The 72,089-nt window shown below is 42.2% G+C and overlaps 1 protein-coding gene across 5 annotated transcripts; it reads left to right on the top strand.

Moving 5' to 3' along the window:
* The first annotated feature begins 14,781 nt into the window (after positions 1 to 14,781).
* HECA (HECA ribonucleoprotein granule regulator) lies at positions 14,782 to 60,432 on the top strand. 5 transcript variants are annotated; one of them, XM_081528977.1, is made up of 5 exons: positions 14,782 to 16,268; positions 45,804 to 46,853; positions 53,963 to 54,117; positions 56,892 to 57,072; positions 60,203 to 60,432. In XM_081528977.1, the coding sequence occupies exons 1-4, from the start codon at positions 16,007 to 16,009 to the stop codon at positions 57,054 to 57,056; spliced, it is 1,632 nt and encodes a 543-aa protein (XP_081385103.1). In that variant the 5' UTR covers positions 14,782 to 16,006; the 3' UTR covers positions 57,057 to 57,072; positions 60,203 to 60,432. The 5 variants fall into 5 exon arrangements, with proteins under 5 accessions (XP_081385103.1, XP_081385104.1, XP_081385105.1 ...); XM_081528978.1 differs by having other exon boundaries at positions 53,916 to 54,117; positions 56,892 to 60,432; XM_081528979.1 differs by having other exon boundaries at positions 53,963 to 54,121; positions 56,892 to 60,432.
* The last annotated feature ends 11,657 nt before the right edge of the window (positions 60,433 to 72,089 follow it).

Raw genomic sequence — 72,089 nt, forward strand, 5'->3', positions numbered from 1 at the left:
GTTTTGAGAAGAAAGAAAATTAAACTAGTGCCGAAGACCAATTATACACCCCGCATAAAAAGATGCTACTGAATTTCTTCCACACCCTTCCTTCTCTCTCCTTTCATTTTATTCCATCCCCTTCCACTGCCCTCTTCATTCCCTTTTCTTTCTCTCTCCTTTGCTTTCACAAAGATTTCCTAAAATTGTCAAATCTATAAAATCAAGGAGAAAGCAGCCCTCATAGAGCTGCCACTGCAATCAGGGAGTCTGTATGTTCGTAAATAATTCAAAAAATAATTTAGAACAGATCTAAGGGATAAGTGAATTACAGAAAAGTGTGGCCAGTATTGAGGGCTGGGAGAGACTGTAGCCTTCCGGAAGTCGGCGCAGGTCAGACAGTGGAAACGGTGGTGGGAATAGAAAGGAAGGTCATTTACTTATGGGAGACTGGAGAGGCAGAATCCACAGCATCTGAACTCTCCATGGTTGAAGTGGGGAGAGTGAGGGGGAGACAAAGATGGCTGCAACTTTTCAGTGATTTTTACTGGTCCGTCACAGAGTTAGGAAAGCATCTGGGGTGGATGTGCCTGCCCTCTCAGGGCCACTTCTGTTCTTGCCCCACTCCAGCTGTGAAGTAGGATCAAACATGACAATTGGTTCCCCCAAAAGAAATCCACCCCAGAAGCCAGTGTTTGGAGGCTGATACTGTGCAGGAGGTTTTATATTGTGTCATGTGTGTATATGGAGACTGGGGTGGATTGTTACGGGGCAAGTCATTTCTTGGTAAGAGGCAAGTCTCCCTCAAATCTTGTTTCTCCCCCAGATCTACTCCCTTCTGTCCCCACAACTGATGCGTCTCTGGCTCCCTGACTTTACTCTTCTCTCCCTTGCATAACACCTCCATCTTCCTCCCCTTCTTGGTTTCCTCCCCACCCACCTTTCCCCTCCCTCTGCACAGAAATACATCTCATCACCTCGCCTCCTCACCCTCACTTAATACAGTCTCCAAGTGTCTGTAGTACCAAGAATGATTTTATTTGTGCTCAACAAAAGATCCTTAAGCTGAAAGATCCACCCTCTTTACAGGGTGGCAGATGGATTTGAAATACTCAAGTTTTATTTCTGTCACACACAAAAATTTGTCAACCTTAGTATCTAAAAGCACTGCTGGGTGCAGATCTTAAATATCATTTTGTAATCTCGACAGCCAATCAAAGGTACTGGGAAATAATATTAATAGAATCAATGCAAATGGTGCTCAGCGCTCTCTGACTGGTGGTGGGCAAGTAGGTTTCTCATCTGTGCCAATCTTTACTGTTTTGCTTATTTTTATCTGCAGAGATTTGGGAAAGGCTACCCACTCCAGTATTCTGGCCTGGAGAATTCCATGGGCTGTACAATCCACTGGGTCACAAACAGCTGGACAGGACTGAGCGACTTTCACTTTCACTTTGCTTTTTGTTATGTTAGTCCCAATCACCTTGCTATGGAGGACTTTCTGCCATTCACTTGTCTGGTTCACCCAGGCTGCCCTGTATCTGTTGATGAGGAAGCTAGTCGTGGTGCAAAGAGCTGGAAAATACTACTTCCCTTTCACACCGGTTTGAATACTGAGGAGAAATACTATCTTCATAAAAACAACCATAAAAGCTTTTGCATTCTTTTTGCTTTCCTTTCCCTTCAAGACAAATCTTGTCACCCCTTTTTATTGAATTTGCTTAGAAATTTAAGACTCTTTGATACCAGATGTATTAATTCTTTCTTTTATATTGACAACTTCCTTTTCTGTTTGCTCTTTCTTTTTCTAGTATCAGGTGGAAATCAAACTCATGACCCTATCATTTTTTAAAAAATGCAAGTTAGCATGGAATCTGAACTTATCTCCCAAACTCCTTTTGTTCTGTGGTCTTGGATTTCTGAAGGAGCCTGCTATACACTTGGTATAACTCTAACCTCTCATTGCTTCTGTGGGCATCCACATCTCATATTAGTAGATTCCTTTATTCTAAATTTATTATTCATTATATTTAATATTCCAGGTGAACTTAGATATGTACACTACAGAGAAAATGAGAATCTTTCAATTGAAGGTGTGCTTTGATTTTTAAAAACATTTATTTGTTTATTTTTGGCCCTGTCAGGTCTTGGTGTGGTGCGTGGACACAGTAGCCCCACGGCATGTGGGGTCTTAGTTTCCCGACCAGGGACTGAACCCGCATCCCCTGCATTGGAAGGCTGATTCTTAACTACTGGACCACCAGGGAAGTTCCAGTGTTTTGATTTTTTTAATGTGAATTTTATCATGACGAAAATGGCCTTTTAAAACAATATTCCATCCATAATGAAGGTTAAGGTTAAGTATTTGCAAAATACTAGCATATTTCCTTTGGAAGTTGAAGTTCCCAGAATCTCTCCTCAATGATGAGAGTGATTCCTCCTCAAACTGCTCCAATAGTTTGAATAATGAAATTGCAGTTGTGTCCCCTCTGTTCTTCTATAGCACTTTATGCATATTTCTATCACATTATGATGAATTTTTCTGCTTAAGTGAACCCCTGCAAAATTGCTTTTACTGAACTGGACTTGGAGGATAAGCCATCAGCACACACTGAGTAGTGCTGTAAGAAATAGATCTACTCCTTTGCTGTAAGGATATTATTGAGGATGCTCTTCAGGATATCAGTAATGTTGCATCTGAAGGATCCTTGAGAGTTTTTTTGTTTGGCCTTATATCAGGATTAGCTATATTTTTCCTGAGCAGTTGGTTGCTTTTATCTGGTGGAACCGGTGCATTGTGTTTCTTCTTTTACAGAGGTTGCCAAAAAACTTAGAGCCAAATTCCTGGTGGATCCTTAGCAAACACATGTAGGCCTTCATTGTATTTATTCTGTGTATTAGTCCACCTCTGTTGTATGATTCCATCATTGCTTTCCCTTTGCATCTTTCTCATTTTCTACTGATACACTTCATTTCCTTTTGTTGCACATCTTTTTGTTCTCTGTAAGACCTTTTGAAGAAAAACACGAGAATGAAGACAGTATCTGTAGATATCTCACCAGGCTCTGAGCTCCCTGAGAGTGGATTGGGTTTGTTTCTTCATCACTGCACTTGGATCTGGCACAAACCTTCATTATATGCTCAGTAAATATTTTTAAAATAAAGCAAATTAAGTTGCCATTATAGAAAAGAATCATCTGGTAATTTGATCCATGGCTAAACAGCCATGTGGTAAGATGAAGGGAAAAGACTGTGAATCAAATTATCACCTATAGACAAAAGGCAGAAGATACACTGTATATGAGTCAAAGATAAATTAGATGAACTAAATCCAAAGTTCCTTCTGTTTTACCTGTTCATACTATGGTGATGACACTTTTGTGACTTATAAATGAATGGTCTTGCTATCCATCTATGACAGGGCTTTGCATAAAATCAGTACCGGAAAAATACAAGTTGAGTAGTTAAATCTTCTTCTCTGGATACTAGGCTGAGAAATAGAATCACCTAGAAGGCTGAGCAGGAAATGTCTGGCACTTTTTTCATCTCAGACTGAAACCTAAAAATGTCTTGAGAAATTGGGATTATTGGGATTATTGATTTAATCCAAAATTATTACAAGAGATATCTAACTCACTGAGCAGCATCTTTTAATGGCAAAGTGCCCAATGTTACATAGAACTTTCAAATCTTGATTAGTAATAAAATAATTTTGATCTTTAAAAACAAACAAAACAATATGGTAATATGGTTCTTTTTTTACCCGTATGGGCTTTCCCAGAGTAGAATATGCTACCAATTTATTAATGAGTATTGGAATTCATGGTATCAATCTAAACCAAATAAGATATTGATGAGATTGCCTTTCTTTAAGATCAAAGACTTAAGCCTCTAGGGTCTATGATTTCTTCCTTCAAAATGTCTGTCATGTACCTCCTTTCCTCTGGGTTCCGCTATTGACCTCCTAATCCCAAACTCTCAAGATCTCATCCCCAAAATGGTACAATTGATTTTCTTCTGGCTTCTGAGTCACCACTTTTTCTATCCTGTCAGTCCTGAATGTTACTGTCAGACTATTCTTCCAAAAATACTATTTTCATCGTATTATTTTTTATCTAGTAACTTGTTATAACTTCTTATACCCACACAAATCAACTTCAAACTTTTGGGCAAAGAAAGCGTTGCTTCTTAAAATTTCCCATTCTGGTTTCCAGCTGTGTACACCAGAGTGCGCTCTGTTGCAATCTTAGCATCCGCATGGGTCCCTGGTTTTGACTTTCCCTTTAAAGTACCCATATTTGCACACAACAGGAAGTAGGGTGTGGTTTGTTCCTGGATGAGACTAAAGTTGTGTGCTGAAAACAGTTTATCCTTGACCTAGAACCAGTGCTGCTTTTAGGAAAAAAACTTGTTTACAATTGAAGTGAAAAGTTAAATAGGGTTTTCAGTTAAAAGGAGGGTGTTTGAGTAGCAACAATGAATGCAAACTTTAAATGCTTCTGCTAATAAAAATGATGATGGCTATTATGTATTGAGAACTTATCATGTGCTAGGCACTACACAAATGTTATCTACCTTAACTCTGAAAATACCATTATCATCTCTATTTCACAATAAGTTGTCCAAGGTCACACAGTAAGCCAAGCCTGAAATCTGGGAAATTTGGCTCCAGGAATAGTCTCCTAACCACACGACTATAACAACTCTTGGTGGTGGTGGTTTAGTCACTAAGTCATGTCTGACTCTTGCGACCCCATGAACTGTAGCCCGCCAGGCTTCTCTGGCCATGAAATTTCCCAGGCAAGAATACTGGAGTGGGTTACCATTTCCTTCTCCAGAAGATAAGATCTTCCTGACTCAGGGATCGAACCTGCATCTCCTACATTGCACGCATATTCTTTGCTGCTGAGCCATTAGGGAAGCCCTGTAATAACTGTTAATAGAACCTAAATCCAGTATCCACCCTGAAATCCGAGAAATGACTGCTCTAGGAAATAATATTTTGGGCTTATATGGTAGAAGAAATGCCATCTATCTGGAAAAAAATTTTTATTTTTTTTAACAAAATTGTGATTTATCATAGGCCCAAAGCCAGCCTAGGTGGTCATCTCTCCACCTTGCTTCCATTTTTGTCTGGTTCCTGCCATTGTTGTTCAGCAGACACGTTTCACAAAGAAAACCCACAGTTTAGAGACCACAGTGTTTTATTCCAAATCAGACCATTTGCCTCAGTACTACAGATTAGAGTGCGGTGGGATTACTCTGTAGTGAAGTCCATGCTGTGATCGTCTGTGAGAGCCTCTTGACTAAACCCAATTTGACAGTTTTAATGGTGTAAAATGGCTCAAGTCAGAAAGACTAGAATCAGTGTATCCCATTTAAAGACGCTTCCAACAGAAATGTGATCACAGACCGTGTATGAGTAGAGAGAACTGACTAGACAGTCAATGGAACATGGGAAAGCCTCTGCCGAGAATTCAGATCTAAAGAGACGTTGAACATGAGATGTTGCCTCAGTTGCCTATTACAGTGTTAATCAAGTCCTAGTGACTCAAAGAGCCAGTTGTTGCACATCTTTCTAGCCTCGTATCCAGTGGCTCATGTTGGTAGCCTAAACTCGGCCATGGTAGGAGGACCCCGGACAGGTGCAGACACTATAAGTTATGACTCCTTCCCTTCCCCTCTTCAGCAGTTTAACAAAAGTACTTCCCCCTAGAACAGCAGCTGTGTACTACTTCTTACAATTCTGTGAGTTGGCCGTGCTCATCTGGGCAATCTGCTTAACATGGTGAAGCTATGGTGACTTCTACGGCTGCCTGCAGCTAGGATAGGATTTCTCAAGTTTGGCATTACATTTGGAGCTGGATAATTCTTTGTGGTGGAGGTTATCCTGTACATTGCAGGATTTTAGCTGCATCTTTGGCCTCTATGTACTCATTGCTAGAAGGGACAACCAAACATGCAGGGTAAAATTGCTCAGGCTGAGAACCATTGACCCAGGAGCTTGGCTGAGGCTGAAACATCAAAGATAGTTTCTTTTCTTCCAGTTGTCAAGGGTCCTTTGTTAAAGGAAAATGTATTCCTGAAACTTGTTTAAGATGGCTATGTTAGTGGCTCAGTCATGTCCAACTCTTTTCATCCCCTTGGACTGTAGCCTGCCAGGCTCCTCTGTCCATGGGATTTTCCAGGCAAGAATAGTGGAATGGGTAGCTGTTCCCTTCTCCAGGAGATCTTCCCAACCCAGGGATTGAGCGCAGGTCTTCTGTATTCCAGGCGGATTCTTTACCGTCTGAGTCACCAGGGAAGCCCTATGAGATGGTTAGGCAGACTTTATTCAGGAGGACTACTACATGGGGAGAGAGATTGGGCTCAACTCCAAATACAGCAAGAAAAGTAGGAATTTATAGCCACAGAACAGGGTTGCAGGGTCAGTGGATGGAACATTACTGAGAGGAAACATCAGGGGTCAAGACGCTGGCTAAACCAACTTGATAGGATTCTTGCTGAAGGCAGCCTGGGCAATAAAAGACCAAGCATGGAATATTCTTGATAAACTGACTCAGCATGATTCTTACTAAAACTAAACTGAGCAGACCAAGGACAGAACCTGAGATTAGAGTCCAGTCAGCAAGAGGACTCTGAGGAGCCTGACTCAAGTTTGGTCAACAAAAGAGTCTTTGTCATCTCAGTGTGGACTTTCATCATTCTGCAGTCTAGTTCAAGCTGCTTCACAGCACAGTGTCTAGCTTTAAGACAGTAAGAGTAAAGGCTAACTGGAGCAACATCACTTTCACTGTATTTTTAATTGGTCAAAGCAATCCAGGTCAGATTGGAGGGGAGGGGAAATAGACTCCATGTCTTGAAGAGAGGAGTAGTAAACTGTGGTCATCTTTAATCCGTGTGGTACCATATTTACATTTACAAGTACTCACGAGTGAATACTCCACAGAAGGAAAGGAAATCTTGAGAGACAATTGTATTCATATCAGTCTAAATTAACTGCAGAAATATACATAACAGCCCTTATAAGTGGACTAAAGGTGAACCTGATTATTCATGAGATGGCAAAGAAAAGAAGTGTTACCCTACTCTGAGGCTACAGGTGTTTATTTTCAGATTCTATTGTATTTATTGTATCAAAGATTCTGAACAAGTTGGATGCCACTTCTGGTTGTAATATTGGTAAAGACATTTTCCCACTGGAAAAATAAATAGTCCTTAGTAGGTTGTCACCCTGCTTATTTAACTTATATGCAGAGTACATCATGAGAAACGCTGGGCTGGAAGAAACACAAGCTGGAATCAAGATTGCCGGGAGAAATATCAATAACCTCAGATATGCGGATGACACCACCCTTATGGCAGAAAGTGAAGAAGAACTAAAGAGCCTCTTGATGAAGGTGAAGGAGGAGAGTGAAAAAGTTGGCTTAAAGCTCAACATTCAGAAAACTAAGATCATGGCATCTGGTCCCATCACTCCATGGGAAATAGATGGGGAAACAGTGGAAACAGTGTCAGACTTTACTTTTTTGGGCTCCAGAATCACTGCTGATGGTGACTGCAGCCATGAAATTAAAAGACGCTTACTCCTTGGAAGGAAGGTTATGGCCAACCTAGATAGCATGTTTAAAAGCAGAGATATTACTTTGCCAACAAAAGTCCGTCTAGTCAAGGCTATGGTTTTTCCAGTGGTCATGTATGGATGTGAGAGTTGGACGGTGAAGAAAGCTGAGCGCCAAAGAATTGATGCTTTTGAACTGTGGTGTTGGAGAAGACTCTTGAGAGTCCCTTGGACTGCAAGGAGATCCAATCAATCCATCCTAAAGGAGATCAATCCTGGGTGTTCATTGGAAGGTCTGATGTTGAAGCTGAAACTCCAATAATTTGGCCACCTCATGCGAAGAGTTGACTCATTGGAAAAGACCCTAATGCTGGGTAGGATTGGGGGCGGGAGGAGAAGGGGACGACAGAGGATGAGATGGTTGGATGGCATCACCGACTCGATGAACATGGGTTTGGGTGGACTCCGGGAGTTGGTGATGGACAGAGAGGCTTGGCGTGCTGCAATTCATGGGGTCGCAGAGAGTCGGACACGACTGAGCGACTGAACTGAACTGAACTGAACTGAGTAGGTTGCTGATACTAAATTTTTGTTCTTTAATGGAATAATGATAGCCAAAAAGATGTTCCTGAAAATGGAAGCAGTATTGTGAGAGTTTGACTGTTTTATATCATTTAGAATTAATGTTTTATGCACCCTTGTCATTATAACAGTTAGAGTTTATAGAGTTTTTAAGGATCTTTTCCAAGATGTTTTCTAAAGAACTGGTTGCTTACAAGAGGGATCAGTGTCTAGTTTCATCTGAATTTTCACCTTTGTATCTTTTCACTAGAATGCTAATGCTAGGAGCAGGTATTTTTTGCTCTAAGGCACTATTTTCCCAAAAAAGTATTTAGCAGAACTCTAGTTTCACAGAATGTTCATGGGTATTACACATAAAGGAATTTATAGGTTGTATAAGCTTAGGAAATTCTAAATTAGGAGTAAGCAGGTTTCTTTACTGCTGGATTTCTTAGGGTGTTTACTATAGTAGTGTATCTTATAACTCATAAAATATACAGTATTTCTTAGACTTATTTAACCACAGAAATAGAGGCACATCTTACATAACTAGTGTTCCTCAGGATACCCTTGGTAGAAATTATACTAGATGAAAATAAAGGAGGAAGAAAAATCTTGAGAATTCTATTTAAGATCAATCAAAATTTACTCCCCAAACAGGCAGAGCAGTAGCCTTAGCTACTGCTGTCCTTGAAGAAAGGCACTTGAATCCAATAATGTACTACACTGTGTGTGTTCTAAACATCAGTAGTGTTTTGAACACAGAGGACTGAAACAGTTTAAAAATCATTTGGCAAAAGTTATTTTACATTCATGAAATTTAGTCCTCAAAGATTTCGTTGAAACAGTAATTCTGAAAGAAAGAACTGGAACAAGTTTGTACCTTTTCTCACTCTTTTTTGTCACATTGACAAAGAAAAGTTGTTTATGGTGTATAGAGATCAATGTTTGGATATATGTAAACATGATGAAATGATTACCACACTCCACCCTTCTTATCTTATAAACTAAATTTGAAGCATTAGGAATTAGAATTTGGATGGCAAGCAGTATATTAACATACTTGTGGGCAACTTCTCAGATAGTTTTCAGTGATACTCATATCCTGATATTCATGTCCTGTATGATCTTTTCCTCCTGACTGTAGGCTGAGCTTAGTGAGTTTCTTCTAAGGAACAGAGTGCAGCAAGGGTGATGGATGTTACTTCTGAGATTAGCTTGCAAGTGACTGGCTTCTGTCTTGCTTACTCTTTCCTTCTCTCTGACACACTCAGATAAGATTGCTGCCCTCTGTGAGGAGGCTCACATAATAAGGAATTGAGGGAGGCCTCAGGCCAGCAGCTCCAAGGAGCTGAATCCTGCAACAGCCTCAGGAGTGAATCTGGAAGCAGATCATCCCCCAGTTAAGCTTTGACTTGACAGGACTGCATCCCTGTTGACACCTGAACCTGGCCTTGTGAGAGACTCTGAGCCCGAGAACCCTGCTAAGCCATGCCTAGATTCCTGATGCAGAAGCTGTGAAAGAATGTGTTTGTTGTTCTGAGCTACTAAATGGTGGGGCAATTTGGTAGGCAGCAATACTAGTGCAGTATTAAGAGAGGTATTTAGAGAAGACCAGTGCTGTCTTATCTGAGTCAAACCTTGCAGATAGCGGAAGAAAAGACTAAAGCATTGTGGTGAAATCATGCTTTAGAGTGGCAGTGTAGAAAAATCCTGATTTAATTGGGAGAAACAAAGAGGATATTGAAGATGAAATCTAGATGAGAAGAGTCTTGAAATTTTCTGTGCCAGTTCAGGAGGAGATAGAGGTTGTAGAAAGTGATAATAGTATGGTCACCGCAATTGCCGAAGAAGATATGGTTGTCATAGGGCTCCTTGTTATACAAAACTAGCCTCCAAGAGATCACCTTTTGGTTTAACTATTACGCTAGTTATGGGGGAAGGATGTTAGGGCTACCAAGAACATAGTAATATGGTTTATTTACTTATTTTTGGCTGTGCTGGGTCTTCGTTGCAGTGTGGGCTTTTCTGTAGTTGCAGCAAGCAGGGGCTACTTTTCTTGGTGGTGCACGGTCTTCTCACTGTGGTGACTTCTCTTGCTGTGGAGCTCAAAGCGGGTGGGCTTCAGTAGTTGAGGCTCCCGGGCTCTAGAGCACGAGCTCAATAGTTGTGGCTCATGGGCTTATCTGCTCTGCACCACATGGGATCTTCCCAGATCAGGGTTGAACCCATGTCTCCTGCATTGGCAAGAGGATCCTTTACCACTGAGCCACCAGGGAAGCCCCTCACGTGGTTATAAAGGTTCTTTCCCTTCCTGTCCCCTCACTGTGACCTCAGGTTTGGGCTGTTCCTTTTAGGTGTTCTTCTATACGTTGTTTTATTCCACAAATCTGTATTGAATACTTACTGTCTGCTTGGCACTGTTTTAGGCACTGAGGATTCCATGAAGAAATCCTCACCCTCTTGAAATCTACCTTCTAGTGAGGAAAGACAGTAAACAAAGTAAATAAACATTGACATATCATATAGGAACAAAAAGAAAAAACATATACTATAGTTATTCAGTACTACTGGGGAAAAAGAAAGCAAGAAAAGGAGAGAGGGAGGGAGTTCTAGTTTTCTTACCAGTTATCAAGGTCTGGAGTCTAACCAGCTGCGTGTCCACTGCTACACTGGGCCCATTGTAATCTGATTGTTTTCCAGTTCAACAAACCACCGGAGTCTCTAAGGCTTTCTCTCTCCCTTTGGATGCTCCATTCTTATTCTCGACCACATGGCATGCGGGATCTTAGTATCCAACCAGGGTAAAGGGGGCTTCCCTGGTGGCTCAGAGGGTAAAGTGTCTGCCTGCAATGCGGGAGATCTGGGTTTGATCCCTGGGTCGGGAAGATCCACTGGAAAAGGAAATGGCAACCCACTCCAGTATTCTTGCCTGGAAAATCCCATGGACAGAGAAGCCTTGTAGGCTACAGTCCATGGGTCGCAAAGAGTCAGACACGACTAAGCAACTTCACTTTCACTTTCAGGGTAAAGGAGAAGTTATTTCCAGAGGAAAAAACTGGTGCAAAGAGATAGTATACATTGTTCAAGGTATCTTTGCTGCTGCTAAGTCGCTTCAGTCGTGTCCGACTCTGTGCGACCCCATAGACGGCAGTCCACCAGGCTCCGCCGCCCCTGGGATTCTCCAGGCAAGAATACTGGAGTGGGTTGCCAGTTCCTTCTCCAGTGCATGAAAGGGAAAAGTGAAAGTGAAGTCGCTCAGTCGTGTCCGACTCTTAGCGACCCCATGGACTGTAGCCTACCAGGCTCCTCCGTCCATGGGATTTTCCAGGCAAGAGTACTGGAGTGGGGTGCCATTGCCTTCTCCAAGGTATCCTTACTTGAAGTGATATTAGCAGATCAGGCTAACTCTGGCCCAAGTGAATCAGTTCACTCTGCGAGTTCAGAAGGTGAAAGTGAAAATTGCTCAGTCATGTCTGACTCTTTGTGACCCCAGGGACTTAGCCTGCCAGGCTCCTCTGTCCACGGAATTTTCCAGGCCAGAATACTGGAGTGGGTAGCTGTTGCCTTCTCCAGGGGATCTTCCCAACCAAGGGATCGAACCCAGGTCTCCTGCATTGCAGGCAAATTCTTTACCATCTGAGCCACAGGGAAGCCTGAGAGTTCAGAAGACAAGCACAAATTTCAAACAAGAAGCCAAACAGAACAGCCACATTGAAACAATGACCACATATTCTCATCCAGCTCTGATGATTAGCTTGTTCCCCCTTTTCTCAAGCGTGTAAATTGTTTAGCTTAGTGACCTTGGTTTGTAGCTGTGTTTTATTTAATTGTGCAAAGACCTGAGTGATGCAGTGGGTGATGAAATTTGGGGGGAGGAAACCTTAGGTAGCGGTACAATTTTTTGAAGTTTATTTCAGAGCACATGAGTTGATCAGGGAAATTAAAGAAAGAGAAGCCATGGGCGGATGTGCAGAACACAGTAGCTTCCTTGGTTTCTTAGAGCTCTTCACGTTTCCTCTGGAAGTATCTGAGGACAGGGCTTTGTGTCACCTCTGCCATCTTGTGCTTTTTAGCCTGGTTCTTTCCTTCCTTTCCTCCCTCCCTCTTTTGTTCCGTCCCTCCCTCTCTTCCTCCCACCTTCAGAAATGGTGGGGAAAAGGGAAAGATAAAAGGGCTAGAACAGTAGGAGTTCTGTAAAATTCCACACGTTGCATGGAAGTAAAAAATGGAATCCTTTAACCCTACCTAAGTTTTATTTTTAACATTTTGATTTTAGCACTTTTGTTGTTGTTGTTGTTGCAATAAAATCGGAACAATCGCCTGTGTGTCAAATTTGACTAAGGCTAAAAATAGACTAGCAAGGTTGAGCATGAAAGAAGTGGACCAGCTTCTCCTTCCTCCCTTTCATTTTGTTTCAGTTTGAATGAGAAGGAGGTGGCTCACACAATGAACAAGAACAGCAACTGGTTGGGTGTCTGTGTTATTTCAGCCAATTATGATATTTTTGTGGGAAAGTTTCCAATTCTGAAGTCTCAGTTATGTAGAGGTGGGAGGCAGCTGGTGTGAATGTCTGTCTGCAGGGTACATGCATGATTACTCTGATCCAATATGGCATGACATCAGTGTGCTTATTCAAAAAAATAATGGTCTCAATTTCCCTGTACCTTAAAGCATCTTTATCCTCACCACTTAAAAATAAAAACCCCAAAAAGCCTTAAAGAGAAAAAAAGGTCAAAGCCGAAGTCACCAAAATATTTTGAGATCTCTCAGCCACCTCTAGGTAGGGATATCAGTAATGAAATTAATCTAAGTGTAATGGCTCACATTAACTACTATCTTCCTCCACAGCTCCAATAGCCTCCCCTTGAAGTCTTCATTTCATTAACTACCATCCTTTTCTCAATTTTCAGAATTTCTTACCTCTATCCTTCATCCCTCATATCCAAATGGCCACCAAATCCCGTCGCATCTACCTTCAAAGCATTTGTCCATTTATTTACTCACGTATCTGTCATGCACTTATTAATACCTACTGTGTACGATGCACTGTGTTAGGCACCATGGGATACAGTGACACCTCAGAGAGATAGCTTCTGCCATCACACAGCTTATCGTCTGGATGGGGGGCCCAGGCAAGAGACAAGTAAACAAGCAATTTCCATACTGTGTGCAAGCTCTTGTGGGCAAGGTACAGGGATTACATTGGGATCCCAGAGAACTGATGATTTAGCTGAGACTGAAAGGTTCAGAAGAATGTAGCCAGAAGAAGAATGCTTTAAGAATCATCCATTCTACAAAATTTTATCGAACACTAACTGTGGGTCAGGCTTTATGCTAGACTCTGCAGAGTTAGAAAGACAGACAATCCTGCCTCTCCACCTGCTTAGGGGAGTTGGGGTGAGGGAGACATAGACATGAAAATTGTTGTTATTGTTCAGTTGCTAAGTGGCGTCCGACTCTTTGCGACCCCATGGACTGCAGCATGTCACGCTTCCCTGTCCTTCATTGTCTTCCGGAGTTTGCTCAAACTCGTGTCCATTGAGTCAGTGATGCCATCCAACCATCTCATCCTCTGTCGCCCACTTCTCTCCTCCTGCCCTCAATCTTTCCCAGCATCAGAGTCTTTTCCAATGAGTCGGCTCTTCAGATTAGGTGGCGAAAATATTGGTGCTTCACCTTCAGCATCAGTCCTTCCAATGAATGTTCAGAGTTGATTTCCTTATGCAAAGGAAATCAACTCTCCTCTGGCAAAATTAGGGAATTAAAAGATTCATAACTTTCCTACTGAAAAGTCCAACCTACAATTGCTCCTGAGTGCGCTCTCTTGCAGCTCCTGGCTCTGTTATGAATGCCCAATATTCCCAGGCAGTCTCCCCACTACGTGAACACAGGGCAAGTACTTCCCTGTCTACCTCTTTATGTTTCAGAACACAACTAAAGATTTTTTAAAAAGTTAAAAAAATTAAACTCTTTTTATTTTGTATTAGAGTATAGCCAATTAAAAATATTGTGGTAGTTTCAGGTGGACAGTAAAGGGACTCAGCCATCAGTTCAGTTCAGTTGCTCAGTCGTGTCCGACTCTTTGCGACCCCATGAATTGCAGCACGCCAGGCCTCCCTGTCCATCACCAACTCCCGGAATTTACCCAAACCCATGTCCATCGAGTCAGTGATGCCATCCAACCATCTCATCCTGTCGTCCCCTTCTCCTCCTGCCCCCAATCCTTCCCAGCATTAGGGTCTTTTCCAATGAGTCAACTCTTCACATGAGGTGGCCAAAGTATTGGAGTTTCAGCTTCAACATCAGTCCTTCCAATGAACACCCAGGACTGATCTCCTTTAGGATGGACTGGTTGGATCTCCTTGCATACATATAGATAAATCAGCCATACATATAGATAAATCCATTCTCCCCGGTACTCCCCTCCCATCCAGACTGCCACATAACATTGAGCAGAGTTCCAAGAGAGCTGGAGAGCTGGGTTAATTAAAGAAGATCACACTGTATAGGAAGGGAAATTGTCAGTTAATAGTTTTCCCTCTACAGTTCATGGGAAAAGAACTTAACTTATACATTCAACAAATACATGCCAGCTGTCCTGCTGAGGTGCCCAAGACAGATAAAATCTCCTACATGCTGAGTTTTCATTTGAGAAGCAGATAGACAGGAAATAAGTAAACATATATACATTGACAACATAATTAGAGATGGATGAGGTGGTACTTCTGATAGCCCTTTTGGGGAAGGGTGTCAGTTCTATCACTGTGAAGGAAGTGATGTGTTTGAGCTGAGGCCTGAAGGGTGGGAAGGAGCTGGTCTTCAAAAAAGCGAAAAAAAGTTGCAGAAAAAGAGACCACGTGAAACTGTTTCTGGGGTCCCCTGCCCCTCAAGTCACTGCCTTTTCAGTGGTGTCACCCTCTACTCTCCACCTGCTCACAACAGTGGCCGCCGATCTTTCAGGACAACTCAGTCCACGGGGATTGGGTTTCCCCTCCAGGCAGGGCCTGCGTCTTGATCCCAGGAGACGTTTAGTATCATCCCTGGATGGTGGGTCCTGTTTGAACCAGAGGTTTCACCACTAGACTGTGACGGCCTTCCATTCATGGACTCTTCTGTCCTTTCTCATGGTTTCACCACTAGACTGTGACGGCCTTCCATTCATGGACTCTTCTGTCCTTTCTCATGGTCTAGGAACTCAACTAGATTTCTTTAATTAGTGAATCTACAATTATTTCTGAATGGCAGAGCCTTTTGATGGATGATTAATTAGAAAGCCTCTGTTTTCCAATTCTGTTCTGGTCACCCCCTTATTTTCCACCGATCATATTGTCCTAAGCCTCAATTACATGAAGGTCAGAGGGCCCCCGACTAACTCCAGATGCCACTGGACTGGCGTTTAGGGCTATTACAGGAAGGCAGGTCCGCAGGCGCCCAGGTGCAGCCGGAGACCCGGAGTGCGGGCGCCCCGATGACGTCACTCTAAGGCTGCCGGCTCAGCGCGGGGCGTGACGTCACGCGGGCGGGCCAGGCCACCGTGAGGTCACCTGGTGGGTGTGGCCAGGCCGAATCCCCAGTGTCGTCACGGGAGGGGGCGGGGCCAGAGCGTGTCAGCGAAGCCGAATCAAAACAAGCCCGAGACCCGCCTTTTCCCTCCGGCTGGAGAGCGTCTTGCTCGCGCCCCGAGCCCGCGGCGCCCGCGCGGCTCCGAGCCTCGGGTGACCGCGCGCCGGCTCCAGGAAGCCGGGGAGGGCGCGGCAGCCGGGATGGCGCGGCGCGGGCCGCGCGGCTAGACGGGCGCCAGCGGAGCCGCCGGCCCGCGCCCTCCGTTCTCGGCCTCCCGGACGCGGCGTCGCGCCGCTGGGAGCCGCCTTCACCGACGCGGGGCACCTGGACGCTCGCGAGATGCCCAACCCCAAAAACAGTAAAGGCGGCCGCAAAAACAAGCGCGCCAACAGCAGCGGGGACGAGCAGGAAAATGGAGCCGGGGCCCTGGCAGCGGCGGGCGCGGCGGCCGGGGGGGCCCTGGCGGCGGCGGCCGGCTGCGGGGCGGCGGCGGCGGGCGCACCCGGCACCGGGGGCGCGGCGGGCGCGGGAGGCGCGGGGCCGGGCGCCGCCAACGCCGCGGCCGCCGCGGGGGCTGCAGCCGCGGGCGACGCCAAGAACGGTAAGTCGGGGCCGGTCGGGCGAGCGCCAACTTCCTCACCGACGGGGACGGCGTGGCGGCGGCGGGGCCCAGGGTGGCGCGGGCGATGCGTGGACAATGCGAGAGTCAGGAAGTGCTCACCCCGCCCCTCCGCCCCGCCGCGGCTGCCCCTTCCTGGTCCCCACGCACAGCGGCGGCGATCGATCGGCGGCCCCGGCTCGGTGTCCGCGCGGCTCTCCGGTCGCGCGCTCCGGGCAGCCCAAACTCCGAGGGGCTTTCGGGTCCCCGGTCGGGGCGGAGCTCCCCTCAGGCCCTGCCCGTTGTGCCCGCGTTGGCAAAGCCGAGTGTGTGCCCCAGACCAGGGGGGAGGAAGGAAGGAAGGAGAGAAAGAGCTGCTCAAGTTGAGAAGAATGGCCCGATTGAAAACTTAGGCACCAGTTCCTTCTTCCCTGTGCTCCCCTCACCCACCCGCCTTCCCCTCCCCTGAGTGAAGGGGAGCCTCAAGTCCCGGCCGACCGGGGCTTGCTGTGTCGATTGCCACAGGTGAAGAGGCCCCGAGACATTTTTACTGTAGGGTGTGTGTGTGTGTCGCTGGGGTGAGGGGGCGGGGGTGTGCTCTTTAATTCTGCTCTCTTGAGGAAGGAAGAGAATCTGAACTTGACTTCCGTTCTCAGCCCGGAGTTAAAAAAAAAAATCATTTAATTCTACTTCACATTTTAGGAGGAAACTTAATAATCTGAATGCACCTTTTGAGGGAGCATTTAAGGAATAGTGAAGATGCCGCAGGATTGCCGTTGTCATTGCAGACACACAGTCTTATAGGGTGCTGGGCAAACACTTTTTCGGACTTGGGCAGTTCTTAGAATTCCTCTGGTCGAGCAGGTTTTCGGGGAGGGGAATATAGGTATATTTTAATGAAGAGAGATTGGGTTCCTAATATCTGACTTTTAACTTGTGGGTTTCAGCTTCCAAACCCCTTCTTTATGTAGATCACTTACTTTTTAAACAGGTGAACTGCACTTAGAAGAACCCCCACGGTGATCAGAGCAGAGGAGGCTGAAGATTAGCCTATTAGAAACAGAACCTTAGGCCCCATTGGCTATATCTCTGCAATTTTGAAATAGGAAGGTTTTATTTTGTTTCCCCAGGAACAAACATCCCATTTGTGAATGTTTGAAAAGTCAAATTTTGGCCAGACTGTCTTTGGTGTGTTGTTTTTTTTTTTCCTCCCCCATGAAGGAGAGTGTAGTTGCTCAGCTGTGTCTGACTCTTTGTGACCCCATGGACTGTAGCCCCCCAGGCTCCTCTGTGAAATTCTCCAGGAAAGAATACTGAGTGGGTTGCCAGTCCCTTCTCCAGGGGATCTTCCTGACCAGGGATCAAACCTGGGTCTCTGCCTTGCAGGCAGATGTTTTACCTTCTGAGTCACTTTAATGGACCCCCCCCCCCTTTTTTTGTACTAAACTTCATCTTGGTATTGATGTGGCAGAGGAGAAAGAAGAGACTCTTTGCTCAGCCATTCAGTTTTGTCATCTTGGGAAGGACAGCTGTTCTGAGCCTCAATTTCCTACCCTGTAAAATCAGTAAAAAGAATTATACTGATTGTATTGACTCCCTCAGGAAGTTATCATGAGGCTCAGTGTCCCTTCTCTACCCAGCCCCTAGTACTTGTTGTTTTAGAGGCTGGTTACCTTTGTAACAAGCTTAGTCAAGTTTGTCAAGGAAAGTAAGTTATCAGTGAATGACAGCTGTCATTCACTCATTCAAAAGATACTAACCATTTACCATGTTACAAGTATTGTGTTAAGTATTAAAGGACAGGTGGCAGTCAAGAAAGGGCCGCCTCCTGGTCCTTACTGGAGCTTGCATTCCTGGGGGTGGTTCAGAGGGCTTACCCTGCATCTGCTTGAAAGTTTCAGGTTGACTGTTCCCTTTTCTTCTTTCTTCAAAAGATACGACCTTGTAAAGCTGGTGTGAGGGAATGTTTCCCTTAGGCTATGGTTATGGTGCCCCTCTTACTGCTGTCCACTGAAGTGGCAATCTCAGGTATATTTAGCAGTTCTGTGTATATCTGTGTGAAGGTATGTATTTGTGATTTGGAGCTTGTTTTGTTACATGAATGGGGAGAAAAAGAAAGAAATGGGCCAAACAGCAATAATCACACTTAGAGAAGGTACAAACTTATGTTAGAGCAGTGAGTCGCATATTTTTTTGTTTTTAATGTTTGTTTATTTATTTATTTGGCTGCTTTGTGTCTCAGTTGGGCATGCAGAATCTTTAGTTGCGGCATGTGGGATCTAGTTCCCTGGCCAGGGGTTGAATCTGGGCCCCCTACACCGGGAGCACGGGTGGAGTCTTAGCCGCTGAACCACCCAGGAGTCCCCAGTGAGTTGAATTTTATGATGCCAAATTCTTGATTCTGACGTGGTGTGAAGTCTCAGTGAGTGATCCACCTTAATGTGAAGAATCTCTCACTGCAGTTGATGATAATTGCACATGGGTGCTGAAGTCTCCTTTGTGCAAAATTGGTAAATAAGGAAATTATAAATGCTTTTTTTTCTTCTTTTTTTTTTTTACCATTTAAAGATGTGTTTTTTAATGTGGACGTGGGAGAGGTGGCATTGATGAATTTTTAAAGGAAGGGGCAACTGATACGTGCAACCTCTCAATCAACTGATAAAACCCACTTATTTTTAAATTTCAGGATGACATTAATTGAACTCATAGTATCTAAGTCAACTTTTTATTTAGCTGTGACATTAGATTTCGTGATTATGAATATTACACATCAGTTATTTCAAGAGTGTAGTATATTTACATTATTAAACTTTTAAATGATTTGCTCTCACTGTTAAGTCAGTTGTGATCTACATCTGCAAGCATTCAAACTTTATGACTTCACCTAAAGTTAATAGTGTTTATTTGTAGTTGTTTGGAGTTCATAGAATGGTTTTATGTCTTGTGTTTCCTGGGCAGTGTGGACACCAGGGCAGGGTAATATTGTTCTTAGTTTTTCACTGTTAGTCAGTAGTTATTTTTAACTACTGATTCTATAAAAAAAGATATGGTGGTTAGGGAAACCTTGAGGAAGCCATGGCTGGGTTATAGTTGAAGTTAAACTACTTGAAGTTAGGCTTCTTGGTTAAGTTGAATATTAATTGTAAGGACTTTGTACCCCTAAGAAGAAATTAATTAGTACATTTTCAGATACTGGTTTATGAAGTTTTTGTGGGGATTGGAGTAAAAGATGAGGAAGCGCTGTCCTCTTTCTACATAGTAAACATCTGTCTGCATGTATTGCAACATTTTGATTGTAGATGGACAAGATTTGCCAGTGATTATTTTTAGGATCTAGTAATCATGCAGTAGATTGTACCCATGTATAGTTTCACTCTGGAATTCTGGTTCCAAAAGGCCACTGGTTTTTGCTTGAGGCCTAAAAATATATGAACCCTTGGTCATAGTATCTACTTTTTAATGTGCCTGGATCTCAAATCCTTTTTATATATATCTGTTTTATGGATGACCATGGTTCACCATTCCATTCATTCCTGACTACTGCCAGAACCTCTGGGCTGCTGAGTTTGCCTTCATTCATTCAACCATTCATTCATTCTTCTTTGTAGTAGATGGGGTTAGTTTACCCAGTGATTGATCTTGCACTTATTATAATATTATGTATATAACATTATACATAATATTAAGCTGATGCTTAAGCTCCAATACTTTGGCCACCTGATTCGAAGAGCTGACTCATTGGAAAAGACCTTGATGCTGGGAAAGATGAAAGCAGGAGAAGGGGATGACAGAGGATGAGTTGGTTAGGTTAGCATCACTGGCTCAATGGACATGAATTTGAGCAAACTCCAGGAGATAGTGGAGGACAGAGGAACCTGACGTGCTGAAGTCCATAGGGTCCCAAAGAGTCAGACATGACTTAGCAACTGAACAACAACAACAACATACAATATTTTATATATATATATATATATATATATATATATATATATATATAGTGGCTGACTTACATGATACGAGCCTACTAAGGGTTAGCCACTCATCTTAGATTCTGGAAATAGTCTTTGAGACAAAGATTTACCTGCCAGATGTTTACTGGATGTACTCTTTGCATCATTACTGGTCAGGGAGTGAGGGAAGCAAGGCTGAGCAGAGGGAGGAGCTGAGCTATGATGCAGAGGGAGCTCTGGAGCTTGTCTGGCCCTCCTGAGTTATCTTACATTGAGGCATGTGGGTGGGGCCTTAACTACTGCCTGCCCCTCTCCGCCCCCATACACATTAGTTGGTCACTGGACATCGGATGCCCCCAGGAAGAGGGAATGATCTGGGAGGGGGGTGACAACTGTTAGCTGGAGAGCTTCTGTGGACATTTCAGCAGAGTAGTAAGTACAGGTACATCACTATTTTTAATGATTGCATAATATACCATTGTGTGTCTGCATCTTGAATAAACTGATCATTCTGCTCTTGTTTGATCTTTAAGTTCTTATTTGTACATCTCTAAGCATTATTCAGATATTTCTTTAAAATAAACTATTACCTATAGACTTGCTATGTCCAAGAATATGCACTTTGTTATGACTTTTAATACATGCCTGGAGATTGCCCTATGGAAAGGTTGTACCATTGTAACTTCACTGTGGCAGAGTGCCCTTTCCCCACAGCCTCTTCAGTTTCTAGTTCTTACTGTTTTAAAGGTGAGCTGGAGAATTGCTGGTACTCCCCAAACGTATCAGCTGTAGGGAGGCCCTGTTTAGATTCAGAGCCTGGAGCAGATGCTGCCATACTTGGGGGTATTTTCCAAGGCTGCATTTATTTCTCCTGTGCTCTTTAGTGATCTGGTGGCTAACAAGGATTCAGCAAAATACCTAATAATGGTAAATGGTATCTTAGTAACTGGTGATAGTCCATGGGATCACAAAGAGTCAGACACGACTCAGAGATTGAACATGCATGCACGAGCATTAGTGAGGATGCAAGCATAAGCTTTTGAAATTCTTTCTGTGCTGTTACTCTAATCTGAAAAAATAAGCCCTAGAATTTTTTGTAAGTTTTAGTCAAAACGTGGTGTTTGAACAGACCTGGGTGTAATCCAAGATGCCACAACTTAAGGGCAAAGTGACCTAACCTCTCTCAGCCTCCACTTTCTGAACACAACCCTTTGGAGTGTTTTTGCAGATTAAGAAAAACGAAATATGTGGAAGATCTTGGTGTAGGACCTGGCAGATATGAACACTATTAGCAATGTCTTTTATAAGTTTTGTGATTTGTTCAGCCTTATCGTTACAAAACTTGTTAAACTATTCTGTTGAAAACAGACACTGAGAGACAATAAGCTGATTTCTTAACGTAGAAAAAGACTGTGGTATCATACTGATTTTTATTCAGGCATTGATTTGACTATGCATGATTTTCTATTCTTCCCTCATCATCTCTCTTTCCATAGTTTACCTGGAAAAATCAGAAGATTTAGCCAAAAGTAAAAAGCAAACTGTGAAAATGGTTTCCTCTTCCTTTCTTCATTCATTCGTTTATCTATCTCATATGTATTGAGCGCGTGCTATTTGTCAGGCACTGTGTTAGCCTCTGGGATTACAAGGACAAAAGAATCAGGCCCTGGGGGCTTATGGCTTAGTTGGGAGTCTTCATGGAAATGAATGAGAGTAGGTTATTTCATGTACCACGCAAAGGCAACTATGGAATAAGGAGCAGGAACTTGTGAGGTGGTCACGTATTGGATTAAAGCTGGGGCTTGTGTCTGAGGACATGGGCAAATGAGCTGAGCACATAGAATTGAAGAGTAATTCAGAGGAGGTGAGGCGCTCCGGTGTTCTTTGGGGATCAGCTGGGGCTTAATATTATTAAGATTTAAAAGACCCTTTCCTCTCTCCAGGCAGCAGCTTGAAAGTTCATTCATTAGCTCCTGTGTTTGTTTGTTTGCTCATTCACTGTTTTGTTCATCTGTGCACTCATGCATTTACTAAACATTTATTATGTGCCCACTGTCTTCTATGACTGGAAGTGTAACATTGAATTATACATGGAGACATCAGAATCTGCACCCCCACAGGCTCATGGTGAAACTGGGAGAGAGACATGTACACGTCAGGGGTAATGATCATAGGTGCCCAGTACAAGAAAGGATTTGTTTCCTGCAAGAGAGGACCTTTGAGCTGGGTCTTGCAGGAAGAGAAGCAGTTAGCTCTGAAAGCAGAGGAAGGATGTTTCAGGGGTGGCTGGGGGAGGTGGGCAAGAGCCTTGAGTTCTGGTTGCTGCTGTAGTAGTTCGTGGCTGGTGTGAGGTTCGGTGGTGGAAAGGACATGGGTCCAGACAGTCAAATCTGGATGCTTTGTCACCAGTACAGAACCATCCCTGAGGTTTATAAGCAAAGACATGATCGATTGATCCTGCGAAGGGAAATAATCATAGGTTGGCAAGCTTGTTAAGTTGTTGTTTATTTTAACATCATGGGTGTCTTTCGGCAGTCCTTCTTTTATTTTACAGCTAATCATGGTTTGGTGGTCCAGCCTGCCACTGACTGTTGATTGTGATTTTTCAGTAAAGTAGTGGGCACACAGCACACACTGCCTTTCTGCACAGCAAGATGAAAGTGTGACAGCCCCAAGGAAAAGTCTCTCTTAATTGTGGGCACCAGCATCCTGATGCTCTGTTAGCCATGGGAGGTTAGCTAATTGAGGTGAACTTCAGAGAACGTGATGCCAAGGGAGGGCTGGGTACCATATGAGCCGAAGGGCTTCCTCTGGATGGAAGGGTTGTTGCTGTGGTTTATTTTTCACATCTTGATAGAAAGTGTCTGTCTCTGTGCTAGGTTGGACTAATTATATTTGTCATTTTATTTTTTATCCTCATCAAATCAGTTTTAAAACAATAAACACTGGTGAGGGAGATGTCATTATTTTATACAAAGTGACTGTGTTTTTAAGTCTGTGTGTTTCAGAAAGCTTCCATTTCTCAGTGGTTGGTGAAATAGTAGCTTGCTTTATTTTATTTAATCAACAGGATGCTTTAGCTCAATTGTACTTGAGAGGTTTTTGTAAACTGTCAAAAAATAAGTAGCATTTCTAATTCTTAATTGTATGTTCTGATTTATCAGAAGTGGATAGAAAAACAAATCATTTCTGCTAAATTATACTTAGGAGGATAGTACTTGAAAGCAATCTAAAAGTTAGAAACAAGAAAGATATTAAGAGGAAGTTAAAAGAAAAGTGAAGGAGAACTTAAAAAGGAAGTGTTAAATGTTAATCATATCATTGTTTGGAATAATAACGTTTGCATGGTTCTCATGTACACATAGTGCAGTGTATTGATACTTTACTGATTTAAATTGTCAAGGAGGAAAAACTTTTCTTCTCGCCTCTTAGGTTCATGATTTTGGGGCTTGCAAATTAAACTGACAGAGTAGCAAGAGAAAAGACAGATTTACTCACAGACAAAAATGTGACTCAAAGGGGTGGTTAGAATTTGTGGCTTATGTACTATCTTAATAAGAGATGGGGAGGGGAGAAGGGTTCTTCTAGGAAAGCAAGTGGCTTCTTAGTAAGAGTAGGGGAGAGGGAGAAAGGGGACCTATAGGAAAACAAATGAATTTTTGAAGAGCTCAGTGGGCCCTAAAAGAATACATGGGTGATGATCATTTTGTGACAGTGTGTGTTTAGGTGTGGTGTGGAGACTTATTTCTGACGGTAAAAGTCAATCTTCTCAGGTTGCTTTTGAAAGGGGATATATGACAATTGAGTTCTTTTGAGAGGGTCTGTTTTTAGGCAGATTTCAGGAACCCAAATGCCTTCCGCTTAAAATAATTTTTAGGCCACAGTGGCAGATTCTGAACCCCTTCAAAACTCGTTGAAGTTCAGTATCACCCCCATAATAGCAGATTAAAAAGATAATGCTATGATTTTGGATTTCTATTTTTCATTTTATTGGAAATTTACTAGAAATAGATGGCCTTACGGCATATGCCTTTATAAACTGAGAAGATAAATTAGGCAAGTTAGGAAGATGTCAACTTGCTCCTATAAGTAAAGAAGATATACTAGTCAAATTTCAAATGGATGTTTTTCCCAGGGGTTAGTATAGGTTTGATACCTTAGATCATGTCCTTTTAAATCATAAAAGCATCTCAGGAGTCTTTTGACACTAGTATTGAAACTAAATCACAGACTATTTTAGGTTTCTAAATGAGCACTCCTGAATGTGACAATTACATCAATATAATATTTAGCTGAACTGTAGAATTTATCGACACATTTAGTGACACATTACTTGTTATGCCTGACAGACCTCAGTGCTTGGACAGAAATGGAGGGAATGGGGAATGGAGGAAATCAAGGTCTGGCTATTTTTGATTGGCAGCAGGTGCAGTCTGTAATCTGAGAGGCGGAACCTGGGATGCTTGGTGATGGTTGTTACTAACCGACACAGCGCTGCCAGAGGCCACGAGAGAGACTGGCATTGGAAAATAGGAAGCATTTTTCTGTGATGGAGGCAGAAACGAGCATGTCGGATACACAGGGCAGCTTGGAGAATTCTTCCACTTCACCTCCTCAGATCTGTTCTTACTGGGCAGTGCTTACAAGTTGGACTGTTGTTAATCCTATAATGATACGATCCCACTGTATTGGGCATTTAGTTTTACAAATGCTGATGATGTGTTGTGGTTCAGTAGCAAGTTAGATAAAATGTGTGGATGGTAGTTACGTTGAGGCTGTAGAACCCCTGGAACCCACAGAAAGCAGGAGCAGCTATTGCCGGCAACAGGGACAATGATCACTCCCTTTAAGGAGCTCTGACTGGGAGCCACGTGGGACCCCCTGCCATCTGCAGTCTGCATTGGAGGATAGGGACACTAAGCTCCAGAGATGGCCTCCCTCTCTTTTTGCAGAAAAGGCACACTGGTGTTGGAGAGATGTGCTGGACACTGATGTTGCAGTCAGATCTTACATGATACTGGGTCTGTTTTGACTGATATGCAAACTTGTGTATGAATAATGAATAAGTTTTTAAGTAGAGGGCTTAAATTTAGTATAAAAACATTAAGGGAAGCAATCATTGTTATGATTGTTTAGTCACTAAGTTGTGTTCAACTCTTTTAGACCCCGTGGACTCTAGTCCACTAGGCTCCTCTGTCTATGGGGTTTCCTAGGCAAAAACACTGGAGTGGGTAGCCATTCTCTTCTCCAGGGGATCTTGCCAATTGAACTTGAGCCTCCTGCATTGCAGGCAGATTCTTTACCGCTGAGCCACCAGGGAATCCCAAGAAAGCAATAGGGCCATTTAAATTACTTTTAAAAGACCTCATGCTTATCTTTCTGGTACTTGATCAGAAATTTGTGAAACAAGAAAACACTTGACCAAGGAAGCACTTAGCTTACACATTGTACACTCATGTTAATCTGATCCTTCTCCTGATAGAAGGACTTCCTGGTCTTGGGATGGCGGAAACAGGACATTTGAATAGACACTTCCAGTTCTTAATGGATCACAGTTCATAGCGAGGATGCAATTATCTTCTTTAGGCCGAAGTCCTAGAAGTGAGATTACTGGTCACCAGGCATGTGATTTTCAAGGCTTTGATACATGTTGCCAAACGGCTGTCCCGAAAGGGTTTCCCTCTTTCCACTACTCTGGTGCTGCGTGGAGTGCTCCATTCTCCACACTCCTCCACTGGGAGTTTGATAACCACTTTCACCTGTGCCAATCAGATAGGTGAAAAGTCACATCTCATTGTAATTTTCATTTCCGTTTATTGAATTGCCAGCTGAATGAATGTCTTTTTATGTGTATACTGTTCATTTGTGTTTTTCCCTATTTGTGTCTTTTGTCCATTTAACTAATGGGCATTGATCTGCACAAGGTCTTTGTATATTCAGGATACTTTTTGACATACATCTCCCCTGGCTTCTTGTTTATCTTCTTACCTTGTTCGAAGCATCCTGGCTGGTTAGAAATGTTATAGATTTGTATGATCCCAGAAAATCCACGTAGAGATAGAAACCCAAGAGAAAGGAGAGAATAGGGAAAGTTGTCTGTAAAATTACTTGTAGGAAAAGCAGTTCAGGCCTGGCGTCAGGGTAGTGACTGAATTTATTTGGGTATCAGTGCATAGTGACATTGTTAGTTTTGTGAGGTTCTGTTTTCTTCTGTCTGTGAGGTTCCTGAGGTTCTGTTTGTATTTAATTTGCAAGGCTTTGTTTGACAGGATTGGTTATAGTTCCTGCCACCCTCCTTTACCTCCTCCCTGACCACTCCTGTCCAGTTGACAGCTGAGCTCCCATACTCCACACCTGTCATTTCTTGCACATTCTTAAAGTCCCTTGCAGTTTTTATTCCAGCCAGTTCCAAGGACTTTGGAACTTGTAGATAAAGGCTTACTATTTACTTATCACCTCTGCTACAAACTGAGGCCTCTTATGGCTAAGTTACCCGTAAATTCCCTGTGATCATAAACTTAAATGCTGAATTATAGGAAAGTTCTCACTTTTTTCATTCTGGCACTTGCATTGAAATTACATTTCTGTGTTAAGACAGTGAGAACACAGAACTCACCTGGACCAAGAGTTTATTTGTGCCCTGTTCATCACGCTGATCCAGTCTGCCCTGTGCTTCTCAAACGTCTGTGACTTGCAGGAGATTCCCAAACTCACTGCTCTTTTTAAAAGAGTGTGAGATTTGAGAGACCCAGGTCCTAGCTTGAAGTCTGCCATTTTGCAAGGCTGATGGAGCTTTCTGAGGTCAACTATTCTTATCTGTGGAAAGCAGGATAACATGATATTGTGTGTGACTAACTCCTTGCAAAAAAACTGTAGTGCTATTTGAAAAAGGCCATGGTTGTGTCATGCTTTGGGGTTTTGGGTGTTTTCTAGTTGTTTGTCATGTGGTTGTGTGTCTGCTTCCCCTAGTGGTGAATGCATGCTCTGATTTGTTGGAAGAACCTGGGGCCAACCTGGGCTTTGCCCCACAGCTTGCAGTGAAGGTTGCTCTTCCAGAATGCCGATTCTGCTTCCTTGGGAGAGCCTTTCATTTCTCTGCAGGTTCAAGTCTGGCAGCTCTTGCTGTGTGGGTTTTCCCAAGGAATCTTCAGTGTTTACCTGCTGGTCTCAGGATGAACGCCCTCCTTGAGTGGGCTTTTCTAGGGTTTCTGACCCACTGAGGGGAAGGCCTGTGGAGGCTGAAGCCATGGGGCGGGTGCTTTCACCCAGCCTGAGTAGAGCTGACTTGTGGGTTGTTTCATTGTGATCTGTGAATCATCTGTCCCCAGGTTTCATTATAACCACACACTGTGCTGTGATTATAACCATTTGATGAGCAGAGCCTTGCTTTTGGCCTGTTGTACTGCATGATTTGCACTGGTGTGCCTGAGTCTATAATCATGCCTTCTTTAGTTTGTGTCCACTCACTTCAGGCCTTTGTGCTCCCTGCTCTTTACCAACCTCCGGGGTTCTGTGGAGTAGGGGTTTGTGTTGTAAAAGCATTTGGGATACTTTCATAACACTTTTGTGCATGCGTGCTAAGTCGCTTCAGTCGTGTCCAACTCTGTGTGACCCTATGGACTATAGCCTGCCAGGCTCCTCTGTCCATGGGATTCTCCAGGCCAGAATCCTGGAGGGGGCTGCCATTTTCTCCTCCAGATCATAACACTTTGAGTTGTTTCTTTACCTCCCTTTCAGATTTTACATCCTAAATAAGATTAAACAATTGTGAATATGCCAAACTGTATTATGGATTTTAACAAGATAACTTCTACAGGCATATGACACTTGGTATGTATATGTGTCGGTGTGTTTATATAAATGTATGTATGCCTTTTTTTTTAAATCATTGTTTTTCTTGGGATTTGGTTGATTAAAAACAAGCCTTCTCTTTGAGACATTCAGATTTGCAATTTTTGACTTTGTAATGTATCAGTTTTCCTCATAATTTATTTTTTAATGTTCCATGAGATGTGTGATCTAAAGATGACTTGGAAGAGTTTTTGAAGAATTAATTTGAAATTTTTTTTCTTAACAGATTTGGAAATACTGATTCGAATTTATATGGAGTATAATCATATTTACATTTATATATGTTTATATATTTTAATAGAAGTGTATTTAACTGGACAAATTCTTTTATGACAAAAGAGAAATTTCTAGATATTTTTGCTAACTCGTTTATAAATGGTATATTTCCCCTCTAGTTTAGAGTGAATAGTTTTGAGCCTTTGAAAATAGTCATACTATAAAATTGTATTTTGTGTTCCACAGGTTAGTAACTGGGAAAGGAATTGTTTAGTTAGTAATATAATGACATCTTTGGCTTAATATATCAGTGGGGTAAAAACTTTGAGCTTCCTTTGCAGTGGGAAATTTTATGGCATACTCTTGAGTATGTATATATGGTGAACTACTGAGTTTGGACATAGACATGATTTATTTTTGAGTCTAGTTTTCGTTTTCACTGAGGTGTGTATAAGGCTTAGACACACCCTCTCCTTTGACAAGTCATTCCTTGTTACAACAGATTCTATAACTTGCTTGTTGGTTGCTGATGCAGCATTTCAGAAATAGGCCAAGTAGTGTGGCCCCCCAGGCTAAAGCTTTGTCTTCTTTCCCTGGCTCACAGCAGAGTGACTGTGGGGGTGGAAGGGAATGCTATAATGCTTTTTCCCAGGTTTATTTTGAAGGGAAGGCAAGGGAACTGAGAGAGTGTATTTTTCAGGGAGTTCAGCAGGATAGGAAAGGAATATGGAAAACAAAGGAGTGTAAGGATTTGATTTAGCTTGGAGTATGGATAGAATAGGGAAATGAATTTAGCCACGTTGTGCTGGGGATTTATTGATTTAATGACAATAGTAGCCTGAATCTTGGGGATTGTTGGCATGTTGACCCAGGCAAGGTTCAGGCCAAGCAGGTTGAGGTTCTGCTTCTCAACGCCAGTGTTCTTTCTGCTGCTCCATTCCATAGTCTCTACTGATAGAATGCCAAATCTTTATGTTCTTTCCAAGGAAAGTTGCTTTATTCTCGTTGACAAGTAAGCCTTTGCTCATGGCTTTTTTTTTTTTTTTTTTTGAGATTAGCACTTCTGTTAGCTAGAGTAGATTTACCTCACTCCCTTTGTTTTTAAGGAGTGCAACGATTGGGGTCAGGAGACCTTTATATTGTAATTGGGTTTAAGCACTTGTTTCTTTAACTTGACCTTCTGTAGACCTAGTTTTTAAATAATTCTGGATTGATATGGGCATTGACCATTCTGAATAAACTTCTGTAACCAGATCATAGTAAGTAGTTCGATAATTTTGAATGAGACACTTTCAAATTCTGAAACTGCTTACTGTATCTTGTTACACAGTTATTGGTCACTGCCTCTCCTTGTAAGTTGGCTCTGTGCTCTTTATTGATCTCTGTGCAGTATCAATGGCAATGGCAACCCACTCCAGTACTCTTGCCTGGAAAATCCCATGGATGGAGGAGTCTGATAGGCTGCAGTCCATGGGGTAGCTAAGAGTCGGACACGACTGAAGCAACTTAGCTGCAGCAGCAGCGGCAGTGCAGTATGGGTGGGTATGGAAGAGGGAAGGCGCCTTGCTAGCTCAATGACCTTGGGCAGAGCACTAAAGGATCCTCTTGTGAGCTTAGGACGTGTTTGTAGAATCTGAACCAAGGGATTGTCTTATTTGTATTGTGTGAAATTTTGGTAGTTTTAAGAAACATTCAGGGAAAATTACGAAACCATTATCTTCATCCTGATATTCAGCCTAAAGCAGATGTATTTGGGGTCTGTGTCCTTTTAGGTCTTGACATGATCTCTGGTAGACAAGAGAACTGTGAGTTTTCTACTTTAATTATTGACACAGATTTCTTACTGGTATCAGGGTTTTTGAGCCAGAATGGAAATTTAAAAATGGGTAAAATAGAAGTCTGTAGCTTTCTATTTAGTTTTAGCTTAAGACTAGGTAGGCTTGTGAATTTTAACTGAACCTAAGAAAAAGTGAGTCTAGGAGAATAAACTAAATCTATTGAGACAACATTAAAAATCCAAGTTGTTAAATATAGTTGAAGAGCACATTGTTGTTGTTGTTGTTGTTTTTTATTTTGGTTGGTGGGGGAAATATGAGGCTTCCATGTTTATTTGGGTAGAGTGGTTTGTTTGAGTAAAAGTCTTGTGTTTAAATCCTATTCAGAGCATGAAAACATGTTTAACTGAATTTAATCTCCATGTACTCAACTTGCTACACTCTTTGGAACAGTCTCACACACTAAAATAACATCAGAGAGGATAAACTAAATCAGAGGTTAAGACAGACATGCTTAAGTGAGCTTTACTATAGCTCCCATACTAATTAAAACAAGTTGACAAAATACTTTGAAAGTATTAGTTTCCCTTCATTACAGGACTTAGTATCTTTTAAGAAGTTTTAGTAGAGAAAGATCTCAAAATAGTTGAGAAAATTTACTTAAAAACTTTTTTAGTTTTTACTTGAGAAAATACCAGTTAGTCAAGAAATGATTTTTAACCCCCTGGTGAGTCTGAGGTGTGGTGTGGGCACCAGTCTCCTCCTCTGATCGGCGCTCAGTACTGCCCCACAGGGAGGGCTGGTGACCGAAGCAGAGGCTTGGCACATGGGCCTCGTGGGTGAGCAGGTGGGAGATCCAGTCCCGGACCTAGTTGTGGAGTTCTTTGAGCGTAGTCGAGGGACCTGGGGCTTTGGGCTGGGAGTTTCTAAGATTCCTGAATGGATGTGTGATGTCATCATTGTGTAAGTTTCAGAAGGCTGATTTGAAGGTGTTGATAAAACTTTTTTAAGACAGATATACTTAAGTGAGCTTTACTATAGCTCCTATACTAATTAAAACAAGTTGACAAAATACTTGAAAAAGTACTTTTTTGCTTGTGTATCCCCTAAAGGAATTTGAGAGAGGAAAGTCCCTTTTACTTAATACTGTTTCACTCCGTTTTTTTGTTTGTTTGTTTAAGTTTAAATGCAGAGGGTACAGTCTTCAGTTTATTGTAAATCTTGTCATTTTGATGTATTTAAACAGGATCCAAATATCATAGTAACTTGATAGCCATAGTCATTTAAAAGATCATGGTCAGAAATTTTCTATTTTTTTCTATTTTTATCATCTTGTCATTTTTCTATAACAAAATATGTCTTTAAACTTAAATTTATATTAAGAACTACTTCTGGAATGGTAGAAGGACCTGTAGATATCTGCCTCTCTTTAAAAACAATGTGAACACCGGAAAAAATGATCAAAATCAACTTTTCAGAAATCTAGAAATTAGCAAAAGACTTGCTATAATCCTCAGAGTTTTTATTCAAGGGAAATGACTGAGTCATAGTAGGAACAATGAATTTTGTTTTCTCTTAACTTGCTCTACTCCCGTTCCCTGTCCCTGGCTCCATGGTAGCTTAGTTTTTTTAAAAAAATTATATATATGTGTGTGTGTGTGTGTTTGAAGTATGGTTGATTTACAATGTTGTGTTAGTTTCTGGTGTACAGTAAAGTGATTTAGTTTTATGCATGCATATATGTATGTATATGTATACTTTTCAGACTCTTTTCCTTTGGTTGTTATAAGATACTGAATATAATTTCCTGTGCTGTACAGTAGGGCCTTGTTGTTTTCTATTTTATATATAGTAGTATGCATTGTTAAAGTAGCGTCTGACTCTTTGTGACCCCATAGACTATACAGTCCATGGAATTCTCCAGGCTAGAATACTGGAGTGAGTAGCTGTTCACTTCTCCAGGGGATCTTCCCAACCCAGGGATTGAACCCAGGTCTCCTGCATTGCTGGTGGGTTTTTTACCAACTCAGCCCCGAGGGAAGCCCTGTAATATTCATAGTCGCTTTAAAACAAGCAGCCTAGTAGTCATTGGAGAGGGAAGAACAGGTTTGAAGCTTCCCCAAAACTCTAGTCCCAGAGAACTACCGCTGTTTGATGTGTCTGGAAGCTGCCTGGTAAAACCTCATTCACAGGGCTGGTCTTTATTTGTCCTGGCTCAGAGGTTACCCTGTATTAGAAGCCCTCTTAGGATGTCTGCTGAACACACTCAGCGGCAGTTGTTTGTCATTGTAATGGTGATACTAGCCAGCAGCTGTGATACCAGTTGGAGCAAACAAGAAATAGGTCAAAACGCTTAAGGAGAATGTCTTGAAAATGGGAAGTCCATAAGGGGTTTTGAGAAGCTCTGACACATTCCTGTTTCCGGGGTCCCCAGCCTCCAGGATCTAATTCCTGATGATCTGAGATGGAGTTGATGCAGTAATAATAGAAATAATGTGCACAATAAATGTAATGCACTTGAACCATCCCGAAGCCATTCCCCCACCCCTGGTCTGTGGAAAAATTGTCTTCCATGAAACCGATCCCTGGTGCAAAGAAGTTGGGGACCGCTGCTCTAGAAGACCGTGCATGTGGGCAGGGCTCTGAGCATGCCCAGGGAAGACTTGAGGAGCCCCTCATTCTTGCTTCTGGCTGATTTTGAGACTCCAAAAAAGCTGAAAGTAAAGGCCAGTAAGGTTTTAAATTGTTGAAGCATTGAAGGCTTACCCAACACACATACAGCCCCTTGGCGACGGGTGGGACACTTACTGTTCAGGGCATTTAAGGAAGTCTCCGTTCAGTTATTAGCTGACCACTAAACTAACTGAGCAGAAACTTTGGTGGCTGTATGTGATGGAAAAATACAGACCTTACAGAATTAGTCACTAAACAAACAAACAGCAGTAACAACAGCAGCAGCATACTGGAAGGAGAGAAAATCTGATTTTCAGAGTTGACACTGTTATTAAAAGTGTCTAGTTTCCAACAAAAAAAGTATAAGATACTCAAAGACACAGGAAAGTGTGGCTAACAAATTTCTTCATCATTTGCAGCCCCTATGTGAAGCTCTGCGCTGGGCACACAACAGGTGTTCAGAAGTGTTATTGAATTGGCTTGTAATTCGCTGATTTTCAGAGACCCTATGTGTTTTTTCTTGTGTTAAGTGTTTAACCTGAGACAAACCCTGGTGTGTTTATTTTTTCTCCTAGAACAGGGTCTTTATTAAATGGTAACTATTAAAAGAAGCCATACATTTGCCCAAATAAGTGTTTATTAGTATTCTGGAAAATTTGAAAGCTCTTTCTTTAATTAATTATGTATAATAAATCTGCTAAGAAAACTGCCTCATTCAGAGACCAGATTAGTTGGAAATATTTCCTGTGTGAAGTTTGCCTGTATAGTTTGAGTTTTTACAGCATTCTGAGAATATAACTATTGTACTGTTTTGCGAATGTCCAGATCTCTAGAGGCCTGTAATCAAGTGCTCATGTTATCCAGTATTTGACTTCTTTATAGTAAAGATTCCAAAACTTTAGTGTGTCAGACCTAGTAAACTGATGTTACATCTACATATCTGGACGTGCTTACTAAAAAAAAAAAACAACTGGAAAACAAATCTGGCCTCAAATCCGTAATATTTGCAGATGATAAAAAACATTTACTGTGTTCACGATCAGTCTTGAGGATGTCAGAAATTCAGTGTTGTTGTGTACTGTACTGATATTCTCTGATTCATCCCAGGAGCAGAGGAGGAAAGTGGAACTGCTGAAGACATCACATCAGTGCACAGAGTGTTATCAGTATGTCCTGGTTTCAGATACTTATTTGTGTTTATTTTTCTATATTTGTTATCATTCTTTTCGGCTCCAGTGTCTGTAAAAAAAGATGAAGCAAACCTACTGGCCCTGCAAGCCTCAAAAAACCCATGCCACTGCAAGAAGAAGATGCTCACTGAATTTGCATTGATGCCAGGCAGGAAGGCAAGGGAAGATTAATATCTTGGAGAATGTGGTCAGAATTCCAAAAGGTGTTGACAGATCCCTGCTGAAGCTAATGCTAGGCTGGCAATATTCAAAGAGTGACACGAGAAGGAGCAACCTATAAAGCTAATAGTTGTTTACTGGCAATTTTAATTGCCAAAAGGTCTGGAGTTTACAGTGGATCTTGAGGCTAAAATTTAACTGTTGAAGAACTTGGTTAGCAAAAGCCAGGGTCTTTTGTTGTTCACTGTGGAAGTAATATTGCACCTAGAGTAGGTGTGTATGTGTGTAAACAGGCATGTGTATGAAATTACACTGTTAGGGTGATATCTGGTTATTCATAGATACACTCAGTGTACACCTATGTATGACTGTGTGCCTTATTTCAGTTGGCATGTTATAAACTTGTTTTTTTCTTATATTCTTATATGTGAGTACATGTATCTATAATTAGTGTACCAATGGACATGACTTTTATTATTAAAACAAGTTGTCATTATAATTGCTAATGCCATTAATAAAGGCTCAATGGCTATAGTAATCTGCTATTCTTGCTGTTAGGTTTTACAATGGCATTTTTTTCACTCGCCATCCTCTCGGGGCTCAGATGGTAAAGAATCTGCCTGCACTGCAGGAGACCCGGGTTCGATCCCTGGGTGGGGAATATCCCTTGGAGAAGGGAATGGCTACCCTCTCCATAGGGTCGCAAAGAGCCAAACACAACTGAGCGACTAACATGTTCATCCTTAGAAGGTGAAGTTGGTTGGACTCTTGTAGTTGTCAGTGGCAATGTAACCTCGCAGCAGGTTCAGATTGTGTGGCCACATCTGTAATACTTGCCATTTCTCAGTTCATTGCTCTTTTGTCTGCCTCTCCCCTTAGAGCTAGTCTCTGCAGTGAACCTGGGACTGTCCTTTGCCTATTTGCCAGAAATGAATTCCTGGGTTTGCTAGGTGAGGGAGCAGTGGGGAGAAGGGGAGGCAAAGAGGCTGCTATTGGCAAGAATTGAGTGGAGACAAGACTGTGCCCACACAGGGATGACAGAGTCTAGGCTTTGTGGGTTAGAGCCCCAGAGACAGGATCTCCTCTTCCTGGAAGAAGACAAGGTGGGTGGAGTTGGGAGGTGCCAGAGCCCACTTCACCATGTCTTGACTTCACCAGTGAGGCTGGGAGCAGGTGATGGAGGAGGCACCTGCCTGGTCCAGGTGGGACAAGGAGGCCTGAGGGGCTGGATTGGCTGGCAGAGCTCTGAGCAGCAGGAGTCAGGCTGAGATGTGTCTGAGAGACACCAGGCCGGTTGGGAACAGGTGGATGGCTGGGTATGAACAGCAGAGTGGGAAGCTGAAGGGGCTGAGCCCAGAGGAGGGAGTGAGAGTATGGAGCTGGTAAGCACAGCGGCTCCAGGACTCGGTGCTTATGCCGCAGCTGCTCCTCAGGGGTGGAGTGTGGGCAGGTAGAGGGCACAGCCCTTCCCGAAGGGGTTGTGTTTGTGGGGCTCCTGGGCTCCGTGGGTCAGCACTGGCCTCTGCTCTCAGTTTGCGTCCTTTTCTGGCCAACTTTGGAAAGTGAGGAGAGAGGAGAGCATCTGCCCCCTACCCCAAGTCCACAGTTTGATATGAATTAGGCAAAGCTGGTTTGAAATTTACGGGAAAAGGTGGGGAATGGATTTTTGCTTTGATCATTTATAGCCTCCTCCTTCTACAAATAAAGTGGCTTTCAAAAATACATGTAATACTATAAGAAATAATAAATAAGGGAGAATATTAGTAATAGGGATGATACTGTTAGGAAAAATAATGGATATCTTGGGGCATTGCAAGAGGTGGGTCACAAATGTGGCTTTCAGATTTCTAGTACAGGAGGGAAGAGGCAAACAGAAGCAGAGGTCTGCACTCCAGGGTCCATCAGATAGAAAAACAAAGCAAGACAAAACCAGTGACTTACAAAATGTTATAAAATACTGAGCGATGCCCATGACAATATCCTTTCATAAATAAAACAAATTTATTAGGCCTGCTCACATCATTAAGGGACTTCCCAGGTGGCACCAGTGGTAGAGAATTCACCTGCCAGTGCATGTAATACCTTCATACTGTAAGAGACATGGGTTCGAATCCCTGGATCAGGAAGATCCCCTGGAGGAGGGCATGGCAACCCACTCCAGTATTCTTGCCTGGAGAATCCCATGGACAGAGGAGCCTGGCAGGCTACAGTCCATGAGTCACAGAGTCGAACACGACTGAGCAACTGAGCCCATGCGTGCGTGTGCATCATTAAAAGCAGCCTGTCCAGGGAATAAAACAGTGTGGTCTAGGTAACCAGCCCTGTGACACCTGGCTTAACTAAGGGATAGCTTTTACCTAGTGCAAGGCTGACACACTCAGATGCCTCCAGGGTCCTGGCGTATGAATAAGTACATGAACAGGGCTGGAGTGGAGACCTGAATGACCCAGAAATGGCACGATGCATCTAAAAGTCATTTACATTTCATGACAAGAATCCCTGTACTGGTTTAATAAGACACTGCAGGCCAGACCACCCCACTGGAGCTCAGATCTAGAAGAGTGTGGACATCATCTATGACATCTTTCCTAAAAATTGTTTCTCTCAGTAGAACGTTTGGACGGTATTGAACAGCAGTGAGTCGTGGGCATATTTTCTGATGGGTGCCTTGTCTGCAGATGACCCTTCTTGCCAGTTGATCATACAGCTGGATGTTTTACCTGTTGGACAGACTTGGGGGAGGTGAAGCCATTTGTCTTTTCAGCTGAGGCCTTTGGGAATCCAGAGGCAAGGGGAGGGCCCAACTCCACTGTGGCCTTTGGTCTCCAGGCATCATTCTGGATGCACCAGGAGAGAAGTCGGCCAACATTTTCGGGACACTGTACTTATAACTTAGGTGGTAAATGGGAATTACATATAAAAATATTATTTTGGAGTTTTGATTATGGCTGTATTTGGAATATTCGTGCATGCAAAGGGGAAGCCATTGACAGCGATAATCAGAATCAGGTTCTTTAGTGTTTCAGGGAAGCAAGGAAAATGCTTTAAAATTGGATTATAGTACTGGAGATAACATGAAGTCTTTTCTGGAGTCTCAACAGTGGGATGGTTTAATAGCTGGGTAGTCTCTCTGTTGTTATATATATGCACACATTCAGATACACGTGTACTTAACCTGGAGTTCTGTCTGCATCCTGTGATATTGTGGTTTGGTTCCGAGAGCTCATGGATCAGTCTTCACAGTGAGTGCATGCAGTACATGAAATGCCAGGGTGCTGTGTAGTTCTCTGTAATTCAGTGCCCTCAAGATCTAAATCTCCAAGCAGGAGAAAAGGCAGTCTGCTAATTTATTTCCTAGTATCACATGATCCCATTGTATGCAAATTGAATAATGCAAATTTCAACTAATGACACAAATGATAATAAAAGTTTCATGTTATGTGCAAAATTTCAGCAGGCACATTCCCCCAAATTATGCATCAGGCCATCTCATGTTTTCAAAGCCAGCAGGTCAACTGAATTGTAAAAATGCTTTGTTACCCAATGTCACATCCTTTTCTTTTTAAGAGAAATACCTTCTAACCCTTGGCAATATTATGTGAACTTTTGTTGCTTAGAGATATATCCTTCATGGATTTAAGTGACATTTGTGTTACTATTTTCAAATTAGCTTCTAACTCAAACCTTTATTACAGCATTCAGAGTATCCGAGTTGTGCTAATAATACTCGTGCTGGAAAACATCCTGAAAATCTGTAACTTTGGAACAGAAATAAGATAAAACACTATGCTATGCCATGCTGTCAATTTATGAGGTACAACTGAGAAATATTAGAGATAATGCTGATATTAAAAAGCAGCAGTAAAGCAAAAACACAGCACAGCGGCTGGGCTGCAGATTTATGTGTTCCGAGGATGCATTCCCCATACTCCGCCCGCAGACTGTGAGATAATCAGTCTTGAATTATGTAAGTTCTTTAGGAACACATCTCATGAATCAAAGGCAGCCATGCTTTTTGTGAATCCCTGTTACCCAGGCTTGTAAAAGATCTCCTTAGGTTGAAAACTACATATAGTAAGGTACTTGGCTGACACTGAGTAGAAGATCTTTAAGGGGCTAGGAGAACAGAATTTTCCTTCTGCTTCTTTAAAACTTGTCAGTACATATTTAGTGACTTATTTTATGCATGCCACTCTGTGGGGGGAAAGCACTTATTTTTTGCACTTATTTATAGATGGAGAAAGGAGGATGGTCACTTCCTGATTGTAGCTTTGCTCTAAATGCGGTCCTTTTGTTTCTACATCCAGTAATATAAAGTGATAGGGCTTTTAATAATAATTGCTTGTATTTAAATGGTGCTCATTATGGGCCGTGTACCATTCGAAGTGCCTTAATAACTCCTTTGATATTCACGGCAACCCTTTGAGGTAGGTGCTCACTCTTGTTGCTGCCATTTTACAGGTGAGAAGAAAGAAGCCCAGGGAGGTTGAAGTGACTAGTCAGAGGTCTTAAAACTGCTAAGTTTAGAGCTGAGAGTCAATCCAGGCTGGTTGGCTGGCTCCAGAGTCCGTATCCTCAATCACCATGATCCAGCCCCTCAGGAAGCTTGGAGATAGATGAGCATCCTGTGGTCAGAACAGTCATCCCCCACAGGGGAACTTGCTCTGCAGACAAGAGGGTGTGCTCCCACTAAGAGGAATTACTGTATGGAACAGAGCCGTATCTTGAAATAGTTGTTCAGAAACCTTAAAGTTTGCATTTGGTACCTGGATGCTGAAGGAGGGTAGAATAGATGGTGGTAAGTTTGAGGAAGTGAGTATGAGGGCCAAGCGCTGCCCAAGAGGGACTCCTGGCTGAGTCTCGAAGGCCTGCGGAAACTGCTGGACAGTGGGCTGAGCTCCCCGGGGGCCACCTTCCTCCGCCTTCCCTCCTCCAGCACTCCGTCACTGAAGACTCCTAAATCTAATTGGGCCGTAGTTGTCTTCCACGAGACATTCATTAGACACGTGACACAGTTTTCATTGCAGTGGGTTTGCAAGGATGAATGTGACTGACTCCCTACCTTAGTCTTTGTCTAGAAAGCCTCACATGACTTCAGAAGCCTCTCCACCCCGCCAAACTCCCCACCTGCCTGTGATGCTTGAAATTATTTTAAGAGCTGTGAGAACAGTTAATTTCACAGTTAAGAAGCTGAAAACGGCAATGTCTGGTTTGGGGGTTCCTGTCAATGTGAATGAGTTTATCATCAAAAGCTTTGGGTTGGTTGGGCAGCCAGTGTAAATGGCCGCTGGCAGATCCTTCACTTTCATTAGGTGCTGGGGGTGGGGCTGGGGAGGGGGACACGAAGGCCTGAGGTGGGAGGAAGGATACAAGATGAGATGGAGGGCAGATGTTGCTCAAGTGATGTCAGCCTCCTTATCTTATTGTCCAGACTGGAAACGACTTGAGATTTTTGCCCAGAATGAGGTGAAAGTGGAAGTGAAAGTTGCTCAGTCGTCTCTGACTCCAGGCCAGAATACTGGAGTGGGTAGCCTTTCCCTTCTCCAGAGGATCTTCCCAACCCAGGGATAGAACCCAGGTCTCCTGCGTTGGTTGCAGGCGGATTCTTTACCAGCTGAGCCACAAGGGAAGCCCAAGAATACTGGAGTGGGTAGCCTATCCCTTCTCCAGGGGATCTACCCAACCCAGGAATCAAACTGGGGTCTCCTGCATTGCAAGCGGATTCTTGACCAACTGAGCTGTCAGGGAACAGAATGAGGTGAGCCCTGATTATTTTCACTTGGGCAGGGAGAAATAGAAACTGAGTGTGAGACATTTGATGCTGAAGCCGTAAAAACACGTACTGGAGAGTCCCTATGCATTTTTTAAAACCATACTGCCTTCGTATAAAGGAACCTTTTCTTATTTTGCCTGTTAGTCAGGCAACACAGCTCAGACTAACGTCCCGAGGGTTGTGCGTAACAGAGGCCCTCACTGAATGTGAGGGTTCCCTTCTTCTCACTTCACCTCATTTATACCTTTGTGGGACTACTATTCTTAATAGCTATGAATTTTCTAAATTTAGAAGTAGCTTTCAGGAAACAATCAAATACGTTCTATAATGTGGCAAATTTTGTTAGAGGTGTGATATTTGAATGCCACTAGTGCTGTTTTTACAGTTAAAAGAATGTTTGCTATATGTTTCAGTAAATTGCAAAAGTTAGGAAACTGAAAAAAAGGCATGACGGTATTCATTTATTGACTTACTTTCTAAATGTCTTGGAGCAGCTGGCACTTAGTGGGGGAGCACTAAATTTAGAAGAGTTTTTATGGAACTTGACAGTCATGAAACGCTTCCACCTGTATTTGAGGTGAGAGAGCACAAGCATTTGTATCCTTACTTTACAGATGAGGAAACTACTCCAAATCAAACAACTAGTCAGTGGAACTGGAGCCCACACCCCTTTCATTCTTCCCAGCTGCCTTTCCAAATAAATCCTGAAGGAAATTGTGTCTTTGAGCAGAAAGGCAAGCCCTCCATGGCTTCATTAGAAGCCTGTGTAAGAAAAAGAAAAGGGGGGAAGAAAAAGAAGGCTGTGTAGATATAAAAGCTTTGTCAGAGGCCCTTTCCCAGTTCAGTTCAGTTCAGTTGCTCAGTCGTGTCCGACTCTTTGCGACCCCATGAATCGCAGCACGCCAGGCCTCCCTGTCCATCACCAACTCCTGGAGTTTATCCAAACCCATGTCCATCGAATTGGTGATGCCATCCAACCATATCATCCTCTGTTGTCACCTTCTCCCCCTGCCCCCAATCCTTCCCAGCATTAGGGTCTTTTCCAATGAGTCAACTCTTTGCATGAGGTGGCCAAAGTATTGGAGTTTCAGCTTCAACATCAGTCCTTCCAATGAACACCCAGGACTGATCTCCTTTAGGATGGACTGGTTGGATCTCCTTGCAGTCCAAGGGACTCTCAAGAGTCTTCTCCTACACCACAGTTCAAAAGCATCAATTCTTTGGCGCTCAGCTTTCTTCACCGTCCAACTCTCACATCCGTATATGATTACTGGAAAAACCATAGCCTTGACTAGATGGACCTTTGTTGGCAAAGTAATGTCTCTGCTTTTAAATATGCTATCTAGATTGGTCATAACTTTCCTTCCAAGGAGTAAGTGTCTTTTAATTTCATGGCTGCAATCACCATCAGCAGTGATTTTGGAGCCCCCCAAAATGAAGTCTGACACTGTTTCCACTGTTTCTCCATCTATTTCTCATGAAGTGATGGGACCAGATGCCATGATCTTAGTTTTCTGAATGTTGAGCTTTAAGCCAACCTTTTCACTCTCCTCTCTCACTTTCATCAAGAGGCTCTTTAGTTCTTCTTCACTTTCTGCCATAAGGGTGGTGTCATCTGCATATCTGAGATTATTGATATTTCTCCCAGCAATCTTGATTCCAGCTTGTGTTTCTTCCAGCCCAGCGTTTCTCATGATGTACTCTGCATATAAGTTAAATAAGCAGGGTGACAATATAGAGCCTTGACATACTCCTTTTCCTATTTGGAACCAGTCTGTTGTTCCATGTCCAGTTCTAACTGTTGCTTCCTGACCAGCATACAGATTTCTCAAGAGGCAGGTCAGGTGGTTTGGTATTCCCATCTCTTGAAGAATTTTCCACAGTTTATTGTGATCCACATAGTCAAAGGCCTTGGCATAGTCATTAAAGCAGAAATAGATGTTTTTCTGGAACTCTCTTGCTTTTTCGATGATCCAGCCGATGTTGCCAATTTGATCTCTGGTTCCTCTGCCTTTTCTAAAACCAGCTTGAACATCTGGAAGTTCATGGTTCATGTATTGCTGAAGCCTGGCTTGGAGAATTTTGAGCATTACTTTACCAGCATGTGAGATGAGTGCAATTGTGCAGTATTTTGAGCATTCTTTGGCATTGCCTTTCTTTGGGATTGGAATGAAAACTGACCTTTTCCAGTCCTGTGGCCACTGCTGAGGTTTCCAAATTTGCTGGCCTATTGAGTGCAGCACTTTCACAGCATCATCTTTTAGAATTTGAAATAGCTCAGCTGGAATTCCATCACCTCCACTAGCTTTGTTCGTAGTGATGCTTCCTAAGGCCCACATGACTTCACATTGCAGGATGTCTGGCCCTAGGTGGGTGATCACACCATCGTGATTATCTGGGTCGTGAAGATCTTTTTTATACAGTTCTTCTGTGTATTCTTGCCACCTCTTCTTAATATCTTCTGCTTCTGTTAGGTCCATACCATTTCTGTCCTTTATTGAGCCCATCTTTGCATGAAATGTTCCCTTGGTATCTCTAATTTTCTTGAAGAGATCTCTAGTCTTTCCCATTCTGTTGTTTTCCTCTATTTCTTTGTATCGATCGCGAAGAAGACTTTCTTATCTCTCCTTGCTATTATTCTTTGGAACTCTGCATTCAGATGGGAATATCTTTCCTTTTCTCCTTTGCTTTTCGCTTCTCTTCTTTTCACAGCCCAAGGCTCCCCTATTCCTCACCCTGTTCCTCAGAGCTTTGCCCTAAGGCTGGAAGTATGTAACAGGGCGAGGTGTCTATTGCATATGTTTGGTTTTAAACAAGCCCTGGTTTTGTATCTTCGCATGCACGCATGCATGTTAATGCTATCTTCAGTGCTTCCCAGGTGGCGCTAGTGGTAAAGAACCTGCCTGCCAATGCAAGAGACACAGGATAACCGGGTTCGATCCCTGGGTCGGGAATATCTCCTGGAGAAGGAAATGGCAACCCCACTCCAGTATTCTTGCCTGGAGAATCCCATGGACAGAAGAGCCTAGTGGGCTACAGTCCGTAGGGTTGCAGAGAGAGTTGGACATGACTGAAGCATCAGCATGCATACACTTGGCTTTATATATGTTTTTAAGGTTTAACCATAAGGCCGCATCAAAGTGGCTGCCATATGAACCAGCAGAGCTGGCAGGTTGGAGTGGAGACACTTCATTGTGGAGTCCTGGAGGGTGAGAAACAGGTGGGAATGGCTGTGATGAAGACAGACGGTGTTAGAGGGACAGGGACATGGAGCTGTGTTCCCTCCTCTGTGCATGTGGTCCAGGCACGAACGTCTTTAGAGCTCTTACCACGACTTGCCAATCTTTCCAAGTCCAAAGACATGATATGTAGGAAGTGCTCAGGATTGGTTGAATGATATGCACTTGGAACTTTTAAAAAAGATGTAAGAATAATTTTTCCCCTTTTAGCCTACCTTTCTTTAATGTGAAAAATACTTTTAAAAGAAACATCAAGTCAATCTCAACATTTAAAATTTAAAGTTTTGGATATTGTGAATGCAGAGGTACTCCTGGGTCATTCTTAAATTTGATTTCCTTAGTCCTGGGTTAATATCATTTTGGATTTTGCCAGTACATTTCAGAGTCACTCCCTTCAAAGCGGTTTCTCTGCAGGATTGACGATAAAAGCCACTGAACTTTGTTTAATTGACTAATTAACATTTTAAAACACTAAAAGTGTTTTAAAATGTCACATGGAGCCTAGGTGACTACAGCTAATTTACCCAGTGTACACATAACTCTTCTTTTCAGTGTGCTTCCCTACCCTAGTCTTTCTGCTAGGATCACAGCCTTCTCTCTTCCTTCTGCTGCTTATCACATGTGGGGTTTATGTGCCAGTGTCTTTTTAGTGAGCCTTTATTCACCACTGGATGTGTGCAAGACCTGGGCCCAGTGGTGCCAGGAAATCAGATAAGTGTAATAGGCATCCTAACCTAAGTCATCACCTGATGAGATCACAGTGTGGATTCAGATAAGGTTCAGATCAGAACCTTCCTGGGAGTGGGGAGATCAGGATGCAAGGGATGAGGCGAGTCCTGGTGTCTAGAGGCAGGCCTGGAAGAATGGGAGGAAGTGGAGGTGGTTTACTGCATGCCTGGCCCTGCTCTAAGCACCACCTGTGTATCCATATATTTCATCCTTTTAAGAACCATATAAGGTCCATTCAGTTGACACCTGCATTTTATACAGAGGAAGCTGACACAAAGAGAAGTAACCTGTCTGCGAGCACACAGCTCATTGGTGGTACTGCTGGAGTTCTCACCCCGGCAGTCAGGCTGCAGAGTTCATACTGCGAATTGCTACACTGGGCACTTGGGGTTTGGACAAGTAAAGATGAAGTGTTGTGACTCCCAGGAGGTAGATGGGAAAGCCATGGTAATCACGGAGGTGGATAAGTCAGTTTGGGCCATTTTGCTGAGTTCCTGGAACCCCACACTGATGGGGATGATTGTACCATAGAGGGCCATCGACTTTGTGGGCCCCATCATTGGCGGTGCTTCATCGGTGGGCATCGGGGATGCTGGGAACGTTGAGGAAAATTGCATAGCTTCCAAATGTTCATAAATCTTATTTACTTCTTAAGAAATGGGGTCTACTCTGTGTTACGAGGTTTTACCTCCCTTCTGGGAACCTGCTTGGCTTTTTGTATACCCTGTGGGTAGAGATACCTTGGTGTTTCTGCTTGCTGTCCTCATAGCTTAAGGAGAATTGTTTTTTTTCTTCATGAACTGGCAGTGTAATTCTTGTAGACCAACAGTTAGTTTAATCAAACATCCCGCCATGAGGTATCAGACCATTCTAGAGTGCTGGGGGTGAGGCAAATCTGTTTTCTTTTCTCCATGGTATTCAGGATTACCCAACTCTGTGAGAAAGGGGTTTGAGAGCCCTTTTGGAGCTACTATCTGAACTTGTTGGTTCAGTTCTTGTTATTTAGTCGCTGAGTCGTGTCCAGCTCTTTGTGACTTCATGAACTGTAGCCCACCAGGCTCCTCTGTCCATGGGATTTTCCAGGCAAGAATACTGGAGTGGGTTGCCATGTCTTCCTCCAGGGGATCCTCCCGACCCAGGGGTGGAACCCACATCTCCTGCTTGGCTGGCAGATTCTTTACCATTGAGCCACCAGGGAAGCCATCTTGTTGGTTCTGTAGTTGCATCATATTTTCTAGTTCAGCAGAGTGATTCATTTTTTTATTTAAATAAGTTTATTTATTTTAGTTGGGGGCTAATTACTTTACAATATTGTAGTGTTTTTTGCCATACATTGACATGAATCAGCCCTGGGTTTACATGTGTTCCCCTTCCTGAACCCCCCTCCTGCCTCCCTCCCCATCCCATCCCTCTGGGTCATCCCATTGCCCCAGCCCTGAGCATTTGTCTCATGCATCGAACCTGGAATGGTGTTCTGTTTCACATATGATAATATACATGTTTCAATGCTATTCTCTCAGAACGTCCCACCCTCACCTTATCCCTCAGAGTCCATAAGATTGTTCTATGCATCTGTGTCTCTTATTCTGAGAGGGATTCATTTTTAAAAGAACCCTGAAACTGCCTGTTATTACACTCATGTCTCAGGAAGACCTCATACTACATTGTTCCAAGTACTGATGTAGAGCTAATTGCACTGTGAAGGATTTGGATTTTTTGAAGCTTAATGGTTTTTTCAGCTGATAACAAATATCACAGAATAAATTCCCTTGGCACAACATCCCACCAAAAGAAAGCAGTGAGCGTTTTCTAACCCGGTCTGGTGTTATTCCAGTAGTGGGAATCACCACACCAGAAACGTGCGTACCTTTGGCGTGTATGGGCTCAGGCGGGATGATGAGTGAGCTTTGATCTCACTCTTGGCGTCGGCTGGAATCGCACAGCGCGCCAGCTGAATCTCTTTTTCTCTGTGCTTCTCCCCAGAAGCCCCTTGTGCAACGCCCCTGATCTGCAGCTTCGGGAGGCCGGTGGACCTGGAGAAAGACGACTACCAGAAGGTGGTGTGCAACAACGAGCACTGCCCGCACAGCACCTGGATGCACCTGCAGTGCTTCTACGAATGGGAGAGCAGCATCCTGGTCCAGTTCAACTGCATCGGCCGGGCCCGGAGCTGGAACGAGAAGCAGTGCCGCCAGAACATGTGGACCAAGAAGGGCTACGACCTGGCCTTCCGCTTCTGCTCCTGCCGCTGCGGCCAGGGCCACCTGAAGAAGGACACGGACTGGTACCAGGTGAAGCGGATGCAGGATGAGAAGAAGAAGAAGTCGGGGTCAGAGAAGAACACCGGAAGGCCCCCTGGCGAGGCGGTGGAGGAGGCCAAGAAGTGCCGGCCGCCCTCCAAGCCCCAGAAAGGCCTGAGCCACGACCTGCCCCGCCGGCACTCCATGGACCGGCAGAACTCGCAGGAGAAGGGTGGCACCGTGGCCGGGGCGGCAGCCTATGGGGCGCGCTCACCCTGCGGCTCCCCGGGCCAGTCCCCGCCCACCGGCTACTCCATCCTCTCCCCCGCCCACTTCAGCGGCCCCCGCTCCTCCAGGTACCTCGGGGAGTTCCTCAAGAACGCCATCCACCTGGAGCCTCACAAAAAGGCCCTGGCCGGGGGCCACGTGTTCCGAAACGCCCACTTTGACTACAGTCCGGCGGGGTTGTCGGTTCATAGAGGGGGCCACTTCGATGCGCCCGTGCAGTTCCTCCGGCGCTTGGACCTGTCCGAGCTCCTGACTCATATCCCCCGGCACAAGCTGAACACTTTCCACGTGCGGATGGAGGACGATGCCCAGATGGGCCAGGGCGAGGACCTGCGCAAGTTCATCCTGGCAGCCCTCAGCGCCAGCCACAGGAACGTGGTGAACTGCGCCCTGTGCCACCGGGCGCTCCCGGTGTTCGAGCAGTTCCCGCTGGTGGACGGAACTCTATTCTTAAGCCCCTCGAGACACGATGAGATCGAATATGATGTTCCCTGTCACCTTCAAGGTACAGGTGTTCACTCACCTTGCCTGTTTTCTGTGTGTGAGAAGTGAAAAGCCAACGAGAAGGGATGGCTGTGTTCGGGCTTCATTTTAACTGCTTGTGTGTTTTTGTTCTAGTCAGGAGCTAGCTAACATTTGAACATTTCAGCTGTGCCCAGTGAGGTGGTGGAGGTGGTATCCTTCACTCTGATGTTACACTATACCAAGTATACAGTGGTCCTGGTGGGCAATTTTATGTTTTTGTCTTGCCGTAATTTGAAGCGAGGGTTCGGCTGTGTAGTTTTTAGTAATTGGGAAGAAAGAGAAGGAATTGCATAAAAATGTTTTACTTGCTGTAAAATAGTTGCCTTTGAAATCTATGTTAATATACCCAGCAAGCTATAGTATATTCTCTTTGATCCTTGTAAACATAACACAGCGAGGGAAAAGGAGGGGTCACAGACAGTGAGTTTTTAGATTAGTCAAATTAATCTTAAAATTTATGAAAGGCAAGACTTTCTTGATCGCAGCAAAAGGAAAAGTCAGATATTACTCTGCTAGTGAGAGGTGCCTTCCCTGGTAGCTCAGCTGCTAAAGAATCTGCCTGCAATGCAGTATACCCCAGTTCAATTCCTGGGACTGGGAAGATCCCCTGGAGAAGGGATAGGCTATCCACTCCAGTATACCTGGGCTTCCCTGGTGGGTCAGAAGGTAAAGAATCTGCCTGCAATGCTGAAGACTTGGGTTTGATCCCTGGGTTGGGACGATCACCTGGAGGAGGCCATGGCAACCCACTCCAGTATTCTTGCCTGGAGAATCCCTATGGACAGAGGAGCCTGGCAGGCTGCAGTACATGGGGTCACAAAAAGTCGGAGACGACTGAGCGACCAAGCACACACACGAAGAGTAAGAGGTGGGGAGCTTGTTAGTGCTGTGGATAACATACAGAGACTGGAACATTTCAGCCGAAAATGAATGACGGGGTTGGTCAGTTGACAGAGAACTCTGTCAGTTCATGTAAAACTATTGAATTTATATAAATATGGGGTATATGACATATAAGCTGTTTATAATTTTAAAACTGTGCTGAGAAAGCCTATAGTAAGAAGGATATATCCCCACCTAACTTCTTCCTACCAGCCCCTGCTGTCTCACTTCTCAGAGACACCCTCAAATCTTAACTAACTTCAGATTTTTACCATCATAATTTTAAAACCGCTAACTTCATTCTCCAATTTTAGGTATTACCTATTGATTTTACCTTTAAAAATTTTTTTGGCTGTGTTGGGTCTTTGTTGCTGCGCAGGCTTTTCTCTGGTTGCTGTGAGTGGGGGCTAGTCTGTAGTTGCTGTGGGCGGGCTTCTTGTGGTGGCTTCTCTTAATGTGGAGCCTGGGCTCCAGGGCACGAGGGCTTCAGTAGTTACAACGTTTGGGCTCAGTAGTTTCAGCTCCCAACTCTAGAGCACAGGCTCAACAGTTGGGCTCATGGGCTTAGTTGGTCTGCGGTATGTGGGGTCTTCCTGGACGAGGGATCAAACCTATGTCTCCTTTATTGGCAGGTGGATTCTTTACCACTACCCGCCAGGGAAGTAAAGTATTGATTTACTTTTAAGGTAGATGATGATTTATGCTTTCTTGTATCTTCCCCTTTCAGGATAATGCATCAGAATTCTTAGTTGAATACATCACAATTCTTAGTTGAATCCTTAATGATTTTACTATTATGAGTATGTAAATGTTTAATCCTGAGCCAGCAAATATAGATATATTTCCTGTATAGAGAGTCATATGTTCCAGGACACCTTTTGTTTTTATCAGAGTTAATAATTGCTTAACCTTTATTGAAGCTTTGGTTGATAGTTCTAACTCTCCAGCAACACTGCAAACCACCTTTCAAAAACATTTCCACGTACCTGTCAAACATTTTATGAATTTTTTTTCTAGAAGTTTTTTTCATGGACACTTTCACCTTCCTGCTCTTGTCCATCCTGGTGCACTTAAATACTATCTAGCTGTACTACCTAGGTGTCCTAGGAATTCCTTCATCTCTTTCCTATTTTTTATCTTCTGCTTCCTTGATCTCATACTTTCTTTTTTATTCTTGGTTAATTTCCTGTTTGTTGAGAAGCATCCTTTTGGAGCTTTCTGAGAAAGGAAGCTTGGGAATAGATGTTTTGAGATGTTGAAAGTCTGATAGTATCTTGATTCTGTCTTCACACTTGATTGGTAGTTGACTGGGTATAGTCTTCCAAGTTATAATTATTTTCCCTTTGGAACTTTGAAGACTTTTCTTCACTGACTCCTGTCTTCCCATGTTGCTCACTGAGAAATCTAATATTGTTCTTACTCCTGTTCCTTTATCCCCTCTTCCTATCCTCCAGAGGTTTTTAGATATTCTCTTTCTAGTATTCTGAAGTTTCACCATGATGTGAGTCTCTTTTTCCATTCATCATGCAAGATGCTTTCTTAGCTGTATGATTTTGTAAACTTAGAGTCTTCAGTTTGGGGAAATTTTCTTTTGATTTATTTCTTTGATGATTTACTCCCATTTTCGTTTTCTTCCTTTTTTTTTTAACTCTGTAAAAACAGTTAATTAGATGTTGGACCTCTTAGACCGATCTTTTTTTTTTTTTTGAGGTGAAGGAGATGCTTCGTTATGTATTTTTTTGGTGCTGTTGTTCATTTCTTTATCATTCTTTTCTCTGGAAGATTTCTGTGATTTTATATTCCAATATTTTTACTGAGTTTAAGGTTTTCTGTTCTGTGTTGTATTTGTAATTTCCTAAAGTTCTTTTTAATAGCATCCTGTTCTTATTTCATGGATGCTATCTCTATTTTATTTTTCTCAGCAGGGGAAGTGAGCTGAATTTGGTCTTACTCATTTTCTGGAATTTCACCTACTCCTCTGTGTCTTTTAGCCTTTGTTATGGGGCACACCACTCTGAAACTTAGTGGTGTGAAACAGTGGTGATTCATAATTTCTCACAGTTCTATGAGTTGGTTGGTTAGGATGGCATCTTGCATGTCTCTCAGTTGGCAGACTGGTTGGCCTCGGGAGCCTTGGCTAGAATGGCTTTTCCCTGTTTATACATCCTTTCGTGTGCCAGTAGACTAGCCGGGGCTTTTTCACGTGCTCTTTTCAGGATGGCAGTAAAGATGGCGAGAATGGAGCTGCATGGCCCTTCTCTCTTGAGACTTAAGCTTAGGACTGAGTAACTCACTTCAGTCACATTCTGTTCTTCAGAATAAGTTGTCAGGCTATCCCAGATGCAGGGGATCATTCAATAGACTCTGCTTCTTGATGCAAGTTGTATAGAATGTGTGGTTATTTCGTAATAAATTACTCTTTCTCTTTCAGCACTTCATCTTAACCTCCCCTGTGCTTTTTGTCCAGTTTCAGAGCTGCACCATTTACTATTTCTCCATTTTATTTCTGACCTCATATTTTGGTTCACAGTTACAAGTATGTCATTGTTTCATGGAAGATGGAATTTGTATTTTGTTACATGATCTTTCTACTGTGTGGGGATAATTATAGAGGAAAGAAGATGGAAACATCTTTACTTCATCATTTCATGACTGGAAGTATTCTTTATGAAAATGAATGAGGGTACAAGGGTACAGGGTATAAGAGAGGAGAGTTGTTCTTTTTCTATTCATGATGGACAGATTCCTTTCATTTAATCAGTTCACCAACCAACCAGACTTACACATTGCATACTTGTACTGGGTACTATCAGTTCTTGCTACTCATCAATCTATAATCTTAGGATGTAAGATGCATTTATAAAAATGTAACTAACTGTACCAGGCCTAAGGCACTAGTCTCACCTGTGGAACTGGTATCACCTGGCTATTATGTACATAAAGCAGCATCTTATCATTTCCAAGGAGGAAAGAGGCACTTTGACCTGGATAGTCAAAGGAGGCAGTGTGAAGACAGATATCAGGAGGTGCGTTGGACTTTGATAAACTCAGTTTCTAACTACTACATCAGGGGTTTGTTGATAAGAAGTAGTGTGAGCAAAGGAATGGTGGTTCATAAAAAGATCAGGAGACAGAGAATTGAGAGAACCATTTGGCTGGAGCAGAGGTTCTAGAGTGGAAAATGAGTAAAGTACGTGGAGAACAGATTATAGATGTCCTTTCAAGCCATAACAAAGAGCTTTGCCATGTTGATGAATTGAAGAATTTAGCAATTTTTTTTTTTTTAAGCCAATGGTTGCTTGGGAGAAAAATTGTTTGCAAGGGGTGGAAGCTATGCATTTGTAACTTAAATCTCCATTCCAGATGCAAGGAGAAAAGGAACCAGCTGAGTGGTGACAGTGGAGATTGAAAGGTGGGAATAACTGTGAGAGATTATGTTAAAGGGAAGATTACAGCTTTGGAAATAGTTTGACTGTGGAGGATAAAGACGTGTCCTTGTTGGCTCACTCTTAGTCTAGACAAAGTAAATGGTATTATCATGAACAGGAGTGGAGAAAGTTGGGGAAGGGACCAGGCCTTAGACGAAAGAAGATGAGGCAATTGTGTGTACTGGGTTTGAAGAGATGCTTGGACTTTTGTGTGGAGATGTCTCTCATAAGCGCCATGAGAAATAAACATCTAGGATGAACACTGAAGCTTATTTATAATGTTAGTGGCTAAAAGAGTGGGAGAGCTCTTGAATGGGGAGAAAAGAGAAGGAAAAGCAGGAGTATATGACCGAGCTCAGGACTGATCTTGGATACCCATCAGAGAGTGGATGAAAAGGGTAAAAATTAGATAGCTTGAAAATTCTGTGAGTGTGTACATACCTGAAGTACATATACATCCACAGATAATGAGTGCATTAGGTGTGTACTACAGAGGTCTTGAGCAGTTTGATTGTTGATAATAGAAATCTGAGGATCTGGGTGTTTTATCAGTACCCAACAAGTCAGTGCCACAAATGGGGCCTTGGCATGTGTCTGTGTTTTTATTGCCACATCTAAGAGAAGTCCTTGTAATCTTTTTTATAACAAGCCAGTGTCAGTCATTTCTTCCGTTCCAGAGCTTCAACCATGTATCCCTTAAAGCATTTTCAGTTCCAGTAGAAAGGCCCATTCCAGGCCATAAGGTTGCAGGCTGCAGTTGGTGATGCACTCGTGAAATATTGTGTTATTTCCAGTGGCGGATCCTGTGGATCGTCACGCCCTTGCCCTGGGGCCCTGTCCCCGCCACTGTCTTCCTCAGCTTCCAGCTCCTCTTCCCTGACTTTTCCAGACGAAGATGCTTTTGCTTGGTTGTGATCATTTATTAAGGTTTAATAATTTATTAATTTACTGAGACAGATGGAATTAAGGATTTCTTTTGGTGCTTCTTTACCACTTAGAACCACAGAAATCTACTATTTGTTTGAATTCATAGTCCTAGAGTAGATTTAGAAATTTTAAATTCTCAGTACTTAGGACAGTGAGTAAACAGTAATTGAAACTAATTCAGAGACTCAGTCCAGGCCAGGAATTCCCATGATATAGAGTGGAGGTTAAGAGTCAGACAGATAGAAATTTAACTCTGGACTTTGCCACTTACTATCTTTTTGAACTTGAGCAAGCTACTTCAGCTCTAGTAAGTTTTACTTCTTCCTATCTGAAGTGGGAATAACAATAATGCCTACTTTATAGGGTTGTCATGAGGGTTAAGTAAAATGAGTCACATAGCCTCCAAGCACAGTGCAGGTCCTGGGTAAGCACTCAGTGAGGTTCACTGTCAACTTCATCATAGTAGTTATTGCTACCAACATGTGACTTTTCCATCTGTCCCTGCCCCAGCCAGCCACCTGGGTGTCTTTGAGTGTTGGAGAACTGCAGTGAGTAAGTCTAGGAGGGAGATTGGAAATGAAGCCTTTTCCAGTGGCAGCTGATACTGAATTGACATTCTGAAATGCCCTAGGCCACTCTGAGTGGGCATGGCATGTGAGATCATTTTATTTTCAGTACACTACAGAGCAGAGGTGGACAATATTGCAAGAAACTCTTGTCACCCATCCCATTTTTGGCAGAGGCCCCCAAGGTTAAAATGTCTTTGGCTGTTAACATATTCCATCCATTCATGCAACGTACAATTATGGAATGCTTTCCATGTTCCAGATACTGTGCTAGACATTGCACCTTCAAGGAGGGCATAGTTCTCACAGAGGTGGAGAGAGTCTTGTAAGAGAATGAAATGAAAGACTTCCTTATAAGTACTGTATATCCCTTTCCAGTGGGTAAGGAGCAGGCTGGCCCTTAACCACTGAAAAGATGGCAGTGAGTAGCACATTCTGAATAAGAAACTGCGTAGGAGTATGTGTCCTGCTGATGGTAGTTTTTTAGCACAGTGGAACCCTGATCCCCACATAGAGAGCACGTTGTTGCTGCTACCTGTTGCCTGATGCTGGACATCTAACTCTTCCCTGATTTGAACCTAAACCCTTCCATATAAACTAGGGTGATGTCTTTCCTTTGTAAGCATTAGATATTGATGAATAGTAGAAGGATAAGCTTGTGACTTTCAAGAGCCCAGTAAATAACAAGACATCGAACTCCTTTCGGAAAAAAAACACAAGTAAGATATAATTCTGGTTCCTAAATTGGATGTGGTGATGGCTGAGCAATTTTGGAGGCAAGAACAGTTAACATAGTAATTTTGGCTGTGGCATAATTCTGGGCTATCAATACCAAGACAGACTCTGGGCTTTTTATGAGGGGACAATGAGAGCCCCTGAGCACAGACCAGCATTGCTGGTTCAGCCTCCATATTCCACAGTAGACCTCTGACCAGAAAGTCCTGCATGATCCCAGGTTGGTTATGAGCCTCTGTGGCTTGGTATGTGAGTTTGGATATACATATTGTGAACCTGGCAGCACTTTTCAGAAAAGTGAACTGAAGCCAGTGTTTAATAAGCCTGAACTTAAAGTACGTGTCTCATTGACAGTAGTTGGTAATCCATCGTTATTCTAAAAGGACAACTTGGGGATATATGATATGTATCATCTATTTTGCTTTTTATATTTGTTCAGATGAAAAAGTGTTGGCTTATAACTGATAAATAAGTGATTGTTTTAATCCCCTTTGGTGACCAAAGGTGACTTCTTTGCCAGCCACTCTCAGCCTCGTGTCTTCTGTGCACAGGGAGGCTCATGCACCTGTATGCGGTGTGCGTGGACTGCCTGGAGGGTGTTCACAAGATCATCTGCATCAAGTGTAAGTCGCGGTGGGACGGCAGCTGGCACCAGCTGGGCACCATGTACACCTACGACATCCTGGCCGCCTCTCCGTGCTGTCAGGTTGGTGTTGACCCCGCAGAGCAAGCAGTGGGTGACCGCAGGCTACTGTCCCCAAGTGAATAGGGAAGAGTCGGGGGTGGCCCTGGGGCGATTCTGGAGGAGGTGGGAGGGCGTGGAGAACGTGCGGTAGGAAGGAGCGGCCAAGGGCCTCCCCAGCGTCCAGCAGTGATGGTTGATTAACTACTGCATGGTGCCGCTGTCCTGGGATACTTGGCAGTTATTAAATGGGATCTTGTAGGATAATGTATAATTCTGTGGGAAATAGTTTCAGTCTTTTAAATCAAAAAAAGCACGTCTTAAATGGCAGAATAGCACACTTTCATTTGTAAAAAGTGAACGTGAAAAGGACTCTGCTAGCCTGTTACCAGAGATTGTCTGTGGATGGTGGGATGGGATGCTCAATGGTTCCTTTAGTTTTCTTCTTGCTTACTTAGAGTTTTTAAAGCTTTAGATGTAAGAAAAAGCTGTCATTTAAAAGGAAAGAAGAAAGTCTCACTTCCTCTCATAGACAGGATTTTCTTTTTGTTTCCTTTGTGTGGGACAGTGCAATTTATACAGGATCTGCCTGCCATGGAAAGTGTCTGAGGCTGACTTGAAAGATTTGTAATCCTTAAAGCTCTGCTAAGGGGAGGCATATTCTGATGCTAAGAAAGCATCTGAAATTTAGCTGTCATGAGGAAAGGAGGGAAGTATTAACATGTGAAAATGCATTAAATAAGTCCATAGAAACAGGAGACAAAACAAATCCTTGGAAATATCTTGATTTGTTTCCAAGTGCTTGGGAAAAGAAAAGGCTTGTTGTATAATTCCTTGATATTCACAGACTGGAGAGATTATTTTCCTTTTCTCTTAAGTGGCTAAGCCTTTAATATAAACACCTGATAAACATTTCAGTAGTTTATTAATAGTTTTACATCTTTAGCATTATGATTTGATTTTTATAAAAAGAACATCCTTATCATTAGCAATTTATTCAGAAGATAAGCTGTGTTGGTTGAATGAAAAGGTTGGTGGGGTTGGTGTTTCAGCCTTTCTTGTCTGTACTACTGATCTTAGAAGAGAAATGTAGTCCCGAGAGCCCTGAATGGCCATTCGTAGCCTGTCATTTGATTCTAGATATAATTGATTCCTTTTATGCTATTCTTATATACAGACCACATTTCCATTTTAAAACTTAGTCTTGGAAATGAGATATCATTGTCTTTTACTAATAGTTATTCACTGTAGCATTTTATAATACCCAGTGTACCTTGATGCCTGCTCTTGAGAGAAACAAAAGGAAGAGCTCTCTCCCACACACACCAGAGAGTTACCTTTTAAAGAAAGAGGGAAGTGAAAGACTGTGTGGGCCTATAACTCGTAAGAGTGCTAGCACTGGAAAGGACTCTTAATTTTTCACGTACAGTGGAGGCCTGAACAATTAGAACTTTTTCCCCAGGTCTGCCCACACGTATCACAGCATGACCACAAACCGCTGTCACTCCCAGCCTGGCGCTCTTTCTACTTCACCACTGACAGGCCCTGGGATTGCTATCTTATCTTCAGGGAGAAAAGCAGAGTGGTATCGTGCCACACCCAGCCTGTTGTTACTCACCATATATTTTTTCCTTAAAACAATTTAATCCCAGACACTTTTTTTTTTTTCCTAGCCCCTTACTGGAGTGGACTTAAAAAAAAAAAAAATCAATTTTTTGACTTAAAAAAATCAATTAACTATATTCACTGAGAAAGGTACAAGTGTTAGATGCTACGGAGGCATCAAGGGGTGTCTTCAGGAAGACTTTGAGGCCGAAATAAACAGGAATTCATTATTAGAAAGGAGTAACAGGTTAAAGAGAGTGGTTAAAGAGAGAGGTGTGCTTAGAATCTCACTTTTAATACTGTTCAGAGAGATTAGTCAGTTACAAGGGAGTTTATCTCAGGTAGACTGTAATGACTAAGAGGGTAGGCTCTGGGTAAGCAACTGGGGTTTAGATCTCAGCCTTTCTGCTTTATCACCATGTGCTTCAGTATGATCATCTAAAATTCATATACTACTACCTACCTATGGGAGCATTTTACGGATGAAATGGTTTTAGAATGCATCTAAATTGAGAGCCCGTTGTACTTTATAATTTCCTATTATTCACTGAAGTCCTTGGACCTATTGCTGAAAGCTTAGGTCTGGTGCTACTAGAGGGAGGCCAGGGCATGAATGAAGGTACAGTGTTCCTGCAGGTTCCAGAAGCCTCAGCGTAAACATGGCCCTTATTTCCAGATCCTCAATTTTACTAGAGTATTTTAGGGAAATTTTATTTTTACCTCAAAGAAAGCAGAAATGTAGTTAGGAGTAGAATGAAAAATGTATATACATTTAAGAAATAAACTCAAAAACAATCTTCAAAGAAATTTCATGCAGGTTTGGATGAGAGAGATGGGTTTCAGCCACTTTTTAAAACCCGCAGGGAAGAGATTTTCGATTGTTAGGAGTTTTACTGGAGAAGTTTAGGCAGTACAGGTTGAGAATTTTCTTCCCATCAGCAGAATAATTACAAGCAGTGCTGCACATCAGGAGAGAAATGAAGAATCGTTAATCTTTTAGGCTGATGGGTAAATATTTGCGTGTATAATATTTCATGCTTATCTGATGCCCTGCCCACCCTGTTTGGGGTAATAAAGGAATGCTTTATTAAATTCTCGATCAGTTTCCCAGGTAAGCAGTCTTGAGTGTTGGTTGGCAATGCTGGGGGGCAGAGGGATAGTGTGGCTGACGGCATCTTGTGTTCCCCCCGCAGGCCCGCCTGAACTGTAAGCACTGCGGGAAGCCGGTGATCGATGTGCGGATTGGCATGCAGTACTTCTCCGAGTACAGCAATGTCCAGCAGTGTCCACACTGTGGCAACCTGGACTACCATTTCGTGAAGCCATTTTCCTCCTTCAAAGTTCTTGAAGCTTATTGATGAAAGCTTTGCTTTAGTAATAGCTATTTTATTGATATTACTTTGTTACATATCTTTTCTAGGGAAGCCTTCTGTGACATTCATTTCTTTTCTAATTGAAAGGAGCGTTCCTTTGTGTACCTGTGCCACTTAAAGGGGGCCTGCCCCTTGCCCTCTCTTGACTCCCACGTGTTAGTCTGTGGTCATGACCAGAGCCCAGCCAGGTACTCCTGTGAGCTTGGGGGAACGGTTCACTATCACCAAGAGTCTCTCAGGCAGCTTTTAGGGTAGTGGGGAGGATGGGGTGAATTTAGGAAAGGGATCACGTGGTCATAAACTGAGAGCATGGAAGGAGTTGGGAAGAAACTCTTACTAAGATGTTAACTGTCTAAAGATCCACTTTTAGGTCTTCTCTGGGCCTTGGGAAAAACATGCGACAGGTGAATGTTCCCTGTGCCTGGAGAGGTAACGGTGTGTTCGTCCGCTTTGGTTTGGCATTCTGCAGCACACACTGACCTGCAGCTTCCCCTCACTGACAGATCATTGGGAAGTGGACATGAGCCCTGATTCTATCCCTGTTGTATTCTAGCAGCCAGTTTTCATACTGAAAATAATATCCAAATTATAAGACATATGAAAACAATGGGTGTTGCACATATTTTTAGGTAAAACTGACCCGTAACAAAGAGAATATGCTAAAAGAGTTTGGAAATGATGCACACTGACTCAGAGGGCAAAAGGGCAGAACGCTGTGATTTGAATTGTGTCAAGCAGGTTGGTCAAACAAGCTTGTAAGGAGAATTCCATGAATAACATGATTTGGGCGGTACTGATTTATATAGGTTCACGCTGTCGAAGTGTCATTTGATGTCAGATCCTTCTCACAGGTAAATCTCACAGCCACAGACCCTAACTGGTGAGTTTTACAAGCAATCATTGCCACACTTACCTTCCCCCCAAACTGCTTATGGCTGTATTTTACTCTGTTAGTGCTGAGTTTCCAAATTCAACGATTTGACCTTCAGAAGGAATGGAAAAAAAATTATTTGTGAAGCTTTGAGGAAAAGAATAACTTTAGCATTTCTTTTTAAAGTGTTTCATTTTGGAAGATCACCAATTATAATGCATAACAATATGTTTGAGAATAGATTATTCTGAAGATCTCCATGATACCTTACCACTGGTGAAAAAGGTGGTAATTTATAGAACTTTGTTAGTCAGAGCATTGAGCTTTCCAAAATACAGCCTCTGTTTATTAGAGTTTCCTGATTTAAATAGATTGACACCCCATATCTTTATAAAACTGGAATTGGAATATGATTTCTCAAAAAATGAATTTGGTAATTTCAACTATAATACACATATGTGTTATAAGGATGCTGAGAATATCCTTTTATGGGTAACTAAATTTGGGGTTATGTAGATATTTTCTATTATTTAGTTTATATCATTTCCTGCTCTCACCCCCCAGAAAAAACAGTTGTTTTTCCTCTCAGAAGTGTTTAGGCATCATTGCAAGTGAGTTTCAGTTCTGCTACATGGAATGTTTGATGTTTTGTTTGAAAGAACATAGCTTTCTGTGAGAGTTTGACTAATACTCTTCATCTTTTCAGTTTGGACGATGATAGTTTGGCTGACCGCATCTAGTTTGATGTTTGATGATCTGAAGACTATTTCACAGTGGGGGGAGGTGCTCAATGCTCATAAGACGCAGCAAGTTGTTATTGGTCTGACAGTGTTTGATTCAAGGAAAAGAGGTCTGTAGGACATAGCCCTGGAAAATCTGTCTTTGCTACACAAAACTGTGACTGAATCAGCTGTTTTCCTATTGATTCTCTGTCATGTACCAGGTATAAAAAAAATTGAGGAGTTTCTCTTGTCTTCAGAGTACCATTGGATTTTATTTCTGAATTTCAAATGAGTAGTAAAATATTTGTAATGCTGTTCTTTAACCCACCTAAAGTTCTAAAGAGAAACCTGCTTGTATTGTTGTTCTGAAGCTTGAAAGCTTACATGTAGATCACCTACATGCCCCTCAGCCTAAAACTATTGCAAGTGTAGATGCATTCAATATTTTCCCCTTACGTTGTTGTCTACTCTCGGAGAAATAAGTATGAGAAGATTTCGCTGTAATTGAATAAAATTTGCTTGTGGCCTTTATTTTGATGGTTCTGTTAGGATTCTGTGGGTGCTGAATTGATAATGCCTTTATGGCATTGCATTCTTGTCTAAAATGGAAAATTTGGCAGATCTGAGAATAAAATATAATTGAGTATGCAACCATGTGAAGAATAAATTTTATATTGGAATCTGCTGACCTTTATTTTCATCATACTTTCTAGAAGTACTTTGCTATGAGTACCTTGATAGGAATTGTAATGTACCAAAAAAGATGATTATTTTGGTTGGGGTTCAGATGTTAAAGGATATTAATCACCCAAGAGGTCCATTTTCTGTTTTTCTGATAGTGTTCAATGACATGAACCCACTTATAGGTAATTTTTATCTACTTTAACTTGTTTTATCATTTATTTTTAAGAGTTAAACCTTGAACAATAAAATTACCTGCTTTAGTTTAGTGGGATGACTATTTCTGATTGTATCGTCATCTTCTCTTCAGGCTAGCTCAGTTCTTCACCCTCTTCTGTTTTCTGGTTGCATTTGAAGCAATTGATCACCTATGGCCATGAAGTTAGGGAGTGGGCTGAATTATCCCATTGTAATTAAGAAAGAGCTTTCTCCAAACAGTCTTTAGTTTCCAGTTTTTGTAAAAGAAGTGTATGCATTTTGGGAGTAAAAAGTATTTTCATATCTGTCTGGGGGGAAATTAACTCCTCAGGAAAGAATATTCCTAGGTGTTTAAATCCTAACACTAACAGATAAACTTTTAATGTAACTTGTTAGATCACCCAGACTAACTTGCTGAAATCTTTCGTTTTGTCCTGTAAGATCAGTGCTTAACATGCAGCCTCTACTCCTGTGTCCGGGTCAGTCACTCCAGTTTGCTCTTCTCTTTAGTCTCATGGTAGCAGCTGTTGGGTCATTGCCGTCAGAGGTTGGGGAGGAGGTGAGGAGAAAGTGCTCTTGTTCAGTGTTTTGGTTCCTGTAAAAGGATGCTGCCTAACCCAACTCATCTCTGTGTCCTGTTGACTTTATTATTATTCCAGGTCATTGAAAGAAAACATAATGGATGGGCGTCATTAACACCAGCTCAAAAATACATTCTTGTCAGTAAAGATTTCTTGTCAAGATGTCTTGGATTGCACTTTTGTTGAGAGAAGACAGTGTAAATAGTTAAAGAATGTTGATAAAATTGAAACATTTGGAATTGTGTGGTGTTAGAAGGTTTCTGTTTGTGAAATGTATGTATTAAAAATAATAAAATTTCAGAAACTAATATTGTATTCTGTCTTTATTGTGCCACTTTATTTTCTGTTGGGATTCTAGGTTTTTGAGCTTGGGATTGTTTGGTCAGAAGAGACAATAGAGAAGTCTTTCCTAGGGTTTGGTCACTATTCATGTAGCCATTTCAAAGTCACTACTGCAGCTAATAAAGACTCAGAACTTTTTTGCTGTTTAAAAGTGATGCATCACATACAAATTCCCTTTGCAACAAAATAAGCATTCTTTATAACAGAGTTGGTTCCATGTGGATGATCCACAATTATTCTGGTTATAGGGAATTATATCTGACTAAGTAGATAATCCTGTTTTACAGTTTGTTGTTGTTTCTAGGCCTGTAATAATTTGCATAATGAAAAGACTAAATGATATCCTTCTTTGTTGTAAGAAAATGAGAACTGAGTTGTTAAACTTCTTGCTGACTTGAGGCACTGTGATCTAGTTTAGCTTATGTTTTAAATTTCCTTGTTCTCTTCATTTCACATATTATTCTTAGCCAAAGAATTGAAATCCACAAAATCATTAGAGTACATAATAACATGTAGAAAGGAGGGTGAGGAAGGAGTCTCCAGGGGATTCCAAGCTTGTTTTACCATTATTTCCTACAGACATCTGAGATATAAATTTTATTTTATTCAAAGCCTTAATGACTTGGGATATCATGTTTGCTACTAGTGTAATTTATTTCAACAAAATTCCTTTCCAATTGTAAGGAACATATAGTTCTTACTATGGTAGAAAGAAAAAAGTTAAACTGATTATTAAGAATTATGTTTAATGGAGGAAAATTTTATTTGTTCTTAGTGGTTTCCATTTCTTTAAATCTTGCTTGTGTAGCTTTGAGTTAAATTTAGCAGCATTTAGATTGCTAATTTTATAGGCTGTTTCTCTAGTAAAGAGTTAAATTTTGGAAGAAAAAAAGCTTTGCTTGAGCTTTTATTCTTTTTATGTTCTTTCAGTTTTCTATACTTGGGATAAACCTTATATAATGAATATGAAATACCTTTGAAGATAGTAAAATGTCATATAGATATACTAGAAATAATGTATTTTTAAAGAATACTTTTATTCTAATGACTATCTTTGACACTGTGATAATTAATTCATATAAGCTCAATTTGGTATTGTCTCCAGGACAGCAAAAATAAACAAAGCACTTTGTCTCATGGTATTCAGTAAAAACACTGATTACATTTGTCAATATCCAAGTGGAATCCAAGTGGAATCTGGCCCCATAGCACCATTTCCTGGTGATAGACACCATGCCAGGGGTTCTGATACAGTTGTTTGAAAGTTTAGATCATAACTAAAATCAAACTTGGAATTATCTACTTACATTCCCCATAAGCCTAGAAGTAGAAAATTCCTAGCTGTAACACTCATAGAATTAAGAGACTGTGTTTTTTGTCATGTTCACATTGTGTGTGTGTGTGTGTGTGTTTGGAATTATCTACTTACATTCCCCATAAGCCTAGAAGTAGAAAATTCCTAGCTGTAACACTCATAGAATTAAGAGACTGTGTTTTTTGTCATGTTCACATTGTGTGTGTGTGTGTGTGTGTGTGTGTGTGTACGTGGGCTTCCCAGGTGGCTCAGTGGTAAAGAAACTGCCTGCCAGTGCAGGAGTGCAAGAGACACGGGTTCGATCCCTGGGTGGGGACGATCTAGAGGAGGAAATGGCAACCTGCTCCAGTATTCTTGCCTTGAAAATTCCATGAACAGAAGAGCCTGGCAGGCTAGGGCTGCAAAGAGTTGGACACAACTGAGCATACACACACATACATACATTTAATTGAAGTATAATGATTTACAATATTAGTTTCACATGTGCAACATAGTGATTCTATGTTTTTATAGATTATATTCCATTTACAATTGTAAAAGATTGGCTATATTCCCTGTGCTGTCCCATATAGCCTTAAAGCTTACATATTTTATACATAGTAATTTGTACCTCTTAATCCCTTCTATCATGCCCCTCCCCACTTACCTCTCCCCATTGGTAACCAGTAGTTTTGTTCTCTGTTTTGTTATTTTCACTTGTTCGTTTCAATCTTATTGACTGTTATATTTGTCTTAAAGATAAACCGAGGCCCAGAGAACTTCAGTTCAGTTCAGTCGCTCAGTCGTGTCCAACTCTTTGTGAACCCATGAATCGCAGCACGCCAGGCCTCCCTGTCCATCACCAGCTCCCGGAGTCTACCCAAACCCATGTCCATCGAGTCAGTGATGCCATCCAACCATCTCATCCTCTGTCGCCCCCTTCTCCTCCTGCCCCCAATCCTACCCAGCATTAGGGTCTTTTCCAATGAGTCACCCCTTCGCGTGAGGTGGCCAAAGTATTGGAGTTTCAGCCTCAACATCAGACCTTCCAATGAACACCCAAGATTGATCTCTTTTAGGATGGATTGATTGGATCTCCTTGCAGTCCAAGGGACTCTCAAGAGTCTTCTGCAACACCACAGCTTAAATTTACATAAATAAGTCTGCACAGTTAATGGGCGACTGGGAATTAAGTCTGGATTTCCTCTCCTATTTCTCAAAATGACATCAGTGAGTGTGTACTTTGTTTTCAGTTGAGGGAGAGCTTTGGATTTGTTTTGACAAGGCATGTGTGTGCTTAGTCGCCTCTGACTCTGCAACCCTGTGGACTGTAGCCTGCCAGGCTCCTTTGTCCATGGGATTTTTGAGAATACTGAAGTGGGTTACCATTTCCTCCTGCAGCCTATTTTCCTGACCCAGAGACCAAACCCCTGTTTCCTGTGTCTCCTGCATTGCAGGTGGATTCTTCTCCCACTGAGCCATAGGGGAAGCCCTTTGACAAGGTGCTGGATTTCAGAGGTATAGTAGCCCTCACTTCAGCGGCAGTGGTGCTAAAATGGAAGTAATTCTGAGAGGCCTTGCTGAGCCCCCTGTGTGAGGGTGACAAGCACATGGGAAAGCATCTCCTATTTTTAGAAGAAAACAAACGGGAACACTTCTAACTTCTAAAGAGGAGAAATAATATTTGAAATCAGAATAGCTGTGTCTTTTCCCCCATTTTTTTGTGCGTTCATTTGTTGACTGCTGTTCTTTTGTTAAAATCAATCATTGCCTGAGGAGAGCTGTGTCTGAGTGTCGGGTGACATTGTAACAGCCTACACTAAGAATCCGTCACTCTTCACTCGGGATCTGACTTTAAGATGTTTCTGGATTCAAACATGTCAGGCTGTCAGATTTGATAGCTTTGGTCTCCCTAACTGGGACAGAGTTTTCCTTTTTGACTAAGTTTTCAAACAGTTGCTCTTGGTGTATTTCATGTTCAGTTTCTCTTCAGTACTCTTTGTCTGAAGCTCTAGTATTTCAGACTTTTTTGAGTTGCTCTACCTGGTAACTATTTATTTGTAGTGCTGGTTACATGTTTTGAGAGAAATAAATTTTTTCATGGTATAGGGGTTATCTCTTGAGCTAATCATTCAGTTCAGTTCAGTCACTCAGTCGTGTCCGACTCTGCGACCCCATGAACCGCAGCACGCCAGGCCTCCCTGTCCATCACCAACTCCTGGAGTCCACCCAAACCTGTGTGCATTGAGTCGGTGATGCCATCCAACCATCTCATCCTCTGTCGTCCCCTTCTCCTCCTGCACTCAATCTTTCCTAGCATCAGGGTCTTTTCAGGTGAGTCAGCTCTTCACATCAGGTGGCCAAAGTATTGGAGTTTCAGCTTCAACATCAATCCTACCAATGAATACCCAGGACTGATCTCCTTTAGGATGGACCAGTTGGATCTCCTTGCAGTCCAAGGGACTCTCAAGAGTCTTCTCCAACACCACAGTTCAAAAGCATCAATTCTTTGGCGCTCAGCTTTCTTTATAGTCCAACTCTCACATCCATACCTGACCACTGGAAAAACCATAGCCTTGACTAGATGGACTTTTGTTGACAAAGTAATGTCTCTGCTTTTTAATATGCTGTCTAGGTTGGTCATAACTTTCCTTCCAAGGAGTAAGCGTCTTTTAGTTTCATGGCTACAATCACCATCTGCAGTGATTTTGGAGCCCAGAAAAATAAAGCCAGCCACTGTTTCCACTGTTTCCCCATCTGTTTGCCATGAAGTGATGGGACCGGATGCCATGATCTTAGTTTTTTGAATGTTGAGCTTTAAGCCAACATTTTCACTCTCCTCTTTCACTTACATTAAGAGGCTCTTTAGTTCTTCTTCACTTTCTGCCATAAGGGTGGTATCATCTGCATATCTGAGGTTATTGATATTTCTCCCGGCAATCTTGATTCCAGCTTGTGCTTCTTCCAGCCCAGCGTTTCTCATGATGTACTCTGCATATAAGTTAAATAAGCAGGGTGACAATATAGAGCCTTGACATACTCCTTTTCCTATTTGGAACCAGTCTGTTGTTCCATGTCTAGTTCTAACTGTTGCTTCCTGACCTGCATACAGGTTTCTCAAGAGCCAGGTTAGGTGGTCTGGTATTCCCATCTCTTTCAGAATTTTCCACAGTTTATTGTGATCCATACAGTCAAAGGCTTTGGCATAGTCAATAAAGCAGAAATAGATGTTTTTCTGGAACTCTCTTGCTTTTTCGATGATCCAGCGGATGTTGCCAATTTGATCTCTGGTTCCTCTGCCTTTTCTAAATCCAGCTTGAACATCTGGAAGTTCATGGTTCATGTATTGCTGAAGCCTGGCTTGGAGAGTTTTGAGCATTACTTTGCTAGCATGTGATATGAGTGCAATTGTGTGGTAGTTTGAACATTCTTTGGCATTGCCTTTGGGATAGGAATGAAAACTGACCTTTTCCAGTTCTGTGGCCACTGCTGAGTTTTCCAAACTTTCTGGCATATTGAGTGCAGCACTTTCACAGCATCATCTTTTAGGATTTGAAATAGCTCAATTGGAATTCCATCACCTCCTCTAGCTTTGTTCATAGTGATACTTCCTAAGGCCCTCTTGACTTCACATTCCAGGATGTCTGGCTCTAGGTGAGTGGTCACACCATCATGATTATCTGGGTCATGAAGATCTTTTTTATACAGTTCTTCTGTGTATTCTTGCCACCTCTTCTTAATATCTTCTGCTTCTGTTAGGTCGGTATCATTTCTGTCCTTTATTGAAAGGACATCTTTGCATAAATTGTTCCCTTGGTATCTCTAATTTTCTTGAAGAGATCTCTAGTCTTTCCCATTCTATTGTTTTCCTCTATTTCTTTAGTGGCATTCCTAATTATTGTAAAACCGTGGATTGACAATCAGTGCCTTACACTTGTTATTTTTTATCACATCAACAATTCACATATTTTTCTGAGGCTCTGATGACACTGCAAGTGGTTGATGGAAAAAGTAAAGCCAGGTGAAGCCCCTGGGCTGGACTTTGTCTGAAGCTCCAGAAGAAGCCCCATGGTTCTCAGTAGAGAGTGGTTTGGGCCAAGAGTGAGATGGTGGCAGTCCCAGGGGCTTCTGTGAATATTTCACAAAGTTTAATGGGGATCCGAATGTTGCCCATTGCAAAACTGCACAGGATATCTAAAAGGTCAGTTTATTTTTGGCATGAGTTACAGCAACCTTGGTTATCTCATACTGCTCAGAAACACAATGGTATATGCCTTTGATGAATAATATATGAGAACACGAATTAATATCTAATGCTGTTTATTTTATAGACATAACCTTTCAAAACAAGAGTTCTGTTAGGTGGGGGGTGGTCTTTGTTGATGGCAGAGTTGAGAAAAAGCCACTTTTTATTAATGGAAGTGTCAGCTTTTTCTAATCTTTGTCCTATTACCTGTTGTGATACCTTTGCTTTATCTTTTTTCTACCTGCCCATCTTGTCCTTTATTCTGTCTTCCCTTCCCTGTCAGTTTTCTTAACCACTGGAATATAGTAAAGTGAAGGTGGCTCAGTCATGTCTGACTCTTTGCAACCCCATGGATTGTAGCCCACCATGCTTTTCTGTTCATGGACGTCTCCAGGCCAGAATACTGGAGTGGGTAGCCATTCCCGTCTCCAGGGGATCTTCCCAACCCAGGGATTGAACCCAGGTCTCCCACATTGCAGGAATACAGTAAAAGCTCCCAGACAAACCTAGACATGAGCTGATTGGTAAATCAAAAAAGTTAAAAAGAATAGATTGCTACAGTTGGCACGGAAATGGGAAAGTGAAAGTGTTGTTGCTTAGTCGTGTCTGACTCTTTGGGACTCCATGGACTGCAGCCTGCCAGGCTCCTCTGTCCATGGATTTTTCCAGGCCAGAATACTAGAGTGGGTTGCCATTTGCTACTCCATGGGGTCTTCCTGATTCAGGGATCGAACCCATGTCTTCTGCATTGCAGGCAGATTCTTTACCATCTGAGCCACCAGGAAAGCCTGCACAGACATGGGCAATTTGATCAATGGAAGGATAGAGTCCAAAAGTAAACCACACTTACATAGATGGGCAATTAATTTTTGTCAAAGGCATAAAAAGAATTCAGTGAAGAGAAGATAATATAACAAATGGAGCTGGAAAATTTGATATCCATATGTAAAAAACCAAACTTGGATCAAGACTCTTAACCTTATTAAAAAAATTTAACTAAAAGTGGATCATAAATGTAAAATCTAAAAAAGATAAGTTGTATTTTACTAAAATTAATAGCTTCTCAAAAGACATTGTTTTAAAAAAAAAAGCCACAAACTGGAAGAAAAGGGCTTGGATCTAGAAAATAATGAATAACTCTGAAGTGTAGTAATAAAACAAATGAGCCACTTTAAAAAAAAAGTGCAAAATATTTGAACACTTTGCCAAAAAAATAAAAATGAAAAACACATGATAAGATACTCAACATCATTAGTCACTAGGGATATGCAAGTTAAAACCATCATGAAATACCACTACACACCCATTGGAATGACTTTTAAAAACAGAATACCAATTGCTGGCAAAAGATGTGACATAAAAAACACTCACACGCTGCTGATGGAAAATAGCCGGTAGTTTCTTAAAAAGTTAAACATATACTTATTCTGTGTCCTGGCTATTCCACTTCTATGTATTTACCCAAGAGAAGTGAAAGCACGTCCACAAAAAGACTTGTTTAGAAATTTCTGGCAGCTTTATTTGCAATAGCGGCTAACAGAAACAACACAACTGTCTACATCAACAGGAGAATGGATGAACAAAATGGAGGCTACCTATACTATAGAGTAGTACTCCACAATAAAAGGGAACAAACTATTGATGCATGCAACATGGCTGAGTCTCAAAATAATTACACTAAAGAGAAGTCAGGAGGAGGAAATGATATACTATCTGACTCCATTTATGTAGAATTTCAGAAAATGCAAATGAGCCTGTACTGGCAGATCAATTTTGCCTGGGGACGAAAAGAGGAATATTAGGGGGAGGACTTCTCTGGTGGCTCAGATGGTAAAAATTCCACCTATAATGTGGGAGACCTGGGTTCGATCCCTGGATTGGCAAGATTCCCTGGAGGAGGGCATGGCAGCCCACTCTAGTATTCTTGCCTGGAGAATCTGCATGGACAGAGGAGCCTGGCGGGCGACAGTCCCTGGGGTTGCAAAGAGTTGGAGACTGAGCGACTAAGCACAGCACAATGAGGGGGAGGGTAGATAAAATGATTACAAAGAGGCATGAGGCCCTTTTGGGGGTGATGAGTGAGTGAGTGAAGTCGCTCAGTCATGTCCGACTCTTTGCGACCCCGTGAATTGTAGCCCACCAGACTCCTCTGTTCATGGAATTTTCCAGGCAAGAATACTGGAGTGGGTTGCCATTTCCTTCTCCATTGGCGGTGATAGACGTGTTCATAATCTTGATTTTGATCATGACTTCTTATATATATGTCAAAACTTACTGTATACTTTAAATATGTGTAGTTTATTATGTGAATTATACCTCCATAAAGCAGAAAAATCCCACTCCCAATGACTTATATACCATCAACTTTTTTTTTTTTAAATTTACGTAAGAGATACACATTCATTGGGCAGATATGGTTCTTTTGCTTGTTTTAACGTGCAATTCTGGCACTTGTAGGACCAGGCTGCTTTTCTTGCAAAATCTCCTTTTGTGATGCATTCTCTAAGAAACCTCCCATTTGGTTTTCTTCAAAAAGAAATGAGAACTTAAAGACGTAGGAGAAACAATATAAATTTACCAACTCTCTCGACTTTGGGGATTTCTGGCCCCTAATCTTTTACTGTATTATCTCCTGTGTGTATTATACTCAACAACATTTTTGTGTGTATATGATTTGTCCTGTCACTCCAAAGCATCTTACTGAGTTACTGAAATGGAGTTTTCTTTATGTAATTATATGTCATTGGCTTATGTACTATTTTTATTAAATTATATTTTTGCAGTGCCAAGTATAACTGGCACAAACAAGTTTGGGGACAAACACGACTAACTCTTGGTAAGGACACAGCTTTGCAGGGGTGAACTGTGTGGAGATCCTGCCTAAGAGCAGCTACCAGCTGCTAACATCCACAGTACTGAGGTCATTCATCACAGTGTAGATTTACAAAATGAACCGGAGTCAGTGCATTTGCTAGATTGGCCAAGGAAAGGTTGGCCAAGAAAGCACAGGTCTCGGTTTGAGGACGATTCTTCTGCTCAAGCACTCATGCTGTCTTTCATCAGCTGTAAATGGTAAGAGTGTCTGCCTGGGGGTAAGGGTATTATTAAGGTTTAAAAGAAGTAATGTAAATAAGGTGCTTAGTGCAATAAAATGCTTTAGCACATACCCTGGCAGGTAATAAGTGCTAAAAATGTACCTTATTTTGATCATGTATGTTATTTCAGAAAGCATTTTTATAATATTAGGGCAGGAAGGACCTTAGAAATGGACTCAACCCATTTATTTTGCAGATGAGGAAAGTGGCCCAACAACACACACGTTGGCAAGCATTTTGCCAAAAGTGGATAATGCTAAGGGCGCTTCACAGGAGTCTTCTTCCTAAGGAGCTCCTGAAGATATGGAGAGTTCTCTAATACCAGGGGAGGAATAAAAGAGCTTCTTTTGAGAGCAGGCTTACTTGATCAGAAGGCGGATCATCTTCAATAGCTGTGAACATCTTTTAAAAAACGTTTGCTGGATTCTGCCCTTGAAGTGTCAGTATTCCTCCCCACAGCCTAAAGCAGTGGGTATGTGAAGCGAGCTAAAACCAGCTTCAGTGAGGCAGTAAGGAAAGAAGGGGGTGAGAAGGTGGTGGGACTAATAAACAGATGGCATCTGATTTAGTAAGGTGGGTTAGACATTTCGTGAAAGCCACGCTTGATTATGCCCATTTGGGTTTAGCTTCAAACCCAGACCTGTGTTTTCTTGGGCTGGGAAATGATCCATTTTTTCCCCTTCGTGGTGAAAACAGACAGGGGCCTGTTAGTTGTGCTACAGTGATTATATTTTTCATCTGAAGTATGCCCATGAAGGCTGGCATCCATACTCCTGACTTGGTGCAGTGAACATCACTTGCAAATGATAACACTTGGAGTGTGATAGTAACAGATCATGATCACGCTGTGCTGGCCAGGGTGATGTCCTATGCTGTTGGTATCTGCCTCTACGGTCCCGGTCCAGCTTGAGGCATCAAGGTTGCGATGCACCTGCTGAAATACTGCAGGATCAGTAACCCCTAACAGGCATCTGAACTCACTCAGCCAACCAGGGACTTGGAGGCAGGAAACCTGGATTTAAACTGTGCCTTCTACACATTCAGGCATATCACTTAACCTTTTGGGTCACGCTTTCTGTTACTGCAGGAAAACACAAATACCAAATTTGTAATATTCTTAGAGTGAGGTTTAATGAATTAATAGCTTTATGAATGTATAAACTCTTCACTGAGAAACAGACATAAGAGGTTACTAAAAAGAACAAGTTAGTAATGACTCTGTTTCTACTTAAAAAAAAAATAACATCTATCCCAGATGCTCTTGATTTCTGGTGTTAAACAGCTGTGACTATCTCACTAAAATTTGTCTTTCACACGTCATGCTTGACATGCTAAATGCTAGTCAATTCGGTGTTTATTGAGCACATATTATGTGCAGGGGTAGGAGCCAAAAGGAGTCATGATTGTTTGTTCAGAAGACTGGTCACATTTGACAGCTGTGTGCAGCTTTTAGAAACTGCTGAATTCTACTTCTGAAGTGGTGGCATTCCATGAGAAGGGACGAGACTCCTCCAGGTATGTACACGTAAGATACATCTTGCTGAGAATTACTGTGTCATCCGTGATCGTCTTCCCTGACATTGAAATGAAATTTTAAATATAGATCCTTCTTAAAATAATGAATTAAAATTCCAACAAAGCATTTGACTTATAAGACTTGTGTTTTTTGATTAAGAATTTTACTAGATTGAAAAAATTCTGAAGGAGAAGTTTCACTCCTGGGATGTCTCTCATTTACATTTTTGTCAGGTTAATTAATGCATATGTACCAAATTGTGTGCAAGGAAGCAAGAGTTTTTTTTGAAGAATTGTGTTGAAATCACAATCATTTTCCAGATGTCTTTAATCTGTCATCTAGGTAGATGGGATGTAGGTTCTGGTTCTTACTCTTCTGAAACTGGGATTTTAACATTAAGTATTTACATGATGCTTAGTGTAAGAGGTACTAATGTTTTATTATAGCTTTTGGGGGTGTAAAAGTTAAAAAGGAGGTGACAGGCAAATGCTGTTTCTGTTGCTAAAAACCTATGATTTCTCTTAAAGCTGATGTGTGTATTTGGGTTTGTATTAGTTGAAACTTTTAAGAAAATATCTCTAGCAAATCATTGACGCTGTGGAAGAAAGTGTATTCAAAATTGCCAAGTTCTAAAATTCAAAAGAGACGATTTTATCAGAGAAGAATGATGTTTAAAATAGTTCAGGAGAAGTTTTTTCTTTTAAAACTGCCTCTATTTTGAGATTGGAGTGGGTACTTTGGCACTTTCAGTTTTCTTGGTTTGTGCTATACCCTAAGTCACTTCAGTCGTGTCCGACTCTTGGCGACCCTGTGGACTGTAGCCCGCCAGGTTCCTCTGTCCATGGGATTCTCCAGGCAAGAATACTGGAGTGGGTAGCCATTCCCTTCTCCAGGGGATCTTCCTGAACCAGGGATTGAACCTGCCTTTCTTAGGTCTCCTGCACTGGCAGGTGGATCATTTACCTCTAGCTCCACCTGGGTAAGCCCTTTCTTGGTTTACATATAATTTAACAAGATACTAATTATGAGTGTAAAGATTTCAAAATTTATAATTCAACCCCAAAGGAAGAAAATCAGAAAGGCCTTGAAGTAAATGGTCTGCTTGTGGAGCTGTGCTCATTTTGAAAGTATACACTTCCGGGCCACATTTCTAACATGGGCCAAGGAAATAAGCTTTCAAGGTACTGAGAGAAGTTTCTCCCAGCAGCTCACCTAATGGTTAAACTTGAATTTGTAGTAGCTGATAGTTGCTTTAGGTGCCCTCTTTGAACTGAATTGTAGGAATTAAAGAATAAGCCATCTAAGAAATCTTACCGGGTCAGCAGTTGAATGATTGGCTGGAAACATGTTTTCTAAACTACTTTGCACAGAACCTTGCAAAAAGAAGGGGGCTGGAATGGATGGAAAACATGATGATTGAATCTTTATGGTTAAAACTATGAACTCACATAAATATTTAATACCTTAAGTTA

This window comes from Giraffa tippelskirchi, chromosome 9 (genome assembly GCF_054371585.1).
Source record: "Giraffa tippelskirchi isolate mGirTip1 chromosome 9, T2T-mGirTip1v1.2.pri, whole genome shotgun sequence".
NCBI classification, from domain to species: Eukaryota; Metazoa; Chordata; class Mammalia; order Artiodactyla; family Giraffidae; genus Giraffa; species Giraffa tippelskirchi.

Excerpts from the sequence above, each read along its gene's own strand:
- HECA (XM_081528976.1), top strand. The coding sequence starts at position 16,007 with ATGCCCAACCCCAAAAACAGTAAAGGCGGCCGCAAAAACAAGCGCGCC. Across the intron at positions 16,269-45,803 it reads CGCGGGCGACGCCAAGAACG|AAGCCCCTTGTGCAACGCCC; the intron begins GTAAGTCGGGGC and ends GCTTCTCCCCAG. Across the intron at positions 54,118-56,891 it reads CCGCCTCTCCGTGCTGTCAG|GCCCGCCTGAACTGTAAGCA; the intron begins GTTGGTGTTGAC and ends TTCCCCCCGCAG.